Source organism: Saccopteryx leptura, chromosome 5, assembly GCF_036850995.1.
Source record: "Saccopteryx leptura isolate mSacLep1 chromosome 5, mSacLep1_pri_phased_curated, whole genome shotgun sequence".
In the NCBI taxonomy this organism is placed as follows: Eukaryota; Metazoa; Chordata; class Mammalia; order Chiroptera; family Emballonuridae; genus Saccopteryx; species Saccopteryx leptura.
Window position 1 is genome coordinate 107,471,342 of NC_089507.1, and position 61,917 is coordinate 107,533,258.

At 39.3% G+C, this 61,917-nt stretch overlaps 1 protein-coding gene and 1 non-coding gene across 2 annotated transcripts; both read left to right on the plus strand.

The window, feature by feature from the left end:
* The first annotated feature begins 8,794 nt into the window (after positions 1–8,794).
* On the plus strand, positions 8,795–59,939 carry TMEM236 (transmembrane protein 236). Its single transcript, XM_066386216.1, has 4 exons — positions 8,795–9,126; positions 31,705–31,777; positions 34,641–34,782; positions 57,638–59,939. Exons 1-4 carry the CDS (start codon positions 8,870–8,872, stop codon positions 58,219–58,221), a joined length of 1,056 nt encoding a protein of 351 aa, XP_066242313.1. The 5' UTR covers positions 8,795–8,869; the 3' UTR covers positions 58,222–59,939.
* LOC136407384 (small nucleolar RNA SNORA32) lies at positions 51,090–51,210 on the plus strand. The gene has a single exon (XR_010751925.1). It is a non-coding gene; the product is annotated as a small nucleolar RNA SNORA32 (small nucleolar RNA).
* Positions 59,940–61,917: the final 1,978 nt, after the last annotated feature.

A 61,917-nucleotide genomic window follows, 5' to 3' on the forward strand; every position in this document is an offset into this window, starting at 1 on the left:
TAAGCACTAGTCCAGGTATGAGTATATAACAGAAATCAAAGCTGGTAAAATCCCTGCCCTAAAGAAACTTATGTTCTAGTTGGAGGAGCATAGACAATATAATAAATGCTTCAAATGAACATAGTGTTAAGTAATAAGAGAAAAAATAAAGGTAGGAAGGAAGATAGGAAATTGAAGGGAGAGTGTTGACATTTTGGATAAGCAGTCTCACTGAGAAAGTGTCTTTAATGAAAGCCTTAAAGAAAGTGAGGCGGTGGGATTTTGGGTTATCTGGGGAGCAGAAAAGCAAGATCAGAGGTTGAGGTCAAGAATGTGTGCTGAAGGTGTGTTTAAAGAATATTTAGGAGGACAGTGGGAGTGAGAGTAATAGGGCAAAGTTGGAGAGAGAAGTGGTGGGGAAGAGACTGTGTAGGGTCTTGAAAATTCTGATAAAGCCTTGATCTTTAAATGAGATAGGAAGCCACTGAGGGTATTTTGACAGAGAAGAGATAATTGACTTATTAAATGCTTATAAAACAAAATGGGACAAATATACATAGTGTAAAAAGACAATACTTTTATACCTTTAGAGTCTAAGTTTTAAAAGGATAATTTAAATTAGGGAATTCCAAATGCATACTATCTTTTAAAGTATCCACTTAAAAACTGATTAAAGCAAAACTGGCACCACCCAGTGGAGTTACGGAGTACTGCATTTAGGTAAACCATTTGGAAACTTTTATCTCTATTAACCAAAAATAACTGGACACCTGATTGGTGATTTCCCAGTGGATTGAATGTTGACCAGGGACTCTGAGGGCCCTGGTTCAAGATCCTGAGGTCACTGGCTTGAGTGCAGGCTTGACAGCTTGAGCGTGGGGTCATGGCTGTGCCATGACAGCTTGAGTGGGGAATCAACATGATCCCAAGGTCACTGGCTTGAGCAAGGGGTCACTGGCTCGGCTTGAGCCCCCTGGCAAAAGCATGTAAGAGAAGCAATCAATAGACAATTAACGTGAAGCAACTACGAGTTGATGCTTCCCATCTCTTCCCTCTCCCCTCCCCCTTCTCCCTTACTGCCTCTCTCTCTCTCTCTCTCAAAAAAAAAAAAAAAAATAACTGGATGGCTGTCATTTTTGTGTGCTTTATGAGGATACGGGCACAACTACTAATTTCAAGTTATTTTAAGAGAAAAATTGCAGAGCTGAAAACATCAAATTCTTAATAATGAAGATTTGTGAAATTTTGGTTCTATTATTTTTGCAAACTTTGGAATGAATGTACACTAATTAATTAGGACTGTATCTACATTTAAATTTAAAATTAAGAATTTATTTCTTGCTTAAATTTGTGACTTTGGAATATTGAAAGACCAACTCAGATTACCGTAATCTCTTAGAAAATAAAATCTGAGAATCATTGTAAAGAATGAAGTCACTTCCTCTTTTCTTTAATATTCTATTTTTCATATGATTTTTATTTGAGCCATGTTGATGACAATGCCAAGAAGCAAGATTATAAAATGCTGCTTTAAAAATTCTATTTCTAATTCTTAGCTCTCATTCATTCATATACCATTATACACAATTCATGTGAGGGTTATGTGGTAGGATGGGAAATCTTAATGCTTCCTTTCTCCTTCCCTCTCTCCCTCCTCTCTCCTTCTTTCCCTCCCTCCCATTCTTTCTTACTTCCTCCTTTCGTCCTTTCATTCCTTTCATTTTCAGATCTGAGCAATTATAATAGAAAAGCATATTATAAGGGACCAGTATTATTTTTAAAAAGTAGGGACATACTCTACATTTTGTTAATTTCAAGAATAAAATCACTAGATTAAATATTGAATATCAAAATGGTTTCAAAAGTGAAAACTTTGCTCTTATAGATTTATATATTTAATAGCCAGAGAAATTAAATTATATATTTTTTTCATAATATAACTTAGCCTGGACTATGATAACATTGGTTAAAATACAGCATTGGTAGAAAGGGCCTATATCAAATGGTGAAGTAGTCTCCCTGAATTCACATCAAATGGTTTATCTGGTGACATCTGCTTATGATAGTCAGCAGTGTATTGCGGGAATTGTAAGTAATTTGTAAATTAAGCCCAGGGACATACTTTCACTTCCTCCCCAGCTCTCCGTGAATCCAGCTTGATCCACCCAGCAGTGTCACTGCCACCAGGTCCTGCCACTTTGCACATCAACCCCATACGATCACAGGAAACAAACCACAGATATGTCAGGACATTCCTGGCAGTTTGTACATTTTGTTTCACAAACTCTACACCAAAAACAATCTTGAGATCGCAAGTGGTCTTACAAACCATTTAGGAGTTTCAATTTTGACTTCCTGCCCGCAGGAAGGAAATGACAGTTGGAAGTGTGGAGAACAGGTGTTGCCCTGGACAGCATATCTTCTGCGTACTAAAATAAAAACACTGCATCAACACTGCTGAATGGAAGTGAGCTCTAACCGCAAGGCTTGGTCTTTCCGCCACAGACCCAGCTCCAGAAAACCAAATCTGTTGCCTACCAGGAAGTTGTTAAACACAGCTTTAAAGAGCAGACTAAGGGGCACAGTGCTTTGAACCAGTCTTGGATGAATCCAAGGAGAGAGTTTGGGTGGTATGAAATGTCCCTTTTCCTGTCCTTCCATTTACTGGGGGTGTCACTGTATGGCACACTTGTCAGGGGACTTAGAAGGGAAAGAATCGAAGCTGGCATCAACTGAAGGGTAGGTGATTTCAAACCCTCTCTCCTTTCCCTTTGCCTTCTTCTCCCAGTCTGGGGTCCGGCATTATTTCCTCCCAGTAGCGTAATGTTACCATAATTGCATAATGGCATCTTTTATTTTCTTTGCCAACCTAGCTAATTCCTCTAACCCTGGTGAAGAAGCCTTCCAATCTGTTATGGAAAATGTAAACAAATAACACTTTAGAAAGACTGAAGATTGAAATCACTGAAGGCTGTGCCTTGGACCAGGCAAATAGCAGACAGTGCTCTCCAGCCTCCTTTGTGAACAGTTCCATCCATTACTGACTATGCCTTTTTGAAGGCACGTGGGTTTGGAAAAGGCTGGGGAAGATGTTGTGACTCTGGGTCTTGTAGTCTTTGTGAGTGCCTGCAAGGGGCAGCATCTTTTCCTAACGTGCATGCTGAGATTAATAAATGGCAATCCCCAGGGGCTTTTTTCTATCCCATCTTTTCTAGAGTCTCTAAGAAGCCATGGTATGGAAGAAGAAGGCATGGGGGCTGTACTTGGGACCATGCAAGGAAACTGAACCTCATGGGTGAATAGACAGACTATCGGAACAGACAGCACACAATTGCTTTTTCTGAGAGGTCAGTGTGAGGACCGGCATTCCTTTGGAATAAAAGATGAGTTTGCTACTATCAAAGCCTAGCACATCGCCCCTGCTGCCCACCACATCTCTTACCCTTCATCTGCGTAGTTCTTCCTTCCACTGTGCTGAGACGTGATGATACAAAGGTGAAAGCAGATGTTCTCTGCCTTCACAGAGTTCTGGCTTTTGTCCGGGACCCAGTGCACAAACAACACAGGGAGGAAGGGTTGCAGTAGAAGTCTGAATGAATACAGAGTGTTCCACAGGCGTTTTCACACAAGGAGGACATGTTTACTTCTGCTGGCAGGAGGAGAACAAGGGAAGGATGCACACAGGGCTTATACCGAGGGCTGAAGGACGAAGGCTATACTTTCTCACACTCTCCTGTAGGATCCAGAGCAGGTAATCAAAATCAACCCCAGATGCCCAGCCAAGTGCAGAATTTCTCGTCTTTTTGTTTTTTTTTTTTTTTTTTAGATTTTATTTATTCATTTTTGTAGAGCGGGGAGAGAGGAGAAAGAGTGAGAGAGGAGGAGAGAAGCGCAGGAAGCATCAACTTTTATATGTGCCTTGACCAGGCAAGCCCAGGGTTTCAAACCAGTGACCTCAGTGTTCCAGGTCCACCCTTACCCACTGTGCCGCCACAGGTCAGACAGACTTCCCTTCTTCTGCTTGCCTCTTGGCCATTACACTGCTCCTTAGAACTGCCATTCAGGAGATAATGTGGACGTGGATTTGGTTTATTTTGCCTCTCCTGAAAGGGAAAACAAGTGAATGGAGGCAAGATTAAAAAAAAAATAGAGCACAAAATTTTATTAGGCTGGAATTGCTTTGTTTAATTGATTTTTATTAAAGTTATTTCCTGTTTTTTTTCTTTGTGAGATATTGCAACTATTCAAATATTGAATAAAAGTGAAAAACCCCTCCACTCCACCTCACCCATTCTCCAGGGCTTAATGATTTGATGAGTGTCCTTCTAGATTTTTAACATACATTTAAATATACAGCTATCTTTTAAAACAAAAGTGAGGCTATGTTATCCATACTGTTCCACATCGCACCAGCCACTTGCTTCTCTCTCCCCAGTTCACTGCATCATGAACATTCTTAGAACTGTTTTTCAAAGGAAATGTCAAGACATGATGCAGAGAAGGTGCTGTAGCAATATATAGATATTGTTTGAGTCAGTAGAAAAAATCAGTACAGGCCAAAATTCTCCTCTTCTGAGAGATCTTCTCTAATCAACTCTACTTTGAATTTTTTTTGTTAGTCCCCTCCTCTGAATCATCCAGTAGTTTAAAAATTGTTTCTGTATGACACCTGGCCCTGGCTACTAAGCATATTACCTTTGTCTTTTACTCAAGCCCTTTTGGTTGCCAAGAGCAAAGGCCCGTTTTGTAGGAATGCACGTGGACTAGAAAGTTCAGCGGAGGGGCTGTCTTTCCTGGTATGTATGCAGCTCTCTGGGGATTTGCTCCAGTTGTCTTTCTGTTTGGACTGTCTTCTTTACCAACTCTTCTGTTCCCTCACCATTTGGCTTCCATTGGTTCATTTGTTCATTCATTTACTCATTTATTCATTTATTTACTCAACACGTAGTTACTGAGTGCCAATGGCATGCTAAGAGTGGTTGTAACTCTAATCCTAACTCTCTTAGAACCATGGCCTCCTTTAATTTCACTTGTTAAGTTCTCCCCATGTTTTTTAGTTCAGATTCCTAAGGGTGAGGAAGTGGCCGGCCCTGGTGATACCAGGCCATACTTAGATGTCTGGACAGTCTGCAGCCCAGAGCCCGTTCACCCGGATGTGGCTGGAGAAAGAGGCTGGAGGAGGAAATATGGGCAGGATAGCCCTTCACAGGCCGCACCTGCCCAGCTCCCTCCATCAGCGTTCCCAGGTCCTACCTGTGTGTTTGTGTCATCTCCCCAGCCAGAGTGGAAGTCAATATGGACGGCATGTCTACCATGACCTGCACACAATGAGCATTCAGTGAACAATGTTAACACAGTCTTCCGTTTACATGGAGGGGCCCCTGGGCTGAGGGCGGGAACCACACCCTCCCTCCTGCTCAGAGACAGCAGAGCCCATTTCCGGCACGCCGTGTGCAGGGCAGCGGTCTCATCACAGGCACCTCCAGCACTCTGGCTGTGGTCTTTGAAGGTAAAGTGGAGAAACATTAGGAACCAGAGGAAAATGATAGGTAAAAAACATAAACTCAGTGTCAGTTTTAAATTCCTATACATAGGAATAAAATGTAAGCATTTAAAATGTAATTATAGACCTGGGCAAGGTTTCTTTTCCCTGGAACCAGGGTATTTTTATTCAACAACTGTCTTCAAATGATCAGGTCACAGTTCCTATTAATACTCAAACTTTTATAAGAAATTGCAATACAACACAGCATTGATGACTCAAGACAGAGGGTTAGGAAGTTAACATATAATTTGTATCTAGTATCTTTTAAACTGAAATTTTTATTAGGGATGATATAGAGAATTAAGTTCAATTGCAAGATTGTAGAAATATTTGGCCACCGAATCGCTGCTCAGATGGTTTTCTGTCCCATTTTTCCATATTCTTGTCACTGTTCCTCCAAGTCCCTTCTTTCATTTGAGAGGACTTCTGGTAAACTTTGGTGAATTCAAACTTCAAGGTCAAATAAAATAGCTAGATAGCTTGAGGAGCCAGTTGACTAACTGTCCCCTGGTGGGAGGGCAGGAGATGTTAATTCTCGCAGCCATCGCCAGAATTCTGGGTCCCTCTGGAGAGCCAGACAGTGCAGGGCCCTGTCTGCAAAGGGCCTTGGGAGAGAGGAGCCTAGAGGAATATTGGCTTGCATCAGTCTGAGAGCAGGGACGGGAAGCCTTCTAAAGAGCAAGCTTGCAGACAAGATTGGAGGCAGTGTCTGCGGATGCAGGGCTCTCCTCATCGCCCCCCTCCGTCTGATTTAGACCAGGCTCTCATCTCCTGCCTGGCTCGACTGCTACTCCCAGCTGGCTTCCTGCCTTCAGACTAATGTCCTTCCTCCACACCTGCACTTACTCTCCTTTCCAGATGATTAAGCGACTCCTCTGTGCAGAAAAAGTTACACACACACACACACACACATAGACAAACCCCAAATCCTTCATGGGACATTTGCATTCTTTTTTTTTCATTACAGAAAATTATTGATTCATAAAGAAAGATAGCAAGAGAGGAACAAAGGAACTACAAAACAGTCAGGAAAAAAATGTATTAATTGGCATGAGTAAGTCTTTACCAATCAATAATTGCTTTATTTTTAATTTATTTTAGTTTACTTACTTTTCCTTTTTATGGAATTTATTGGGGTGACACAGATTCAGAAAGTTATACAGGTTTCAGGTGCACAGTTTCACAACATATCTGTACTGTGTGCTCACAGGTCAGGTCTCTGTCCATCACCATTTACCCCCTTCTACCCCCTCCCCCCCCTCCCCCCCAGTCGCCAGGGACATTTACATTCTGACACCGTGTGCTCACAGGTCAGGTCTCTGTCCATCACCATTTACCCCCTTCTACCCCCTCCCCCCCCCTCCCCCCCAGTCGCCAGGGACATTTACGTTCTGACACCGTGTGCTCACAGGTCAAGTCTCTGTCCATCACCATTTACCCCCTTCTACCCCCCTCCACCACCCCACCCCCCAGTCGCCAGGGACATTTACGTTCTGACACCAGCTGATTTTTCTGATGTCACCTTCCGCTGTTTCCTGCATGCCACACTGGACTCTGTAACCCATTCCAGCCTCCTTGTTTCTTTTTATTGCCTGAAATGTCACTGACACCCCAACACCTGCCACCATCCCTCCTCGTCCTTATTGTTCCCTCTCCGTCCCACAGCCCAAAGAGGAAGTGCTCTTCTGTGTTACCATAGCATTCAGGTTATAACTCTGACCACAGTTATTTTTTGTCACTCACAGATTTGTTTCCTTCTATGGACTGGGAACATTTTCAGGGCAGGAACCTTCTGTCATTCACTCATCTTCACACCCCAAAACCTAGCACAGTGCTCATCACAGGTGCTAAGGAAGGAAATTCATGAAAGCAATTCCTGTGTTTTAAGTATTTGATATGCTTTCGGGCTAGATGTAGATAGCTCTTAATTTAGTGTTAATCCAGATAACAGGTTTCTAATATTGCCATGGCAGTTTCCTGACCAGCAAATGAAAACTAACTTTAGTCTGTGTTACACAGCAATTAGTACCTAAGAACACACGAACAATTCAAGTACTAGGAAGAACTCTGGTTAGAAATTTGGAAAAATAAATCCAAGCTCCCTTTTCAAGGACATTGGAGAAAAATGAGAGTCATTTTCCAAGATGCAGACTCAGGTTTTGGCTATCCCACTTTGCCTTAATTTGCTCAGACATAAAAATAGGGGACTGGATTCCCCCTTTAACTGTAAAATGATATTTTTCCAATGATTCTACTTAACACATTTAACATTACATAAAACTATTTTTGGTTCTCAAATTAGTGATAAAAGCTACATTAAAAAACCTCTTTCTTTTTTCTTTAAGTGAGAGGAGGGGAGATAGTGAGACAGGCTTCTGCATGTGCCCCAACTGGGATCTACCTGGCAACCCCCATCTGGGGCCAATGCTTCAATTAACTGAGCTATCCTCAGAACCTGAGGCTGACGCTTGGACCAACAGAGCTATTCTCAGTGTCCAGGGCCAATGCTTGAACCAACTGAGCTGTTTGCTGTGAGAGGGGAAGAGAGAGAGGAGGGGGAGAGGGAGGGGAAGAGAAGCAGATGGTCACTTCTCCTCAGTGCCCTGACCAGGAATCAAACTCGGCACGTCTGCATGCCTGGCCAACATTCTATCCACTGAGCCCACTGGCCAGGGCCAAAAGATGTCTTTTTTTCCCCAAGATATCTTGGAAAAAGATATCTGACCAGATGGTTGCACAGTGGATAGAGCATCGGACTGGGATGCGGAAGGACCCAGGTTCGAGACCCCAAGGTTGCCAGCTTGAGCGCGGGCTCATCGGGCTTGAGCAAAGCTCACCAGCTTGGACCCAAGGTCGCTGGCTCCAGCAAGGAGTTCCTCGGTCTGCTGAGGGCCCACGGTCAAGGCACATATGAGAAAGCAATCAATGAACAACTAAGGTGTCGCAACGAAAAAAACTGATGATTGATGCTTCTCATCTCTCTTCGTTCCTGTCTGTCTGTCCCTATCTGTCCTTCTCTCTGATTCTCTCTCTGTCTCTGTAAATAAAAAATATAAAAAAGGTATCTTTTTAACAGTGCTTCAAAGCATATTCTGAAGTTCATTCGACTTCTAATAATGGCTGTGCAAACACATTAGGTGATCACTTCCACAACCGCTGTTTCTTTAAGAGACCTCGGTTGTTAAGCTGGAAGATCACTGAACCATGTGAGGGTCAATAAAAGAATAAAAAGTCACTGGTTAGTGATTCGAGTACAAGGAACTTGATCCTAGTTCAGTATCTGTGTGTCCATATGCTGCTCACAGACCAAGGGGGAGCGGCCTCAGCAGCTTGTATTCCCTCGGGATGGCTTCTGGAAGACTAATTAAACTGGTGGTGTTTGAAGTTCTGGAGTTCGCTGCCTTCTCCATCCCCACGCTTGTGACTGCGGAGCAGTTTGCCAGTGCCTATCAGTGGACAAGGAATAGAGCGGAAAAGACTCATTATTGGCTGATTGTTTCCTGTTCAATTGCCTATGTGGCTTCAGTGAGTCTGTTGATTTGGGTTCCTATAAAAGTTCTCTTGTACAAGAAGCATCATCTTTCAAAAAAAATTAAAGGATGGTAAGTAAAAGAATTCTTTAGCAGGGAATGCCTAGTTGTTTTCAAAGATATTTTCTCATGTATATGTGTATGGATGTTCGCATAGCAGAAATGTGCATAGTGTAAGATTAAGGGGAAATAACAATCACTGTTTCTATAAGTGCATTGATATTATGGTATCTCCATATTTTTGTAGGGTCGGTTTTACTGACAATAATAAATTACACATGTTCATAAGGTAGGAGTTAGCATGAGTTCATGATACCCTGAGTAGTAAGTGTGGGACCTCATTCCTTTGTACACGAAACTGCATAAAATTTTCACAGTTAATTTACAGAAATCATAAGCACAGATTATAATACATAATTTTACTTTTGTATAAAACTAAAAGTAACATCTATTTTTAAATGTCTCTGTTGCATGTTTTTCAATCTAAGTCACCTTTTGACCATTAACCAGCTGAGATTTTTAAGCAACTGGGTCCTTTAATTAGATTTAAGAAAATAATTACTTTACTATATTGATAAATTCTGTTATCCTGGTTGGGGGGGGGGGGATACTTCAATAATAATACAAAACATTTTAAATAAATTAAGACAATATTGATTTAACTGACAGTTAATGACTCTATCGACCCATGTAAAGGTATTGAGAACAAATAATCTCTGCTACATTTTTCTTTCTAGATCTTCAGATCTGATTCTTACTCATCTGGAATTTTTTTGTTTTAACTTAAATTTTCTTTCATTGTGATCTTTTATAAAATCAAACAGCACAGAATCCATTTGAAAAGCAAGGAACTGGAATTTATTTATTTATTTTTTGTATTTTTTGTATTTTTCTGAAGTTGGAAACGGGGAGGCAGTCAGGCAGACTCCTGCATGCGCCCGACCGAGATCCACCCGGCATGCCCACCAGGGGGTGATGCTCTGCCCATCTGGGGCGTTGCTCTGTTGCAACCAGGGCCATTCTAGTGCCTGAGGCAGAGGCCATGGAGCCATCCTCAGCGCCCGGGCAAACTTGGCTCCAACGGAGCCTTGGCTGCGGGAGGGGAAGAGAGAGACAGAGAGGAAGGAGAGGGGGAGGGGTGGAGAAGCAGATGGGCACCTCTCCTGTGTGCCCTGGCTGGGAATCGAACCCGGGACTCCTGCATGCCAGGCCCATGCTCCACCACTGAGCCAACTGGCCAGGGCAAGGAACTGGAAATTTTAACATAATCAAGAGTAGAAATGTAAAAATAGTAACTATAGCTATGGCTAGAAACACTGTTGAGAGGATGCAGAAAGAGAGAGCTCAAGTATGGTATTAACAAAGTACTCTTTAGATGCCAATACTGATATGACCTGGGGACTCGTACCTACCAGGGGGCCTTCAGTTCCTGGGGCACAGCTCCTGAGGGTTTTCAGGTTTTCAGGAAGTAAAACTCTTGGCTGGCACTGCTTTTGTCAGTAGGGTTTTGGGGTTTTCCAAACTTGACCCAAAGCCTGTAGATTGTCTAAGGCAGGGGTAGTCAACCTTTTTATACCTACTGCCCACTTTTGTATCTCTGTTAGTAGTAAAATTTTCTAACCACCCACCAGTTCCACAGTAATAGTGATTTATAAAGTAGGGAAGTAACTTTAGTTTATAAAATTTATAAAGCAGAGTTACAGCAAGTTAAAGCATATAATAATAATTACTTACCAAGTACTTTATGTCAGATTTTTGCTAAGTTTGGCAGAATAAATCTTTATAAAACAACTTACTATAGTTAAATCTTTTTATTTATACTTTAGTTGCTCCGCTACCACCCACCATGAAAGCTGGAACGCCCACTAGTGGGCGGTAGGGACCAGGTTGACTACCACTGGTCTAAGGGGTGGGTTTGGAACCGAGCTGGGCCTTCCACCCCTCCTGTCCTTAGGAGTGCTTTGACTGTCTAAGGCTCCGGGCATGGTCAGGGAGCTTGCAGGGAATGGTGGAAGGGCCAAATGAGCACAAGTGAAGCCATGGGGAGCTGCCTGGCAGCCCAGCAAAGGGCTCTTTTATCTTTTATCTTTTTTTAATGGTAAAGCTTCCCATATTACATATCATCATTGTCATCATCATCATCAAGCTTTAATTGCTACTTTACTGATCACTAATGTGCTAAGAGATTTATGTATGAATTTCATTTCATTTTATGCCACCACCTTGCAAGCAAGCATTTTCATAAGTTTATCAGTATCACTTGCAAGTGAAAACTGATGATTAGAGAGTTATGCAACTTTCCTGATCAGTTAACTAGTGAGTGGAAGGGCCAGACTTTGGACCTAGGTCCCTTTGATTCCATAATTGATACTCCTAACCACTACCCTAAACTGCCTTTTTGAAGATCCCAGTCTCTTGGGGCAGTTGAGAGGAAGAAAGACAGTAGGTTTCATTTCCACTCCCCACTCACATTTCCTTTGTCCATGTGGTTCAGGTAGTCCCTTTGTGTTATGATGTCTTGGGCTGTCACAACAATTAAATCTTTCAGTAGTTTATTTTGGGAAATACTCTTGGTCTTTCCTTTCTGTTTGTGGGTGTGTCTGGTCACAAGTGTCCTAAATAGTTTTAGATAGGTAACAGGTTATCTGTAATTTCAGTGAAACTAAAACCATTTCCTCAAGGCCTCGTGCACAAACTCTATCATATTGTTATCTCTTCCTGGTATAGAAGAGAAGAAATAGCTACTGAGCACTATTCTAGGAGTTTCTTGTATTCTGTGCTATTAAATTTGAACTTTATAACAATCCCATAAGGTATGTGCTAGTATTTTTGTTTTATAGTGAAGAAATCGAAACCCAAAGAAATGATTAACTTTGTCAGGTGATAAAGTTAGTAAGTTTTATATAGAACTGGGATTTGTGAGTCTAGATTGGTCTGATTCTGTGCTGTTTCCTCTTCCTCATGCAACTTCTTCTTTAATTCTTTCTGACTTTGAATGCCAAGTGGGTTTCAAGAAAACTTCAACCCTTTTGGTGTCATTAGGATACATTTCCCCCAAAGATGTATATTTGGATATTCTATATCATTCCAAAGGTGTGAATTTGGATATTTTATTATATGTGGTAATATAAAGTATGTCATATATCTTAATTGCAGGCTAAAGGTGATACAAAAATGATTGCTACTATAAAAAGTAGGTATTAAAAGACTGAATTATTTATTAGAGAATAAATAGTTGTTTATGTGAAATTTCATAGATCCTAAGCCTAACCATTCACAGAAGTATTGTTGATGGGCCTATTTGAGAAACTCCCTGTAGGTCCACACTGGCATCATGGTCCTATGAGGCTGATTTTAGAAGACAGTGAGTCAGCTAATAAAGGGTGTGCCCGGGCAATACGACTGAGAGGTGCAGACCTGAGTTCAAATCCCAGCTTTGATGTTTACTGTGACACCCTGTGTGAGTTATTTAAATTCTTTGAATTTTAATTTTCTCATGAGTAAAGCAGGGACAACCTAGTTTCTTCATTGAACTGTTGTTTTAAGAAACTGAGTAAGATTATGCACATGAAGTTCTGAGCATAATCTCTGGCACCTCAGTGAATGTTAATGTTATTATCTCAGCCTGAATTTAGTGTTTCCATTTAAACCATGATCTTGTTTAATCTTCAAAATGACTCTGCAAAGTGGTAAAGTGATGATAAAGTTGGTTAAATGGAAGAAAATTATATGCTATTCAAGAGATACTCTTCAAGTCTGAAGACTCTCATAGGTTTTATTTTAAATCCTTTGAGAGTAATTGGGGCTAATATAGTGATACCATGAATATCTTCTAAAGCAGGGGTAGTCAACCTTTTTATACCTACTGCTCACTTTTGTATCTCTGTTAGTAGTAAAATTTTCTAACCACCCACCAGTTCCACAGTAATGGTGATTTATAAAGTAGGGAAGTAACTTTACTTTATAAAATTTATAAAGCAGAGTTACAAGTTAAAGCTATAATAATAATTACTTACCAAGTATTTTATGTTGGATTTTCGCTAGGTTTGGCAGAATAAATTTTTATAAAACAACTTAGTATAGTTAAATCTATCTTTTTATTTATACTTTGCTTGCTCCACTTCCGCCCACCGTGAAAGTGGGAACGCCCTCTAGTGGGTGGTAGGGACCAGGTTGACTACCACTGGTCTAAGGTATTTTGCATATGCACTGTGCTTTTATGTTTCTTTTTTTTTTTTTTACACTTGATCTGCATACCAGTGTTGTAAAGTTGACCGAGTGGATGAAATTTCCACTTTATAAGGGAGGAAACAATGTCAGAGACCGGAAGATGAACACAGAGTCAACAGCAGGGGCTGAACTTTACTCGGGTGCTCCTTCCTTTACTCTGGTTGAACACTTCCTCATTCTTTTAGAGTGGTTGTTCCCTTGTAGGGGTGCCTGTCATCACTGATCATGAACTAGGGAGATGGTTTAAGGAATGAAGAAAAGCTCTCAGACCAAGTTGCATATCCCAAGTAGATAAGAAATCCTTTCCTGCAATAACAGGCATGTGTGGAACTATTGAGCAAGGCTAGCCAGAAACTGGAGCAGACCTCTGAGGAGACAGTACCTTGGGGCGGATAATTCTGGAGGATTCATAGAGATCCCCAACCTGCCTTGGGACTCAGGGCTGGATTTCAGGAATTGTCTCAAGCCTTTCCAAGTTTCATTACTTTTGACATGATGTGTCAGGGATCCTGGGCAGTGCCAAGTTTGAAAGACTCCAATATTTTGGACTACATTTTACCTTGCTGAAGTCTTTAACACATTCAGTGAGACTTTGCTGTTGATTTGTTTAAGGTAGTGATAGTAACAGTAGTTGTAGTTGTGATAAATTAAGAGTCAATATTTATTGAACAGTTTCTATGTACCAAGAAGAGCTGTAAACACACTGGCTGTGTTCTTTTAATTAATGCTGTAACCTGTCTACAGAAGAACACTTATAGTGCCCATTTTACAATTGATGAAATTGGGGCACAGAGACTAGAAGACCACACAGCCAGAGAGTCTCAGAGGCCTACTGACCCCAGGTGTCAGCCTGCAAGCCCCCGACTGAGACCCCACAGCCAGAGAGTCTCAGAGGCCTACTGACCCCAGGTGTCAGCCTGCAAGCCCCCGACTGAGACCCCACAGCCAGAGAGTCTCAGAGGCCTACTGACCCCAGGTGTCAGCCTGCAAGCCCCCGACTGAGACCCCACAGCCAGAGAGTCTCAGAGCCCTACTGACCCCAGGTGTCAGCCTGCAAGCCCCCGACTGAGACCCCACAGCCAGAGAGTCTCAGAGGCCTACTGACCCCAGGTGTCAGCCTGCAAGCCCCCGACTGAGACCCCACAGCCAGAGAGTCTCAGAGCCCTACTGACCCCAGGTGTCAGCCTGCAAGCCCCCGACTGAGACCCCATAGCCAGAGAGTCTCAGAGGCCTACTGACCCCAGGTGTCAGCCTGCAAGCCCCGACTGAGACCCCACAGCCAGAGAGTCTCAGAGCCCTACTGACCCCAGGTGTCAGCCTGCAAGCCCCGACTGTCGGTCAGCAGCACACGCGGCGGGAGGCACCAGTCCATCTGCACACAGCTGGGCAGACTGGCTAAGCTCAGGGAAACAGCTGGTTCTTTGCAGCACCTCTGAGACCGTCCTCATAAATTACCGTGAACTGAATAAACACGGGTACTGGATAGTTACCTCCCTTACTCACTGCCACTTCTCTCAGTGGGCCTGTCAGCTTAGTAGTGATAGTTGTGTGATATGTGACTACAGGCTTCTCCTCCTCGCCCACCCCCTCCATACCCAGTAAATCAGCAAGAGCATGTTTACTTTGGTATCTCTTTCTAGCATATGCAATAAGACACCAGATTCCATTAATTATTCTTCTTTCATCCTCTTGCGTCAGCTCCTGCTTCTCCATGACTGTTTTCCTCGCCTCCCTGAGGCCCGCATTTCCACAGCCCCCTACACTGTCATTGTTCGCCGAATTTCCGTACGTTCCAATCCACTGTCAAATCGTAGTCCAGGCTGTTTTGTTCAAGGAAGCACGAGGAGCGTTGTATTAACTAACGCTGGGGTTGGGCCCCCTTCACCAGTGGGTGTCCTTGTCTTTTGCTTCTCTCTGCTCCCTCTTTCCCTTGCACTCCTTATTGATAGACTAGTAATCTGCTTGGAAAATGTTTTCTGCATGTCAGTTCCACCCCTTAAAAATCAACGCTTCCCTTACTTGTACAATTCAGTGTTGACATTATATCCCAGAATCCTAAAGATGGACAGCAGCTCAGAGTTCTGCTATGCTGTTTCTCACAGTTCAGAGAGACAGTCTACCTCTGATTTTAAAGGGCATTTACTATATTTTGTCTCTAATTATGAGCATAGTCTTATTTCCTTATGTGCACATCAAATCTGCCACCATGTGATTTTCTTCCCATCTTCTTTGTAGATTTTAAGTCCTCTGCCCTCTATTTGCCACTGAATTTGGCCATGCCCAGCAGTGTTACCCATTGCCCCTTGATTATTCTTTTCGTTCTTTTTAAAGCACTTTTATTGGCTCTCATGATATACACTACCACTTGGATGGTGACGAATCTAAATATTGTGTCTTCTTGGGAGACCTCTCTGAAATTGCTGTATTTATTATTATTATTATTATTATTATTATTATTATTATTATTATATTAAAGCTTTTCAAATATCTGAAGACAGCCCGTCACTCTCCATCTCCACCACATCTCATTGCAGTCTGCTAAGTCTTCTCCAGGGTCTGGTGGTCATTAGTTATTTGCATCCTACCGTTATGATTTCTGGACCTTTTCTCTTTTGGGTATCTCCTTGGGATGCTGACTGGCTTGTTCATCTCTGGATGTGATCTCATTGATACCCTGATGTCCTATTGATGCAGCTATTGACTTCAGCTCTTGATAAAACGTATAGATTTCAATGGCAATGGTGTCACTTATTTTATAACAGGGTAGGATTGACTAAAATTCCTTGAGAAGTATGCTCTTAATGCAGTTTCCTCATCTCATGCCTCAGCAACCTCCATAGGCCTGTGAATGCCCAAAAGCCAGAGTATGTCTGACACATCTTTCCATCCTTAGAACAGAGAGCAGGACATGCATATAGCAGCAGTTTAGATGAATAGGTCAGTGGATGAATACTTTTTTAAACCTGAACTATTTTTTAACCTGAATTCAATAATATACTCTTATCCTTATTAAATATTATTATGTGGATTTTTGTCATATTTTTAACCAATTACAATTTTCTGACTCCTGATTATGTCATTCAGAATGATAGCTGTCCCACTTTATTTTGTGTTCTCTGCAAATAAAATGAGCATATCTTCCTCATCTCCCAGAGTTGCTCATAAATGTATCAGGCAGCACAGTTTTACTGGAAGTCTTCCAGGTGAACAGTGATCCACGCCCACCCAGTTTGTTAGACTAGCTGTGAATTTACCTATCTAAACTTCCATTCTCATTTCTCTTTCACTAGTTCCTGTTTTAATAAAAACTTACTGAATAGCCACTGACTGCCTGGAATTCAAGACGATCCATTTTCTGACTTCTGTTTACTTTTCCGAACTACCTCCCTATAAAGTTTCTTCAATCCAGGGTTACTGTTGGGAGTTACCTGAATACACATTAGGTATTCTCTCCTTTCTCAGGGAGCTTGGAGTCTACTGTGGAGACTACACAGTTACACATGAAAATATTGAAAACTAATGTAAAACAATATACACTAAGTCGCTAAATAGTGTATATTGTGCCCAGAGAAGAGAGGCATCAAAACTTCGTACTGCCTGACCAGGCAGTGGTGCAGTGAATAGATCGTTGGACTGGGATGCAGAGGACCCAGGTTTGAAACCCCAAGGTTGCTGGCTTGAGCACCAGCTCATCTGGATTGAGTGCAAGCTCACCAGCTTGAGTGCGGGGTCACTGGCTTGAGTGTGGGGTCACTTGCTATGCTGCAGCCCCCTGGTCAAGGCACATATGAAAAAGCAATCAATGAACAACTAAGTACTGCAACAAAGACTTAATGCTTCTCATCTCTCTCCCTTCCTGTCTGTCTGTCCCTCTCTCTGTCTCTGTCACCAAATCAAAACCAAAAACAAAACAAAAACAACTTTGTGCTGATGGTGAGAGGCAGGTGCCCTTTTTGATTTACTTTTCTACCCCATCCCATTCCATCAGCCCACCACACAATGCCCTGCACTCAACAGTAGTTCGATATATGTGTGTGGATTCAGGTGTATTAAGCGAACACTGCTTGGAGTAGTCAGAGAATTTTTCACAAGGAAAACCTGATTTGAACCAAGCTTGGAGCAGGAAGACATTCTAGAGGGGTTCAGAGTTTGAGTAGTGAGCTGATATAAGAATAAGCGTGTCTTCTTTAAGGGATGGGAGAAAACCACTGTGCTGAGAAAGGAGGAATTCGAGAGCAGTTGCTTGGACACATCGCAGAGTAAGTAAGAATGTGAATTTTGGAGTCAGACAAATTTGAATTAGAACTCATCTTTTATTTAGCTGTGGGATCTTGGGCAAACTCTTTAAAATTTTGTCATCATTTTCTTCGTTTGTAAAATAGAGAGGATGACCTCACTCACAGAGAGTTGCTGTGGGGTTTCAGTAATGTTTGTAAAATACTTTTTGCAGAACTCGGGGTAGCATAGGATCTCCTGGGGTTAGTGTAGAATGGGAGTGCTATTGTTATATGTTGGAGAGTTAAGGCCACACTGTGGAAAGCTTGGAAAGATGAGGCAAACCAGAGCAACTCGTAATTGTGTAGGTCTTGAGTGGGAACGGTGTGGGATTAGGAAATAAATACAGAGAGAAAAAGAATAGGATCGGGAGGCCTTCTGTAAACTGATGACCTACAAGAGCAGCCTGTACTCCCAAAAAGCTTTATTTTTATAGAACAGAGAGCAAAGCCACTTGCAAAACAAAGAGGTCTCTGATACAAAGTCACATTCCTGAAATATACCAGGAATTCTCCCAAGAGTGCACCCCCCCCCCCCAAACATAATATTTCAACCAGGAACTTCACAAAACAAAGGATGAGAAGAAGAGCATGCAAATTGCCTCTAGTAACTTAAGCAAGTGAGGTGGGGGGAGGGGCAGCAAGGATCCCTGTCAGCTTACTGCCAATCCCACACCTCTGTCCCCCACAAATCTAAACTGCAAGGACTCTGTCAGCTTGCTGCCTGTTTCCCCAGAAAGACCGGAGGAAAGCTTTGACTTAATGATTTAGGTAAAAGAGAACCTTTGTGAGTCTCTAAGCAGCGTGGTTTCCCAAGTTATTGTCTGACCTTTCTACTCACCATGCTTCCTCTGTGAGACATCTCAGGGCCAGAATTCTTGCTGCACAAACAGGAATCTTGAACTCATCATGTCTGAACTCAGGTCTGTCTTCACAGGATTGCTGCAGATGCTCACAGAACTCAATTGGTAGTGCCCTAACCCAGCCTTGGTTTCAGACTTGCATTAGTTTCAGAAGTGTCTATGATATTTCTGACATAAATTCTAATATTCATTGGATTTGTTCCTATGACTGCTGTTAGGGCATACCACAAACTTGGTTGCTTAAAACAACAGGAATGTTTTACCTCCCAGTTCTGGAGGCTGGAACTCTGAGATCAAGGTGATGGCAGAGTCATTTCCCTGTGAGGGGTGAGGGGGATCTGCTGCAGGCTCGCCCCTGGCCTCTGCTGTTTTGCTGGCACTCGCTGGCATTCCTAGGCTTGTAGATGCATCACCCTGACTGATCTCTGCCTTCCTCTTTACATGGTGTCTTCCAGTGTTTTTTCACATAATCTTTTTGTTGTGCATATGTTTCTCCAAATTCTCCTGTTTTATAAGTACACCAGTCATGTTGGATCAGGTCCCACCCTAATGACTCATTTAAACTTATTACCTCTTTAAAGGCCCTGTTTCCAAATAAGGTTATATTATGAGGTACTTGGGGATGGGATTTCCAATATGTCTTTTTTGGGGGGGACATAATTCAGAACATTCATTAATAAATTATAAACATACGCTAACAGTAAGTCAGAATTTCTAAATATAGCTTATTTCTGATTAAATTTATATAAGAGACTTGGATCGGTATTTATTTATTAACAGTTGTATCTGTTCAATTAATATTTATTGAATCCCTACATGTCCCAGATGTTCTTTAACATCATGAAGTTCTTGAATCTGGATGAGAAACATTTTCATTTTTACTAACCTCTCACTGAAAGCTAGCATTTCTTTTCATTTGAATGTTGGTAACAACCCGCTAGGTCTTAGCATGACCTATAACTTAATTACATAGATGTATTCATAGCCCATGGATCTTTTCATGTCATGATACCAGTTATTTTTAGATTTTTAAGTGAATTCATTGGGGTGACATTGGTTAATGTAATTATTTAGTTTTCAGAAGTACAGTTCTATAATAGATCATCTATGTTGTAATATGTGTTCACATAGTACAAAGCCAAGTCTTCCATCACCATTTATCCCCCTTACACTCTCTTCTACTTCTTCCAGCCTCTTTCCCTCTGGTAATTGCTATACTGTTGTCTGTATCTATAAGTTGTTATTATTTTTTTTTGTATTTTTCTGAAGCTGGAAACGGGGAGAGACAGTCAGACAGACTCCTGCATGTGCCCGACCGGGATCCACCCGGCACGCCCACCATGGGGTGACGCTCTGACCACCAGGGGGCGATGCTCTGCCCCTCTGGGGTGTCGCTCTGTTGCAACCAGAGCCACTCTAGCACCTGGGGCAGAGGCCAAGGAGCCATCCCCAGCGACTGGGCCATCTTTGCTCCAATGGAGCCTCGCTGCGGGAGGGGAAGAGAGAGACAGAGAGGAAGGAGAGGGGGAGGGGTGGAGAAGCAGATGGGCGCTTCTCCTGTGTGCCCTGGCCGGGAATCGAACCCGGGACTTCTGCACGCCAGGCCGACGCCCTACCACTGAGCCAACCGGCCAGGGCCTAAGTTGTTATTATTTTTATTTTGCTTAATCCTTTTACTTTTTTTACCCAGTCCCTCAATGCCCCTCTCCTCTGACAGCTGTCAGTCTATTCTATCTATGAGTCTGTTTTTATTTTGTTTATGAGATTATTTTTTTCATTAGATTCCACCTATGAGTAAAAATATATAGTACTTTTCCTTCTCTAGCTGGCTAATTTCACTTAGCATTATAATCTCGTTTGTCCATGCTGTCAAAACAGGTAAGATTTCCTTCTTCTCTACAGCCACGTAGTATTCTATCATATTGTTGTATCAGAACAGCGAGAAACAAACGTCTTGCCACACACACAATGAATTAACCAAATTAAGAAATTAAGGAGTCTTTATTGCCGGTGTGCAGACCACATGCAGACCTAAGTCATTCAAATCAGTATGGTGGGGAACACAGTTTGGGGCTGGCTTTTAAAGGGAAAGTTATATACTGACTGAGGAATGGGGAGGAGAGGAAGCATAGCAATAAAACAAAGCAGCGAAACTAGCTTTTTTACAATGTTTATCTATACAGTTAATTCAGGGAGAAACATTCTGAGAACACCTGTGACTTTGCAAAGCTGGCCCAAGGCCACAGTCTGGGAAACCAACCTCAAGGCCAGGAATAGGGAGTCTTTTCAGAAAAAGTAAGTTCTACTAAAAGTCTCTTAGAGAAAGTAAGTTTTGCCAAAAATTATTCATGTTAAGAGCCTTTCTTTTCCACACTTTACTATAAATGTACCACAGCATTTGTATCCACTCATCTACTGATAGACACTTGGACCGGTTCCAAATCTTGGCTGTTGTAAAGGTGTGCCATGAACATAGGGGTGCATATATTCTTTTAAATTAGTGTTTCTTCAGCTATATTACAAGAGGTGCTGGGTCCTAGAGACAGTTCTATTTTTAATTTTTTGAGGAAACTTCATGTTGTTTCTACAGTGGCCACACAAATCTGGATTCCTTCCAACAGTTCCCAAAGGTTCCCTTTTCTCCACTTCCTAGCCATCTGACAGGTGTCAGGTGATAACTCCTTGTGGTTTTAATTTATGTTTCTCTGATAATTAGTGACATTGCACATATTTTAATATGTCTTTTGGCCATGTGTATATCTTTTTTGGAGAAATGCCTATTAAGAAATTAACCGCTTATCTGACGTATCATTGAATATGTTCTCCCACTCACAGTTGTCTTTTCAGTTTGTTGATGGTTTCTTTTGCTGCACAAAAAATTTTTAGTTTGATGCAGTTCCATCTGTTTATTTTTTATTTTTCCCTTGCCCAAGGAGACATGTCAGAAAAAAATGTTGCTACAAGAAATATTTGAGATTTTCCTGCCTATGTTTTATTCTAGAATTTTTATGGTTTCGAGTCTTAATATTTAAGTTTTTAATTCATTTTGAGTTTATTCTTGTGAATGGTGTAAGAAGGTGATCTATTTTCATTCTTTTTACTCAAATCTGTTCAATTTCCCAACCTCATTTATTGAATAGGCTATCTTTACCCCATTATATGTTTTTACCTCCTTTGTCAACTATTAATTGACTATTTAGCTATAGGTTTATTTCTGGGCTCTTTATTCTGTTTAGTTGATCTATATGTCTGTTTTTATGCCAGTACTGTGCTCTTTTGATTACCTTGACCTTGTGGTATAGTTTGATATAAGGTAGTGTGATTCCTCCTACTCTGTTCTTCATTCTTAAGATTGCTGTACCTAAAATAAGCCAGTCAGAGAAAGACAAGTACCTTATAATTTCACTCATCTGTAGAATCTAATGAACAAAGTGAACTAACAGGCAAAATAGAGACAGACTCATGCATAGAGAGCAAGCCAACAGCTGTGGTGGGGGAAGGATTGAGAAAAAAAAAAAGAAAACAAACCAGAAAGACCCATGGATGTGAACAACAGTGTGGTGATAGTTGGGGTGGGGGAAGGAGAGTGGAAGAGAGTATAAGGGGAATAAATGATGATGGATGAAGGCTTGACTTGGAGGGGGGTAAACACACAATATGATATACAGAGATGTATTGTACAATTGGGCACATGAAATCTGTATAATTATGTTAACCAGTGTTACTCCAATATATTCAATTTTAAAAAATGTAAAAGAAGATTACTGTGGCTGTTTGGGATCTTTTGTAGTTCCATATAAACTTTTAGAATATTTGTTTTAGTTCTGTAAAATATACCCTTAGTATCTTGATAGGAATTGTATTGAATCTATAGATTGCTTTGAGTCATAGGGATGCTGTAATGATGTTAATTTTTCCTATCCATGAGCATAGTATATGCTGCACGTATTTGTATCTTCTTCAGCTTCTTTCAGTGAACTTCTTCAACTTCTTGCTCTTCAGAGTCTTATAATTTTCTGAATATAGGCTTTTACCTCCTTGGTTAAATTTATTCCTAGGTATTTTGTTTTATTTTATTTTCTGTAGATTTTTTTGTAAATTGTAGGTATGATGTTTTCTTAGTTTCTCTTTCTGATAGTTCATTATTTATAATGTAATTGATTTCTGGTTATTTATTTTGTGTCCTGATACTTTACTGAATTCAATGATCAGTTCTAGTAGTTTTTTGGTAGAATCTTTAGGGTTCTTTATATACAAGGTCATGTCATCTGCAAGTAATGATAGTCTTACTACTTTCTTCCCAGTGTGGATGCCTTTTATTTCTTTTTCTTATCTGATTGCTGTGGCTAGGTCTTACAGTACTATGTTGAATAAGAGTGGTAAAAGGAGACAACCCTGTTTTGTTCCTGATCTTAAGGAAACGCTTTTAGTTTTTGCCCATTGAGTATGATGTTGGCTGTTGGTTTGTCATATATGGCCTTTATTTTGTTGAGGTATTTTTCTTTCTTCCCACTTTGCTGAGAGTTTTTATGATAGATGTGTACTGAATTTTATCAAATGCTTTTTATGCATCTGTTGATATGATCATGATTTTTAGCCTTCATTTTTTTAATGTGGTGTATCACATTTATTAATTTGTGGATATTGTACCAACCTTGCATCTCCAGAATAAATCCCATTTGATCATGGTGTATGATCTTTTTAATATACTGCTAGATCCAGTTTGTTAATATTTTGTTGAGAATTTTAGCATCTATTTTCATCAGGAATATTAGCCTATAAATATTGTTTCTTTGTAGAGTCTTTTTCTGGTTTTGGAATTAGGATAATGCTGCCCTTATAAAATGAGCTTGGGAGTCTTCCCTCCACTTGAATTTTTAGGAATAGTCTGAGAAGAACAGGTGTTAGCTCTTCTTTGAATGTTTGGAAAAATTCATGAGTGAAGCTATCTGGTATGGAACTTTTGTTTGTTGGAAGGTTTTTGATTACTGCTTCAATTTCACTAGTTATAATCAGTCTTTTAGATTCTCTGATTTTTCCTGATTCAGTTTTGGAAGATTGTATGTTTCTAGAGATTTATTCATTTTGCCAGATTGCCCCATTTGTCGGTGTTCATAATATTTTTTTACAATTCTTTGTATTTTTTTTTTCATGTCAGTTGTTCCTTCTTCTCTTTCATTTCTGATTTTATTTGTTTGGATTTTTCTCTTTTGTTCTTAATGAGTCTGATTAAAGGTTTATCAATCTAGTTTATCTTTTTAAAAAACCATCTCATGAGTTCATCAATCCTTTGTATTTTTTAGATTCTACTTTGTCTACTTCTGCTCTTATCTTTTTTTTTTTTTCATTTTTCTGAAGCTGGAAACGGGGAGAGACAGTCAGACAGACTCCCGCATGCGCCCGACCGGGATCCACCCGGCACGCCCACCATGGGGCGACGCTCTGCCCACCAGGGGGCGATGCTCTGCCCATCCTGGGCGTCGCCATATTGCGACCAGAGCCACTCTAGCGCCTGGGGCAGAGGCCACAGAGCCATCCCCAGCGCCCGGGCCATCTTTGCTCCAATGGAGCCTTGGCTGCGGGAGGGGAAGAGAGAGACAGAGAGGAAAGTGCGGCGGAGGGGTGGAGAAGCAAATGGGCACTTCTCCTGTGTGGGGCACTTCTCCTGTGTGCCCTGGCCGGGAATCGAACCCGGGTCCTCCGCACGCTAGGCCGACGCTCTACCGCTGAGCCAACCGGCCAGGGCCTGCTCTTATCTTTATTATTTCCTTCCTTCTACTTACCTTGGGCTTTGATTGTTGTTCTTTTTCAAGTTCCTCTAAGTGTAAAGTTAGCTTGTTTGAGATTTTTCTTGTTTTTGAAACAGGCCTGGTAGTACTATGCATTTCCCTTATAAGACTGCTTTTGCTGTGTCCCATAGGTTTTGGGTTGTTGTGTTATTATTTTCATTTGTTTCATGGTATCTTTTGATTTCTTCCTTGATCTCCTTGTTAACTCATTCATTGTTTAGTAACATATTTCGCCTTCATGTTTTTGTGTGCTTTTCAGTTTTTTTCTCTTGTGATTTATTTCTAGTTTCATACCATTATAGTCAGAGAAGATGCTTGATGTGATTTCAATTTTCTTAAATTTATTGAGATTTCTTTTGGGTTTTAACATGTGGTCTACCCTAGAAACTATTCCGTGTGCACTTGGAAAGAATGTATATTCTACTGCTTTGGGGTGAAATGTTCAGGATATATCAATTAAATCCATCTGATTTACTGTATCATTTAAGGCCACTGTTTCTTTGTTGATTTTCTGTCTGGAAGATCTGTCCATTGCTTTCAATAGTATGTTAAAATTTCCAGCTATGACTGTATTACTATCAGTCTCTCTCTTTATGTCCATCAAGATTTTCTTTATATATATAAGTGCTCCTATGTTGAGTGCATAATTGTTTAGAAGGATATATTCTCTTGTTAGATTGCTCCTTTTATCATTATGTAATGTTCTTCTTTGTCTCTTACTATAGCCTTGTTTTAAAGTTTATTTTCTCTGATATAAGTATCACTACCCCAGCTGTTTTTCATTTCCATTTGCATGAAATATATTTTTTTCATCCCTTTGCTTTTAATTTGTGTATATTTATCATTCAGAGGTAAGTCTCTTATAGACAGCATATATATAGGTCCTGTTTTCTTATCCATTCATCTACTTCATGTCTCCTGATTGGAGCATTTAAGCCATTTACATTTACTTTTAAAAATATTTTTTATTAAATTTATTGGACTAATATTGGTTAATAAAATTATATAGGTTTCAGGTATACAATTCTATAATACGTCATCTATATATTGTATTGTGTGTTTACCATCCCAAGTCAAGTCTCCTTTCATCTCCCTTTACACCCCCTTACCCTCTTTTACCTTCTTCCCTGACCCTTTTTTCTCTTGTAATCCCAATGTGGTTGTCTGTATCTATGAGTTTGTGTGTGTGTGTGTGTGTGTGTGTGCACATGTGTGTGTCTTTTTGTTTTTTGCTTAAGCCATTTATAGTTAAAGTGATTATTGATAGGCACATGTTTATTGCCATTTTATTCTTTGCAACTATGTTACTTTTTTCCTTTTTTAAAATTCTTTTTTAAGAAGACCATTTAACATTTCTTGTAATGCTGGGAATGAACTCCTTTAGCTTTTTCTGGTATGGGCAGATCTTTATTTTTTTCTTCATTTTTAAGTGATAACTTTGATGGATAAAGTAGTTTTGGTAGTAGCTCCTTGCTTTTCATTACTTTGAATATTTCATGCCAATCTTTTCTGACCTGAAATATTTCTGGTGAGAAATCAGCTGACAGTCTTATGGGAGCTGTCTTATAAGTAACTAATACTTTCTTTCTCTTGTTGCTTTTAAGATTCTCTCTTTGTCTTTAACCTTTGCCATTTTAATTATCATGTGTCTTGGTGTAGGCCTCTTTGGGTTCATTTTGTATGGGGCTTTCTGTGCTTCTTATACTTATGTGTCTTTTTACTTCGCCAGGTTATAGAAGTTTTCAGCATTATTTCTTCTAATAGGTTCTTAATCTCTTGCTCTTTCTCTTGTCCTTCTTTTACATATTGTTACACTTCATGTTGTCCCAAAGGTCCCTTAAACTATCCTCATTAAAAAAATATTTTTCTTTTGCCTGACCAGGCGGTGGCGCAGTGGATAGAGCATCGGACTGGGATGCAGAGGACCCAGGTTCAAGACCCCCGAGGTCGCCAGCTTGAGCGCGGGCCCATCTGGTTTGAGCAAAATTCCACCAGCTTGAGCCCAAGGTCACTGGCTCCAGCAAGGGGTTACTCAGTCTGCTATAGCCCCACTGTCAAGGCACATATGAGAAGGCAATCAATGAACAACTAAGGTGTTGCAACACGCAACGAAAAACTAATGATTGATGCTTCTCATCTCTCCATTCCTGTCTGTCTGTCCCTGTCTACCCCTTTCTCTGACTCATTTTCTGTCTCTGTAAAAAAAAAAAAAAAAAAAAAAAAAAAATTCTTATATTGTTGCTCTGATTGGATGTTTTTTTTTCTACCTTGTCTTCTAAATCACTGATTTGATCCTCTGCTTTCTCCAACCTACTGTTTATTCTTTCTAGTGTAGTTTTCATTTTAGATATTGTATTTTTTATTTCTGACTGGTTCTTTTTTTGTGGTTTCTATGTCCTTTTTCATGCTGTTGAAGTTCTAAGTTCCTTAAAGTTCTACTAAGTTTCTTGAGCATCCTTATAAACATATTTTTAAACTTTATATTTGGTAAATTGCCTGCCTCTATTTTATTTAGTTCTTTTTCTGGAGATTCCTTTCATTTTTTCATTAGGGGCATATTTCTTTATCTTTCCATTTTGACTGCTTCTTTCTGTTTGTTTCTGTATATTAGGCAGATCTGCTATGTCTCTCAGTCTCAGTAGGGTGGCCTCCTATTGTAATTGTGCCTTGATTGCTATTGGCCTGTTTGTGCATGGGTCAACCCTCAGGCTTGCTGACTGTGAGGATTGACTCCAGCCACACAGCTGCTGTGCAGGTGCTGACTACATAAAGCACAGTTTGCCTCATTGAGGTCTGGTGCCTACTGAGATCTCCCTTTAGATATGCCACTTGTAAAGCTCACTGAATTTTGCTCTGATGTTGTGTGAAGCTGGCCACTGGGTATACCTGTTTTGGAGTCCCTTAGGTAGGACTCTGCTGCAGGTCAATGTCAGACACTGCCTGTGGCTGGCCCGGGGAAACCTGTTTGGAGCTAATAGTGATCCACAGTTGGTGGTTGCCTGTGCTGGACTTTGGTGTTCACAGGAAGGATCAAGCTGTGCATCAAGGTCAGCTTCCACTAGCACAGAGCTAGGGACTGGTCAGCAGCACTGCCTGCTGCTGGCCTATGACACTCAGTCACTGAAAGAGCCTCTGGCAGTACTGAGTTGTGTGAGGTAGATTTCAGTGAGTCACCAGGTAAGGATGAGTGTTACTCACCAGATTGATAAAGGTTCAAGCTTGATGTCATTGCTGGGTCTGAGGTCTCTCAGCAAAAGTCCTAGAGTATACTAACTCTAGCTACCCCCCTGCCAGGTGCCTGCAGACCTTTGTGATCGGGCAGGGTCTTAGAGAGAAGTCAGGGTGAGGCTAGCATAGTTTATCATGCCCACACAGACCAAGATTTGAACCTTGTGAATGGAAAACTCTGTTCCAGTTGGGTGTGTGAGGGAAAAATGGCCTGGTACTAATGCCACACAGCTCAGTCTATCCCAGATTCTGCAGGGAGACCAAGCTCAGCAGAGCAGAGCTGCCAAGAGTCAGGAGAGTGGGGCTACTGTATCTCCCATGATGGGGCGGTGCCAGTCAGGTTCAGGGGAAGTGGGGGGAATGGCCTCTTTCCCCAAAGCCACACAACTCAGTCATTGACACCCCCTGTGTCTTCCCAGACCTCTACACCCTGGCCCAGGCAGCTGACACCCTCAGCAGGGTGCAAGTTCTGCAGGGTCGAGCAACAGGGAGTCCAAAGGGTGGGGTTGTGGCTTTCCCCCAGGCTTATATTATATGAAGGGGAATGTTTACCAGAGAAAGATGGCATCTGTGGTGGGGGAGAGGGACTCAGCACAGGGATCCTGTCAGCTGTCAGCTCTCCCCAGAGCCACAATCCCCAGTCTCTCCTCACATGACTCTAGTCCACTTAGTCCTCTCTTTGCTAAAGCCAGGGTGAGTGGCTGCAAATGAAATTTGGTGCATTGGCCTTTCAATGGGGGCCCAGTGTCTCTATCAGACTTCTATCTCTTACTGACAGACAGAATCTCCACTGATTTTTCACAGACAGATGTTATATGAGCTCATCTTCCTGGCACTGGTGTCTGGGCTGGAAAGCCCAGTGTGGGGTTGAGACCCCATACTCCTCAGGGGGAACCTTGGTAGCTGAGACATCCCTCCAGAATCTCAGCCACTGCCTGTGGGAGGAAGGCCAGCCATTTTTAAGTCTCTGCTTTTCCAACCAGTCTTGATGTGGCTTCTTCTGTAAATCCTTGGTTATAAGACTTCTGTTAAACTAGTCTTCAGTTAGTTATTAAGGTTTATTGTTCTATATGTTAGTAGTAATTCCAGTTTGGTTCTGGGAGGTGGTGTGTGTGGGTTCCACCCACTTGGCCACCGTCTTGGATCCCCTACAGCTGTTGCAGATGTTTCAGGATATGTTTTATAATTTTTACTATTGATACTTTGAAATTATGACTGGTTATAGTTTCTACTGGTGATTACAGTTTTTACTCTAAAGAAAATAAGACATTGTGTTCATAGATATGTACATTTATTAATATACCAAACAATTTTAAGGTTTTGAATTACTTTTTCAACAGAATTCTTTGTTTTGTAAGTATGTATTTTATTTTATGCATTTAAAAATTCTATTCTGAGAAGACTGCATAGTACTTACCAGAGTTCCAGAAGTGTTATTCCACAAAAAGGTTGAAAGATATTGTTTTAGATGGTAAAGAATAGTAGTGTACAATTATATAAAGTCTCTGTTCCCTGGGTTATGGGAAAAGAGGAATATGACAAACAATAAGCAAGTAAAGAAATAATCAGCAGAATTTCAGGTAGTCATATTTATTTATACATATAATTTTCTTTTTTTTCCTTTCCTTCCTTTCTTCCTTCCTTCCTTCCTTCCTTCCTTCCTTCCTTCCTTCCTTCCTTCCTTCCTTCCTTCCTTCCTTTCTTCCTTCCTTCCTTTTTCCTTTCTTTCCTTTCTTTCTTTCCTTCCCTTCCTTCCCTTCCTTTTCTTCCTTTTCTTCCTTCCCTTCCCTTCCTTTCCTTTCCTTTCCTTCCCTCTTTCTCTCTCTTTCTTTCTTCCTTCCTTCCTTCCTTCCTTCCTTCCTTCCTTCCTTCCTTCCTTCCTTCCTTCCTTCCTTCTTTCCTTCCTCCCTCCCTCCCTCTCTCCCTCCCTCCCTCCCTCCCTCCCTCTCTCCTTTCCTTCCTTCCTTCCTTCCTTCCTTCCTTCCTTCCTTCCTTCCTTCCTTCCTTCCTTCCTTCCTTCCTTCCTTCCTTCCTTCCTTCTTCTCTTTCTTTCAAAGTCAGACATGGAGATCTAAGAGTGGAGAACTGTTAGCAATAGGAATAGACAGCATATGACTTGGAGGTGGGACCATATTGGTGTGATTATGAAATAACCAGAAGGTCAGTATGGTCAGAGCTAAGTAAGTGTTAGAGGTGAGGGTCATTCTAACAAAGGATCAGAGTAGGAGAAATGAGAGAACCCACATCATGTGGAGAATATACACTAGGGCAATAGGTTTCAGTTTTATTCTAATCAATTATTGTGCTACTGTCAGCACCATCCATCCACAAAAGTCTTTTCATCTTGCCACATCAAAACTCTATACTCAATAAGTAATAACTCCCTACTTCTCCCATACACTAGCATTGGAGATCTTTGAGTAAAGCAGTGATAACATGTTTTACATAAAAAAAAAATGTCTGTTGACTCTGGAAAAAATATTGCTAAGTATAAATAGTGGCACCAACAGAAAACTGGTTAGAAAATAATGCAGGTGAATGATGATGGGATACGAACTATGGTGATAGCAGAGGAAGGATTCAAAATGTATTTTAGCAGTAAGTCACAGAGGATTTGAGGATGATCAGAACAGGTATAGAGAAGGATGTGAGTTCCTCTTCAAGCGTGTTAATTCTGAGTTGCCTATTAGACATCAGGTGGAGGTGCTAAATAGTTGGGTGTACAAGTCCAGGGCGCAGGTTAGAGGCCAGTATATGTACATGATTTTTTTTTTTGTATTTTTCTGAAGCTGGAAATGGGTAGGCAGTCAGACAGATTCCTGCATGCGCCCCACCGGGATCCACCCGGCACGCCCACCAGGGGAAGATGCTCTGCTTATCCGGGGCGTCGCTCTGTCGCGACCAGAGCCACTCTAGCGTCTAGGGCAGAGGCCAAGGAGCCATCCCCAGCGCCCGGGCCATCTTTTGCTCCAATGGAGCCTCGGCTGCGGGAGAGGAAGAGAGAGACAGAGAGGAAGGAGAGGGGGAGGGGTGGAGAAGCAGATGGGCGCCTCTCCTGTGTGCTTTGGCTGGGACTTGAACCCGGGGACTTCCGCACGCCAGGCCGACGCTCTTCCCCTGAGCCAACTGGCCAGGGAGTACATGATATTTTTAAGAGTCATTAGCAAGTGGGTGATGTTTAAAGCAGTGGGGTTGGCTGTGACAATCAAGGGAGATGATACAGATAAAGAAGAAGTACAGGAATAGTTCCTGGAGTCCAGTTGAGAAGAGGACTCTGTGAATGCTCATGCTAATCTTAGAGAGCTGAGTGCTGCAGGAACCTGGATATGGACTCACAAATGAGGCAAAACTATGTATTTAAAATCTGATCATGCGTCTGGTTTTAGCAGGTTGTACTGGGTTTGGTTTGAGAGAGGGGCTATTCCACCCTATAACTTATGTCTAAACCTAGAATATCTGAGATGGGGATGGAATTAGAGGGATGTCTGTCAGGACCTAGGAGAAATTCTTAGTCATCTGTAAGACTCCAACACTTTTTATACGTATATACACACTATCTGGTAAGTGTAATTAATATATGTTTAAGGAAAAAGAAGGCAACTATTTCAATTTAGAAAACCTTTGAGTGTATTTTATTTCCCCCCAAATTAATGATGCTAATGTATATTTAAGTTCTCACTTTTACAAGATAAAGTATTAAATATATATTATATCTCATAACTTGTTTATTAATCTTGAAAGGGTTAAGAAGTTATCCAAAAACAAGTTTGAAAAATTATATGACTTTTATGTATGTATGGTTTCTTTTGGTTCAAGTAAATAATATCCAAATATTTTCAATTTAAGTCACTCTTAAGTGACTTAAATATCATCTTTCAATATATTTTTTTGAAAAGGAAAATTTTCAACATTGAAAGTCATACTGTTCTTTTTTCCTGTTAGTCACCAGAACCTGAACTCTGGGCCCGGATCCTAGTTTAATGAAAATGTTGCATGTCATGCGTCTTGCCCTGAGATGCTTTTGGTTGCCTATGATTTGTTAAGTATTTGGAAATCTCTCATCCCTTTGTTCTAGAAAAGCATTCTGGGTTTTGTGTGTGTTCCCTTTTGCCATGGTCAAGCATTTGGGAAATAGAAATAGGGAAGCAGCAGCTTCTTAGAAAAACTATAGATGAATGGAACAGGAACTGCAAAATTAGCAGAAAGTAACAGGAACTGTTGATCTTGTACATTATTGCTTTTGCTTATTTTTTTCTCCTTTGCTAGGAGACCTGTTCTGATGATGTGTGTCGTGCTCACCACACTCCCCAGCTTCAGCTTTTCTATAGCAGTGACGGAGGTACGGAATTTTGATTTCTTCTGCTGCAAGATTTTGAGATTAAAATTCTTTCTGTTATTGAAATTTGATAGAGTAGTATGCCCAACAAATTTCTTAAAGATTATTTTACCCAGGTTTTATTTCCAAATTATTTTCTCCAGTTTCTTCCAAAGGTCACGTTACCACTGAGATTATGGAGGAGAGTTTAGCAGGCATCATAAAAAGAAGATTACTTCTGTGTTTGAGAGACAAGAATGTTATTTCAAAATAATTTTTAAATGCAAAAAAATTTGAAAGTAGATCCACAGTTGTTTCTTCTACCTGATGCTTTTCATGATTATATTCAATTTTAAAGGAACAGAACAATATTCCAGTGAACAACCACTCACACGCTAAGATCTTTGATAATATATTCATTGACAAATAATTTGTACATGATACTTATTGAAAATAACTTCATGTTTTGACTAAATGCAGCTTCAGAATGCTCTAATGGTTGGATGTCTGCAGGACAGAAATATTATAGTCTGAACTTTCAGGCTGTAAGAATTTATTATCTAAGAAGTGCAGAGAAGAATGCCCTACTAATCTTAGTAATTTCTAAGGTGCTCTGAAAGATAGAATGTTCACTTCCATAAGGTGTGCGACTTAAATTACTTTGTTCTATTTTATTTATATGTTGAGCAGATATCAAGTGCATATTACATGCCAGGTAACAATTTAGGTACTGGAGATAAACCATTCAGGAAATATGACAGAGTCTCTGATCTTCAGTAATTTACTGATAGCACAGAGAAAAACAGACAATTACATTAAGTTTAAGTGTTGTGAGAGAGGTGAGTACTGGGGTAATTTATCACTGAAGTGTAACACACAAACAGAAAAGTGCACAAAACATAAATATACAATATTAATAAGATACCATAAAGTAAACCCCTGTGTAAACCCTACTCAGGTAAAAAAATAAAGCTTTGCCATCTGCCTAAAGGCCACCTCATGTTCCTTGCAATGACTACCTCCTCCCCAAAGGTAGCTCTACCTTAACTTCTAATACCACACATTAGTTCACCTGTTTTTAACCTTTTATAATGGGAAATCAAATTATCTGTTTACCTATCATCTGTGTATCTGTCTATTAGTTTGTGTCTGGCTTCTTTTATTCAAGAGTATGGAATACTCATGTTTTTGTGTATAATCATAGTCCATTCATTTTCATTCTTGAGGAGTCATTTTATGAACATGTCACAATTAAATTTAGTCGTTTCCCATTTTGCTTATTATAAATAATGCTGCTGTGAATATCTTTGCATTTGCCTTTTGGTGCACATGTGCAAATATTTCAGTTGGTTAAATATGTAGTAGTAGAATTGATGGGTCATAAGATCTTTAAATGTTCAATTATAACAGATAGTACCAGTTTTTTTAAAAAAATTATAACAATTTAGATGTCCAGTAGCAGATAATGAGCATTTCTGTTGTTCCATACTCTTACCAGCACTTGCATTGCAAATCTTTTTATTTTAGTCATTCTGATGGGTATATGCTTGAATCTCATTGTAGTTTCAAGTTGCATTTTCTTAATAATTAATGAGATTGAACATTTTTCTCTTTCTTATTTTTTTCCATTTTGTTATTTATCTTTTAAAAATTGATTCAGAAAAATTATTGATGTATTCAGGCCCTGAAGATCTCCTGTATTATATTTCGGGCTCTCTATTGTTTTTCCATGCTCTTTTAGATTCACAATCCATTTGGAGCTAATTTTTGTGCATATTGTACTACTACTGTAGGAAGGCAAATTCTATTTATTTTTTCCAAATAACATCCAATGGATTGTGCACCATTTATTAAAAAGTCTTTTTCCACATCTTGCTGTAGTGCTACTTATGTTATAAATCAAGTGTACAGGTACATGGTCTATTTCTGAGTTTGTTTTTGTTTCATTACTTCCTTTTCTATTCCTGTGGCAATACCACACTGACTCAATTCTTGTAACATTATAATAGCTCTTTATACTCAGAAGAGTAAATCTTCATATCTTTTCATTTTCTTCTAGTGTCTTGCCCTTTGTATTTCCATATAAATTTTAGAATCAGCTTGTCATTTTCCACAAAAACTTGAAATTTTGGTTGAAGTTGTACTGAATAGTATTGTCATTTTTTGAAATCTCATTTTCTCTTTATTAGTAGTATGTAGAAATAATCCATTTTGTGGGGATTTCCTTCATATGCAACCATGTAGTCTGTGTATAATGATATTTTGTTTTTATTACTTGCCAATGTGTATACTTTTTATTTCTTTATCTTGCCTTATTACCCTGACTAAAACCTCTAATACAGTGTTGAATAGAAGTGGCCATGGTGGCACCTTTGTTTTGTTACTGATCTCAGAAGGAAAACTCTCCACATATTATTATTAATATAGTACTTGCCATAGCTTTTTTATTTTGATTTTTTTGTTGTAGATACCTTACTCAAATGAAGAAAGTGCCCCAAAGCCTACCTGGGTTTACTGGGTCTCTTCTTGGAATACTTTAAACCCCAGTACTTGTCTCTATAGCTCTTTGATCTCGGACTCTCAGAGACTCTGCTTAGTAGTAAGTTTGGAAGGAATTGCCCATTCTACCACTGCCAGGAATCTGCTGTTATATTTTCATATGCAGTGCTCACAAAAATTAGGGGATATTTCATCGCTTCGTATTCGTTTTGAAATATCCCCTAATTTTTGTGAGCAGTATATATTATCTTGAACTGAAAACTCTTCCACTGATATCAAGCTTTTAGTTTTTTAATAAATGTATAGCACTGCTTTCAGATGATTAAAAGAACTTTTGAATAAAAAAAACACAAAAATTTAATGCTTTTAAATGATTTTCTGAAAACAGGTTCAAAAGAGTATTAGTGGTTCTGCTGATGTCTTACCTGACACCTTGCCTGACCTGCCAGTCTCTCTGGTTCTGACTTCCTTGATTGCAGTTGACATTATTGAAAAACTGAGGATATATCCTCTTAGAGGGAGACAAAAGAGTAAGTATTTTTTAAATGTAAATTTTTTAAATTTATACTTTTCACTTTTCTGCCATCCTGTTATCTATTGAAATGTTTAATGATAAATTCTTAGAGCTAACATTATAGATAGAAGATTATATATGAAGATACCTAAATATAATTATTTTTAAACCAACTTTGATAGCTAGACAATTATTCTTATTTTTAATTTGCATTTTTTGTTTGTTTGTTTGTTTGTTTTTCAGAGACAGAGTCAGAGAGAGGGATAGATAGGGACAGACAGACAGGAACGAAGAAAGATGAGAAGCATCAATCATTAGTTTTTCATTGGGACACCTTAGTTGTTCATTGATTGCTTTCTCATATGTGCCTTGACCAGGGGGGCTACAGCAGACCAAGTCACCCCTTGCTTGAGCCAGCAACCTTGGGCTCAAGCTGGTGAGTTTTGCTCAAACCAGATGAGCCCGTGCTCAAGCTGGCGAGCTCGGGGTCTCGAACCTGGGTCCTCCGCATCCCAGTCGGACGCTCTATCCACTGCGCCATCGCCTGGTCAGGCTAATTTGCATTTTGATAGTACTGATAAATGAATAAAGTTATCAAATATTTAATACTAAAAATTTAATGTTTAACAAAAAATTATCTAAATAAATTATTATAGATTTGTATTTTTAGGAACTCTCTCAAAACTTTAAGTTGAGATGAAGATATAAAGAGTTTAGTTTAGATACCTTTGATACAAGAATCAATATGACTGATTACTGCAGTTATGTTCTAGAGAATTGTTTTTAATGTATAGTCAAAAAGCTAAAGATCACACTAGGAAAACCAGGATAGTCCACATTCCTCCCAAGGGATCAGTCAAAACTAAATAAGGGTTGGCCTTTTAAAAAAAATGTATTTTAATTGAATATTTTGTTTGGTCAGTACTAAATTTCCTCGTTTCATTTAATTTCATATGATAGTATCTGTGTTTAATTTACAGTATTTGTATGTACGGTTTATGGCTAAGATTTGCATTTGAAATGAGTAGGTTTTGTTTAATCACTTCCTGCTGGGCTGGATGGGTAAACTGAGTGAGTCACGAGAGAATGCTTTGGAATTATAGGCATGACTACTACAGGCTGGAAGGAAAAGACCAGAGAATCATTTTATGGGTTCTGACCTATTATCCTTCCAGTCAGCCACTCTTGTTCCTCAAATGAAAGAGCAAAATTGAGTTGGAGGCCGCCAGGAAATCTGAGAATCTGAGCTTTGTATCTTGCACTTTGTCCCTGGGTGGGAGGTGATGAACTGTTATATTTAACACAACCTACCTGACAAGTTAGATAAGATGGCAGCCACTGGCTATCTGCTGAGGAAACATTCTCCCAAGTTACATCTGAAATATCTTTGAAAATCAAGTGTGTTTTTTTTTTTTTTTAACTGAGGAGATTTGAGAATCGTTAAATCCTTGGCTACTTCTCTAGGCTCCTTAAAATGGCATAAATGTATTTTGAAATTGCAGTTTTTAATGACTATTTTCCATGTGAATGCGAAATTTCTGTTCAACTTTTTCGTCAAAATTCTCTTTAAAATAATACACACTTCTATTTTTGGGAAGAACTTATTGGCATTTTATATTTTAAGTGATAAGTTGGATTTTTAAAGAGGAATTTTCCCTGTATCAGAAGTCATGATGACACTGAAAATCGAAATAAAAAAAAACCCAAAGAAGAACTCAGTCTTAGGCAGAGGACTCTGAGACATCTTGTGTAACTGCTTCTTCTTGGTCCAAATTTAAGAAGGTTAATATCTGTCTTAATAGCTGCACCATTTAATAAAATTTATACTTCAAAATACTAGCATTCACTCAAAATACCTTGTAAATATTAATTAGTGTACATCTAACCTTTATGCGAATTTGAACTCAAATAGTCTCCAACACTTATTTTAACTTGATACTAATAAAATAAATTATGTGACTTCTGAATCCATGGGAAATTCTCATTTATCTTTTGGAACTTAAATTAATACATAAATTCATTAACATATAAGTTGTAACACATAAATCTGAAAATAAGCTAGTATGCTATAAATATGGTTTCACTGCACCTGGTACTTCAGAATCAAAGAGATAAGGAAGGGTAGGTGACAAACGGCTTATAATAACTTGGCTCCCTTTAGGCTTGTAGCAGTTCTGACCTTATACTGGATGAAACTAAGGTAATCTTCTTGGACACTCCTGCACTATCCTAACTGTCTTAATTCTGAGCTACCAAAGTTTGATCATCATGTAGCTCTTCCTTTTCTAACTATTAAAATAAAAGTTATTCTTTATAAGAAGCATGCTTTTGCTAAAAGCAGTCTTCACTGCCCCAAGGAATACTTTTTGCTTACTTCCTATAACCAGCTGAAATACTGCAGTATCAAGTGACTTTATGCCATAACATCTAAGGGCACAGTGCTTGGAGCCTGAGCCTCACATGGGAAGTTCTCTTGTACATTGATCTCCGAGACATGGCAGTGTCACAGATATATGTAGCCCTCGAATAACATTTTATTCATTGTCATAAAGCTGGTTTTGTTATATGTTGTTTTGCTTAAACTTACAGAACAATGACATTAAGTGAGGACTTACTATAATGTCAAGCTCCAGTCTTGTGAAGAAAATGACTATAATACAAAGATTGAATGTTCCCTGCTCTTAGTAGTTAGTATCTGTACCAATGAACATACCTCAGCATTTCCATCTGAATTTTGCTAGCTCACTCCCAACTACTATTGGCCGGACCTCCATCTCTCTTCTCCTATATTGTGTCCTCTCCTGTTTTTAAACCAGACCCGAAATGAGTCTTCTGTCATCTCATTTGTTGTCCAGCCTGCTGCTGATCCCATTGCTCCTGCTTTCCTCTCAGTTGTCACTCTCACGCACAAGCACTTTGGCATGCTGCTTTCCTGCATTCCTGCTCGACTCTACTATAAACTCTCCTTAGTGCTGCCACTTTCCTCTGGGTGTTGCTTGATGTTCTCCTGGAGCTTTACATGAATTACATTACCTCTGCAAGGTGGAATGCTGACTTTCTTCCACTGAGTTCTGCTTTTGTAGAGAGGCCCCAAAAGAGTACATGTAATGGTTTAACCTAAAGCCATACCACCCTGAATGCCTAATCTCATCAGAGTGATGGAATAGCTATATTCATTAGGAAACAGAAGCCTTTTATCCTCAGAGTACTTATGTATCAACAGATCGGCTGAGCTTCAATGATTTCAAGTACTATAATGGCCATTTGACTCCCTCAGACACCACCATCCCCCCCCCCCCCCATCACTAGATCTTGTGGCTTCTTTTTTTCCACAGGGTCTCATATAGATTCTCCTTACATCAGACTTGCTTGTATTGTCTGAACCTCAAATCAGGGTCACCTGTAGATTTCCTTCCCTGCCTCCCCTAGATTCCTAAACCCCTGTACACAGCAGTGAATGCAAACAGACACATAAGTCCATGGATAGGGTGCACATTTTCAGTCCTACCTGCAGGACTCATTTGAATAGCATGAGCCTTGCTCGGGCACCATGTTGTAAGTGGGATAACACAGTATAATAATTATTGGAGCCATAGATAAAGGAAAGTTTTATCTTATCTAAGGCATTAGGTGTCCCTGTTTTAGTAGTAAAAATAACTTCAGTTGAATTTCACACCCTAAATGGACAAAACTTGCTAGAATAGAAGTTGCTTTCTTACCACCAACTCCCCTTTGTTTTCAAATGGTCAGTGGTAATCTACAAAACTCCTGCAAGAGTGACTCGGAAAAACTCTGGATGCCCCGATTCCTGCTGGACCCAGATCAACACAATTTTGCTTGTTTAGAAGTTAGTATTTTATGTAAGATTTCATTTGAAAAAGTGATTCTTCTGCTGATTGAAAACTGTTCCTCTAGTTCATTTAGAGTCGTAGGCTGTATCTATTTCTAGGGCAGTACTGTAACTCAGTAGCCAGTTCTCTACCTCTACAGCTGATGATTTGCTGGGAATCATGACCCTACCCCTAGAGATAAAGTGTGCCCCACCCAAAGTCTTTTGACTGCTGCTTCTCTAGGATACAAAGCAACACAACACACAATACAATACTGCTTTACAGGTAGAGCAGGCCCATCCTGGTGGAGTATACACATGTAGGTTTGTGGCCCAACACATACAAAAACAAGTAATTTTTTTAACATTCCATTTTGAGTTGCTTTATTTCTAATATTTTCTGTTTTTCCAAAAATAATACACATTCATTCAAAAATATTGTCATATAGAAATAAGCAAAAACAGAAAGAAATGGAAATCAACTGTAGTCCTCCACACTAGAGATTTATAACTGATAGCATCTTGATGGACATTCTTCAATTAAGAAAACCTATTTTTTAAAATTTTTTATTTTGAAATTAAATTAAATGGGATGACACCGACCAACAAAAATAATAGGGTTCCAGCGAACATCTCTATAGTCTTTAAGCTGCTTGACTGTGCTGTGTGCCCACCACCCAAAGTCAAATCATTTTCCGTCACCATATATTTGTCCCTCTTTTCTCCCCTCCCCACCCTCTCCCCCAGGTAACCATTTCACTTTTATCTATGTCCATGAGTCTCAGTTTTATATCCCACCTATGTGTGAAATCATATAGTTTTTAAGCTTTTTCTGTTTTACTTATTTCATTTAGTATAATGTTCTCAAAGTCCACCCATGCTGTTGTAAATGGCAATATGTCATCATTTCTTATGGCTGAGTAGTATTCCATAGTATATATGTACCACATCTTCTTTATCCAGTTCTCTATTGAAGGACATTTTAGTTGTTTCTGTGTCTTAGCAACTGTGAATAATGCTGTGATGAACATGGGGGTGCCTGTATCTTTGCATACCAATGTTATTGAGTTTTTTGGCATAGATACCCAGTAGAGGAATTGCTGGGTTATATGGTAATTCTATTCTTAATTTTTTGAGGAACTACCATACTTTCTTCCATAATGGCTGTACCAGTTTACATTCCTGAAAACAGTGAATGAGGGTTCCTTTTTCTCCACAGCCTCTTCAACATGTAATTACCTGTCTTGTTGATAATAGACAGTTTAACAGGTATGAAGTGGCATCTCATTGTAGTTTTGATTTGCATTTGCATAGCTAACAAAGATGAGTATCTTTTTATATATCTGTTGGCCATTTTTATGTCTTCTTGGGAGAAGTGTCTGTTCAGGTTCTCTTCCCATTTTTTTTTTTTCATGACAGAGACAGAGAGACACAGAGAGAGGGACAGATAGGGACAGAAAGACAGGAAGGGAGAGAGATGAGAAGATCAACTCATAGTTGTGGCACCTTAGATGTTCATTGATTGCTTTCTCATACCTGCCTTGACTGGGGGGCTACAGCAGAGCGAGTGACCCTTTGCTCAAGCTAGTGACCTTTGGGCTCAAGCCAGTGACCATGGGGTCATGTCTATGATCCTATGCTCAAGCCAGCAACCTCGCACTCAAGCTGGATGAGCCCGCACTCAAGCCCGCGACTTTGGGGTTTTGAACCTGGGTCCTCTGCATCCCAGTCTAACACACTATTCACTGTGCCACCTCCTGGTCAGGCCATCACCCCATTTTTAATTGGATTGTTTGATTCTTTGTTTTTGAGCTTTGTGAGTTCTTTGTATATTTTATGGATCCATAAAAAAACCCAAATAGCCAAAGCAATCCTGAGAAAAAAGAATGTAACTGGAGGTATCAAACTACCAGACTTCAAATTTACTACAGAGCCACAATAATCAAAACAGCATGGTATTGGCAGAAAAACAGACATACAAACCAATTGAACAGATTTGCGAGCCCAGAAATAAAACCACATAGGTAGGGACAAATAATCTTTCACAAAGGAGTCAAAAATGCACAATGGAGAAAAGAAAGCCACTTCAATAAATGGTGCTGGGAAAATTGGAAAACAATATGCAAAAGAATGAAATTTGACTAGTTTGTCCCCTTGCACAACAATTTATTCAAAATGGATCTAAATACAAGGTCTGAAACAATAAATCACATAGAAGAAAACAGGTACTAAACCCATGAGCCTTGGCCACAGAGAACAATTTATGAATTTGACCCTAATGCAAGGGAAGTAAAGGCAACAATAAATGAATGGGACTATGTCAAACTAAAAAGCTTCTACACAGCAAAATTAACCATCAACAAAACAAGACAGCCAAACAAATGGGAGTTGATATTTGCAAACAACAACTCTGATAAGGGGTTAATATCCAGAAAACCTATTTTGTAACTTCCTTTTTTTTTCTTTAACAATATGTTGTGAGTCTTGTTATTACATATTTTTCTGTGTCATTTTTAGTGGTTGAATAATATTCCATATATTAATGAGCCATGATTTATTAACTAATAATATAGTTGGTATATGGATAGTGCAGGTGGTCTGTGTTTAGGGAGATCCTGTACTGTGTATGGGAGTCAGAAGCTACTTTGCAAGGTGACTAGCCAAGAAGAGGCTGGAGGCAGAGAGAGTTATGTTAACAACAGTTATGCCATGGGATGACAGCTGAATGATATCAGGATGATGACTGCAGACTGTCCTCAGAAGACCTTGAGCATCTACACATGCCTGGACTCCTTGGCAACAATGCTTTGCAGAAGAAAGGGACTATTATGGACAGGCTACACATGCAGACAAATACACAGGTGGTCGTGGGGGAGTGTACAACCGGGTGGCAAGATAGTTTGACTACGTTTGGGATATCTGCACAGTCAGAGATGACTTGCTAGTGGTGAGATCAACAGGCTATTTGAGTAGAAAACATCAGAGCTTTTCAGAGGAGTTGGTTTCCACTATCACATCAGTAAGAGGTGCCAGATATGATGTTGGCAGTATAAGGTTTTCAAATAAATCAGCGTGCAGTGGCCGTCGTCCAGTTCCTTCTGTGTAGTCTCTTTAATACCCAGAGAGTTGGGCCAAATACTGCAGGACCTCAACAGTGTAATGATTATTTCCTTAGATTAAAACCTAGATGAACAACTTCTGCCTTAAAGTATATGCAAAGTTTTAAGGTTTTTCAGTGTGTAAATCAATCAATGGCTCCCTCTCAAAATGCCCTAATTTACCCTCTAAACAGCAGTGTTAGAAAGCACCTGTTTCTCTTCAACCTTGTAACTTTAGATAATGTATTCCTTTTCTTTGTTGTCAACTTCATAGGCAAAAATTGTGTCTTATTGTTTTAATAATTTGCTTAAAGTAGTACTTGTGTTGCACATTTTCTCATAAGTTTATGGCTAGCTGTGCTTTTTAAGAAATCATATATTTATGTCCTTGATCTGTTTTTCTGTTGATGTGTTCTTTTTTTTTTTTAAAGTACCAATTCATGAGTTCTGTAAAGAGTAAGAATGTTAATCTTAGTATGTCATTACTCATCCTATATTTCAGAGTGGTTGTGTTTTAACTTCTCTATGTTTTTGACATAGAAAATGTTTAATTTTGGCAAAATTCAATCTATTAATATTTCTTTTATGGACTCTGTCTTCAGTGTTGTGTTTAAAAGGTTTTTTATTTTCACTTCAAGGTGATAAAAAATCAATTATATCTCAAAAATATGGTTTTTATTGAATTTATTAGGGTAATATTGGTTAATAAGATTATACAGGTTTCAGGTCAACAATTCATCTGTATATTATACTGTGTGCTCCCAGCCCAAGTCAAGTCTCCTTCTGTTATCCTTTGTCACCCCTGCTGTCCTCTGCGTCTCCCCCCACCCCTCTTTCCCTCTGGTAATCACCATCCTGTTTTCTGTTTTTATGAGTTTTGTTTTGTTTTGCTTAATCCCTTCACCTTTTTCTCCCAACCCTGAGCACATTCTCTCCTCTGACAGCTATCAGTCTGTTCTCTGTGAGTCTGTTTTTATTTTATTTTGTTATTTTATTTTGTTCATTAGATTTCATGTATGAGTAAAATCATATAGTATTTGTTTTTCTCTGACTAGTTTATTTCACTTAGTATAATACTCTCCAGGTCCCTCCATGTTGTTACAAAAGGTAAGATTTTTTTTTTCTTTTTTACAGCTGAGTACTATTCCATTGTGTAAATATACCACAGCTTTTTTATCCATTCATTTACTGATGGGCACTTGGGCTGATTCCAAATCTGGTTATTGTAAATAATGCTGCAGTGAACATAGGGGTGCATATATTCATTTGAACTAGTGTTTCAGATTTATTTTTTCAATATATTTCCAGAAATAGAATCACAGGATCGTAAGGCAGTTCCATTTTTAATTTTTTAAGGCCACTTCATACTGCTTTCCACAGTGGTTGCACCAGTCTGCACTTCCTCAGTAATGCATGATAGTTTTCTTCTCTCCACATCCTTGCAGTACTTGTTTGTTGATTTATTGATAATAGCCATTTGGACAGATTTGAGGTGATAACACATTGTGTTTTAAATATTCATTTCTCTGATTAGTGATGTTGAGCATCTTTTCATGTCTATGGGCCATCTGTATGTCCTCTGTGGAGGAGTGTCTATGCAGGTCCTTTGCCCATATTTTAAATTGGATTTGTGTGTGTGTGTGTTAAGTTGTATATTTCTTTATAAATTTTAGAAATTAACCACTTATCTGATGTAACATTGGTGAATATGTTCTCCCATTCATTGGGTTGTCTTTTCATGTTTTTTTGAAATAGAGTCTTCTTTGCTGTGTAAAAACTACCATATTTCCCCATGTGTAAGATGCTCCCATGTTTAAGACACACCTTGATTTTGGGGCCTGAAATTTGAAAAATATGTATTACACAAAATTATTGAACTCAAGTTTTATTCATCATAAAATTCAGACAACTCATCACTGTCAAAACTCCCATCCATTAGCTTGTCCTCATCTGTGTCTGATGACGAATCACTGTCTTCATATATTGCCTCGTCCTCAGTTCCATCTATGGCATTTGAAATGCCACACTTCTACAACCACTGTATAAGATGTACCCAGTTTTTAGACTCTAAATTTTTCGGGAAAAGGTGTGTCTTATACATGGGGAAATATGGTATTTAGTTTAGTGTTGTCCCATTTGTTTTTTCTTTTGTTTCCCTTACCCAAGGAGATATATCAGAAAAAATATCTCTATAAGAAATGTCTGAGATTTTGTGCCTATCTTTTCTTCTAAGATTTTTTATGGCTTTGAGTCTAACATTTAAGTATTAATCCATTTTGAGTTTATTCATGTGTATGGTATAAGAAGGTGATCTACTTTTATGTTTTTATTGCATGTATTTTCCAATTCTCTCAACACCATTTATTGAATAGACTATCTTTACCCCATTGTATGTTTTTGCCTCCTTTAGGAAATATTAATTGACCATATAGGTGTAGGTTTATTTCTTGGCCTCTATTCTATTCCATTTAGCTATACATCTGTTTTTATGCCAGTACCATGCTGTTTTATTACTATGGACTTGTAGTTTAGTTTGATATCAAGTAGTGTAATTCCTCTAACTTCGTTCTTCTTTATCATGATTGCTGTGGCTATTTGGGGTCTTTTGTGGCTCTGTATAAAGTTTTGGCATATTTGTACTAGTTTTGTGAAATATGCCATTGGTATCTTTTTTTTTTTTTTGAGAGGAGAGAGAGAGAGAGAGAGAGAGAGAGAGGAGAGAGAGACAGAGAGAGAGAAGGAGGGAGGAGCTGGAAGCATCAACTCCCATATGTGCCTTGACCAGGCAAGCCCAGGGTTTCGAACCGGTGACCTCAGCATTTCCAGGTCGACGCTTTATCCACTGCGCCACCACAGGTCAGACGCCATTGGTATCTTGATAGGACTTGTGTTGAATCTATAAATTGCTTTAGGTAGTATGGACACTTTAATGATGCTAATCTATCTATCTGGGAACATTGTATATGCTTTTGCTTGTACTTTCAATTTCTTTCTTTGGTATCTTATAATTTTCTGAGTACAATTCTTTTACGTCCTTGGTTGAATTTATTCCTAGGTACTTAATTTTTTTTATACTATTGTAAATGGGTTTGTTTTCTTGGTTTCTCTTTCTGAGTTCATTACTGGTGTATAAAAATGCAACAGATTTTTGTATATTTATTTTGTATCCTGTTACTTCACTAAATTTATTCATCAGTTCTGGTAGTGTTTTTGGTGAAATCCTTAGGGTTCTCTATATACAATATCATGTCATCTGCAAATAATGACAGTTTACCTCTTCCTTTGCACTTTGGATGCATTTTTTTTCTTCCTTTCTGATTGCTGTACCTAGGACTTCCAGGACTATGTTGAATAAGAGTGGTGAAAGCAGACATCCTTGTCTTGTTCCTGCTCTTAAGGGAAACTTTTGCAGTTTTTGCCCATTGAGTATGATATTGGCTGTGCGTATGTCATATATGGCCTTTATTACATTGAGGTATGTTCCCTCTGTTCTCATTTAGCTGAGAGTTTTGATCATAAATAGGTGCTGGATTTTTATCAAATGCTTTTTCTGCATCTATTCATATGATCATGTGATTTTTATCCTTCATTTTGTTTATGTGGTTTATCACATTTATTGATTTGTAGATATTGTGCCAACCTTGCTCCCCAGAATAAATACCATTGGATCATAGTGTATATCCTTGTAATGTACTGTCAAATTTGGTTGGCTAATATTTTGTTGAGGATTTTAGCATCTGTGTTTATCAGAAATATTGGCCTATAATTTTTTTTTCTTTGTAGTGTCTTTATTTGGTTTTGGAACTAACACAGTGCTGACCTCATAAAATTAGCTTGAAGGTCTTCCCTCCTCTTGAACTTTTTGGAATAGTTTGAGAAAGATAGGTATTATAAAAAATATTTGTATTTAAATATTTAATGAAGATGGATTTTCTGTAGGGTAGAAACTTGTTAATTTACATGAAACAAATAAATTAGACAAAGTAATTAATGTATTTATTTACTTGATCTGGCAAAGCTATTAGACCCTACCTTCTACTGTGTTTCTCTTCTTTTCTCCTGATAATTTCCAACACATAAAAAGTACTTAATAGAGTGCTTTCAAAATATCAATTGCAATCATAGTCACCTCAGATGAATTGAATTGATTTCTGTTGAAGGGACTTGGGCATATATAGATTTTTTAAAAAGCAAACCTCATTGAGTTCTGGTTTATATCTCCTATAAACAGCAATGGTTCTCACTTTGGGCTGCACTTTAGAATCACCTAAAGTGTTTTAAATCTTTTTTGACTTCTAGACTGCACCCTGGATAATTAAATCATAACTTTGAGAAATGTGTGGGATCTAGACACTAGTAATTTTTAAAGCATTTTAGGTAATTCACACTTGTGCAATGTGACTAGAGTATATGAGTATAAATAAAGCAGGGGCAATTTACACCTGATAATGCCTGAATGTCTTTGTGAAATAGAAAGACAAGTTGTCTGCTGAAAACAATGGTGATGAATGAAAGAGAGGGATCTGTAACAGGATGGGCTTTTGTGGGGAATGAAAACAGAGGTTCAGGGACAGTGAGACGCACAGAAGAGTGATGCTAAAGGTATAACAAAGGATGAAAACCTGGGTTATGTCTTGGGTCCAATCAAAATTATGTGATTTTTATTTGATAATACTCAGAAATCTGGACATTGACTGTAGGACTATTCCAGATCGGGAGTTTTTAGAACAGAAATAGAGGAAAGAAAAGGATCTGTTTCTGAGTTATTTAGTCTTGTCATTGATTTACCAAAACATTTTTTAAAAAGTGAGAGTAGGGGAGATACAGACACAGACTCCTTCCTGCATGCGCCCCAAAGGGGATCCACCTGGCAACCCCTGTCTGGGACCATGCTCACAACCAAGCTACTTTTGGTGCCTGAGGCAGAGGCTCCATGGAGCTAATTTCAGCACCTAGGGCCAACATGTTCAGACCAGTTGAGCCATGGCTACGGGAGAGGTAGAGAGAGAGAGAAGAGGGAAGAGGGAGAAGCAGATGGTTGCTTCTCCTGTGTGCCCTGAGCAGGGATCAAAGCTGGGACTGCGACACACTGGGTAGATGCTCTACCACTGAGCCAGCCAGCCAGAACCCAACCCACAATTCCTTAAATGGATAGCAATGATGATTTTTATTGAACATCTAAGCTATTTTTAGTGACTCATGGATCACCTATGAAATATATGCAGGAGGCTCTTATCCACAGGTACCTACCAGAACCACCAGAGGGGTCTTTTCAAAACACATTTGCAGAGTATAACCTACCGATCAACAGCACGTCAAGGGACAATTGTTGGACTTCAACGTAGATGATTGTATCTTTAGTTTAAATGTTTAGATGTACCATTTCTGGCTCAAAGAGCATGCAAGGTTTTAAAGCCTGGCATTTGTAATGTTTTTAAAGTTCCATAAGAAATTCTGATATCCACTCTGAGTGAGGGCTCCTGATTATAGTAAGTAGTAGGGACTGACCCAAACAGCACGTTAAAAGCTGAGTGACCACATCCAGGTTCATGAAGGAAACTGTGGTCCAGATTTTCCAGAGTTACTTGAACTGGAATTCATCACACCTGAAAATAGAATGTTGAGAGAATCCACAGAAGGCAGAAAGAAAGAAAGAAAAAAAAAAGAGGATGTTGATTTTCTCTGAAGAAAATAAATAGCATTTTGAGTTCCCCTTTGCTTCTTTTTAAGAAAAAGCTTATCATACAATATGAGCCCAGTGTGTGAGCTGTGCTTCCATATGTGTTTTGCAATGTGTTTAGAGAGTACGTAAGAGGAACACTGTGTTCGAGACCATGCGGGGGGGGTGGAGGGTGAGTAGTATTTCCTTTCATACCCTCCCTTTGCTATTTAGAAGGGGGAAGTTTCAGGAATCTATGTCAATTCTCAATTTTTCTCCCCCTATTCAAGAAGTAAGTAGCCATTTAGCAGACGGGAGTGAGAGAAGGGTATAATTTCTGATTCACACATTCCAATGAAGTAGAGCTATCAGGGGGAGGTCAGTGTGGTTTGGGCCAGAAACTAGACTGCAGTGATCCCAAAAGACATAGGACGTCCAAGGCTATCAGAACGTGAGTTAGGGCTCCCTCTGATTAGGCCACCTTAACAGGATTTTAACAACTTGATGTTTGATTGTCAATTTTTTCCTATATGGAAAAAGTATGAACAATTTCAATATATAGAGTCAGATTCTTGAGAGTTGCAAGAAATTTCAAAATAATATTTCAGGGAGACTGACAGAAATAAGAAAACATGAATGCAGCATGCATACTTTGTAGTAACAATCCTTGTTTGTTATATCATTATTAACTAACAAAAATTTGTAGCCCCAGTTTGAAAGTAAAGGCATAGGTCATTGATTTTCAAACTCTAGATTTTCTTGTCTGGGATTGAAGAGAGTGAAATAGGCTGTTGAACTGACGGCCTGCACAATGTACACACATCCTTGGTCTTTTTTTGTTTACATGCTGTGGCGTAATAGTGGGGTCCTAGGTATAGGAACCCTGTTTTGCTCAGACTCTGCTGCTACATGCTATTTTAGGACCTCAAGTCCTCCTATTTCTGGGTATCATGGGGTTTTCAAAGATTGCTTCCTATGACACAAATGTCTTCCCGTAATCACACATTGGTGCTTTTGTCCCCTGACTAGTGACTTCTGACACTGATAGTACCTGGAAAGCCTGTGAAATGTGTTGAACCATGGCGGCTGCGGTTGGTGTCATTTCCCATTGATGTCAGCATGAGTCCTGCTGGGCTTGCAAGTGCCATGCCACGTGGGCATGCTCTGCTGGGCCCAGAGCCATTATCTGTCTTCCCTTACCAGTGACCGACCAGGTCCCCAGGCTGCCCTGCCAGGAATTCCTGATTCCTCCAGGGGCAAGTTTCAGGAATCTATGTCAATTCTCAATTTTTCTCCCCCTATTCAAGAAGTAAGTAGCCATTTAGCAGACTAGAGTGAGAGAAGGGTGTAATTTCTGATTCACACATTCCAGTGAAGTAGAGCTAACACATTCATGTTGGCCAGATCAGTCCTATGGGCTTGCTTAAAGGGTTCTGTTTAGGACCTGGGCCAGAGGACCATCTGAATGGTAGTCCCTGTGCTGGACTTGAAAGGCCTTCTTCCTGTTGACATGGAGGATGAGGTAGGGGCATGGGATGTCGTTATTTGGTGTGGGTTTTATGCTTTATTATTATTATTTTTTAGATTTATTGAAATATAGTTGATATATAACACTGTATAAGTTTAAGATGAACAATGTGATGATATGGCACACTTATATTTTGTGAAACGATTACCACTCTAGGATCAGTTAACATTGTGAGCACCTCTCATAATTACCATTTCTTCTTTTGCAGTGAGAACAATTCAGATCTATTCTCTTAGCAACTTTCAAGTATATAATACAGTATTCTTAACTATCATCATCCTATTGTACCTTAGATCCCCAAAACTTAGCTTACAATGGAAAGTTTGTAACCTTTGATCCCTGTTTCTCTCACTTCAGTTCCTGATAACCACCATTCTACTTCTCTAGAAGGAAGAGTTTTTCTTTTATAGTGTGGTGGTTAAACATTTATACAACTGGTTTTTATGCTTTAGCTGACTTGCCTCAGTTCAGTTTATTTTTTTTAATCTTATTTTTTTAATTTTAATGCAGTGACATTGATAAATCAGGGTACATATGTTCCGAGAAAACATCTCCAGATTATTTTGACCTTTGATTATGCTGCATACCCCTCACTCAAAGTCAAATCGTCCTCTGTCACCTTCTATCTGGTTTTCTTTGTGCCCCTACCCTCCCCCCACTCCCTCCCTCGCCTTCCTTGCCCCTTCCTACCCCTCCACCCCACTACCTGTTACCATCACATTTTTGTCCATGTCTCTGAGTCTCGTTTTTATGTCCCATCTATGCATTGGTTCATAATAGCGAAGATCTGGAAACAGCCCAAGTGTCCGTCAGAGGACGAGTGGATTAAAAAACTTTGGTACATATATACTATGGAATACTACTCAGCCATAAGAAATGATGACATCGGATCATTTACAATAACATGGATGGACCTTGATAACATTATACGGAGTGAAATAAGTAAATCAGTTTATTTTTTCCCCAGGATTTCCATTGCTCCCTCATGCCAATAGATTCCAGGACAGAAGTTTACTCAGCTTTCATTCAGCAAGTCTTTCTGGAGAATCTGTTCTAAGTCAGGTACTCTGTTAGGTGCTGGGGGCACCACAACAAGTGAAAACAGCTCACAGCCTTGTGGGCAAAATAGCATTCTTAAATTACACTAGCATATATTGATAAAGCTGAGGAAAGTGCTGTAAAGGCTGTATATCAGCTCATTTCCACTTGTCTCAGTCTTTGTTACCCAGCTTGGGTTCATGTGGGGTTCCTAATTTCGATCTGGACCCAAGCACTTAAATGGCAGTGACATTGCAAACCATTTCAAAGTCTAGAATTATTTGTATTTGGAAGTAAGGTAATTATATGCGTTTCTGTTTAAATTTAAGTGAGAGGAGGGGAGATAGAGAGACAGACTCCCACATATACCCCATCAAGGATCTACCCAGCAACCCCCCTTCTGGAGCCATGCTTGCAACCGAGCTATTTTTAGTGCCTGAGGCAGAGGCTCCAGTGAGCCATCCTCAGTGCCCAGGGCCAACATGCTTGAATCAATCAAGCCATGGCTGCAGGAGGGAAGAGAGAGAGAACAGGGAGGGAAAAGGGAAAAGAAAGCTGATGCTCACTTCTGTGTGCCCCAACTAGGAATAGAACGTGGGACTTCTCCATGCAGGGTTGATGCTCTATCCACCGAGCAAACCAGCCAGGGCCAACTATGTGCTTTTTAACATTTTACCTTACTATTTATGTTTCATTTAAGTATACTCAATATTATATTATATATAATATAGTAATACATATTATAGTGTATATTAGTTATTAGTATCTTGATTAACATAGTACAATTATTAATTATGTTATAAAATTAGAATGTAGTAATATGAATATATAAAAATGAATTTTCTATGTATATATTATAAATCAAATCACATTCTCTAGTCTAAACATGTATTAACTAAGAAGAAGGGCCAGAATATCCCACATAAAAAACTAAAGATTAAAAATTTTAGATTAGAAAATTTTCTAAATCTTTGAAAATAGACTACTTTAAAATCTATAATATTATCAGTTTTTAGCAATTCTTTCCAGTGTTAGATTAGTATATGAATTCACACTGCCTGCAATCCTGCACTGATACATTTATCTCTTGTCAGATTTATGTAATGCCAGGTAAGGAACTGAAACCAAATCTCAGGGCTTGGGAATTAACTGGATAAGATCTAATGCCTTTCGGTCATTACCAAGGCTTTTAGAATGCAGTTTCTCATTTGCCGTGGACATGACCACAAAACATTTTCCCATTAGGTTTTCTTTCTGCTACATTGCTAGCATTCAACCTATTGGGAACATTAAAAAAAAAAAAAAGATATAATGCCTTTCTTCAAGTTGCCACAGCTATGTCTCAGCTGGGAATGTATGCTCATGGGCTTTTTCAGAACGAATGATGTGTTGAATATTTTTCTTGAATTCATTATTATTATTATTTCTTGGTGGAACTGGCATACAGCTTTGAGCAGAAGCAGCAGTGTGCTCGTCAATGTTTAAACCACTGTCACCCTAGATAGGAAAAAGCCCTCATTTGTAGAATTTGCCAGTTTTTCTGGTATGAGCACCAGCTATCAAGGTGATGTCAGTTAACACTGATCATGGAATTGGGAAGAGATACACACAGTAGTAGGTTCTTGTTAGCGCTGCAAGCTGTCTCTTTCTGCACAGAGTATATCTGTGGGGTAGAATTTTTCTTTGTTATGTAAATAAACAGGGAAATAGGAGAATTAAACTCATGACTTTGTTAAGGCTCTGTAGTGTGACACTGTTTCGCAAACTTTCTGCCTTTCCGGATATGTGAGACACTGGGTGACAGTATAATTATGAACAAAGTTTAAGAAACTGTAAGCACTCTTACTATACTGCTCACAAAATATATAGGGGATAATTCAAAATGAATATGAAGCAACAAAATATCCCCTAATTTTTGTGAGCAGTGTATTTGCTGCATTCTGATATTTTCTACTTTATTTTAACTCACTTAAAATGGTAAACTGGTTTCTTTTGGGGGGGGGGTTGTATATGTGCAGAGACAGAGAGAGTCAGAGAGAGGGACAGATAGGAAGGGAGAGAGATGAGAAACATCAATTTTTTGTTGCGGTTTCTTAGTTGTTCATTGATTTCTCATATGTGCCTTGACTGGGGGCTACAGCAGACCGAGTGACCCCTTGCTCGAGCCAGCAACCTTGGGCTCAAGCTGGTGAGCCTTGCTCAAACCCATGCTCAAACTGGCAACCTCAGGGTCTCGAACCGGGGTCCTCCACATCCCAGTCTGACGCTCTGTCCACTGAGCCACGGCCTGGCCAGGCTAAAATGGTAAATTGTTTAGTGATAGATACTTGTTATTTATTTAACAGATATATGGCTGTTTCTATGTGTCTATTTTAAATGCTTTACAAATGTTGACTAGTTCCTTCATCATGACCACCCAAAGAGGTAGGTGCTGGGTTCTACATTTATTACTTGGCAATGATGTTATTTGTCTTATAGACCTCAGATAACACTTCTCAAAGGAAGCAAACTATGCACAGTACAGTGATTTTAATCAATGGGAAGTGTCAAAATAACAATGTTTATAATTTTCCCTGGTATCTGTTTTAATTTATTACATTTTCTTTTATTCTCTAAGAGTATTATGACTAAAAGTGCTTTGTGTACTTTTTCTTTTTAATTCAATAAGACTCACTTTTCTACTTTACCAGATATTTTCCCCTAAAATGTTATGTCTAAATTATTAGCATCTTACTTTTCTCTGGAGCATTTTCCTCTCACAAAAAAAGTTGATTTTAGGGACTCTTAATTAAGACTAGCCAGAATTTTTCTGAATACTTCTATACTTTGATTTTCTAGTTGTTATGAATTGGTAACAGTTTCCTTTTTCATCAGCTCCCTCAACAGCCTCAAGAGCCTCTGCTGACGATGTCTCTGCGACCTCTGTGGCTCCTTTAACATCCATTCTCCTCTTCTTCCGTGGCTTTCCATCAAACTTAGAATGAAATCCAAAACCTATATTATAGATCATAAGGTTCTACATAATCTGACTCAGCACAGACAGTGTGATCTAGTGGTTAAGGTTCACCATCCAGTCTCTCTCCTAGCTAGTTGTGTGACCTTGAAAACAATTGTTAATCTCTCTGTGCTTCAGTTTACTAATCTTTAAAATGGGAAAATAATAGTATCTACATCATAGATTTTTAAAAATAAGGACTAAGTGGATTAATGCATAGCAAGGGCCTAGAAAAGTGCCTGGCATATAGAAAGAAATTAATAGATATTAGCCCCTCTCCTCTCCCTTCTCTGCTGCTCCAACCCCTCTCTAAACTCTTTTTCATTCCACCTTTCTAAGTGAAGGATGCAATATTTACACAAGCTCTTTTTACTACCTGAAAATTTCCTTTTCTACATTCTTCACCGAATTCACTTCTTCTTCTTCTTCACGTTTGTGCTTAATTAACTGCCGTTTCTCAGATAAGCCTTCCTAGCCCCCTGTCTAATTCAGACCCTCTGTGATAGCCTCTTATCACAGAACTCACCTTTTTTTTTAAAGCAGCCCTGCCACAATTTATTCTTCTGTGTGTATGGATCTGATTACAGGAGACCAGAGTGGTGGAGACAGAGATGGTTTCCACATTACTTGCTACATCATTCTTAATGCCCAGCCCAAGCTTAGTGCAGCATTTTGAAGTTTGTTTGCTCATATCATTTGGGGGCCTAAATAGTGCTTTTATAATATCAGCTTCATTCCTGCCTTGCTTTTATGTACCTTTCCCTGTGACTCTTCTCTCTTTCCTCCTTTTTATTGAAATAACTTTCATTCCTTTCTTTTTCTTTTTGCAAGAAGAATACATGCTCACTCTTGAATATTCTCCACAACTGATTTGTATGTTGTACTTACATTTTCTCTGTAAGGCATCTGAAAATTCTGGAAAACAAATGAGAGCTAGAAATAAACCATTATAAAGAAATAATAAAGCAAAATAGTGATGAGTTACCTAATTAAACATTTATCTGTTAAGTCAAAATGATATTTTCCTAATTATTTAGCTTGCACAATGAGGGCAAAAAGTCGTTTGACAACTGGCTTCCGATGTACGGAGTTACACAGAATGACTGCTATTTTTAGTTTTTATAGGGCAATGTGAACCTCTAGGGAAGTAAGTATATCTCTTTTTTATGCTTATATCTTTTATGGGTTTTGCACAAATCAAGATTGTTCTACCCAAATAGAACACTAACAGCTAACAATAATAACAGGAAGCATTGCAGCTGTAAGTGGAAATTAAAAAATACTAATTCAGAGGGAAACTAATCATGGAGCCAAGGGGAACAGTATTAGACACATGAAACACATTGCCCAGGAATAAATTTGCTGGTACATTCTGATGAACAAATTATTTCTCCATTTGTTCAACTTTACCTTGTCCTCTGAGAGGCCAGTTCTTCTCACCTGGAAAGGGGACAGGAGAGTCCCGGTTTCCACAGTTCGAAAGTGGTCTGTTGGGCTGTGGAGAAATAGGAAGCTCTGGGCTCTGATTTCACCAAATATAAATGGATTGGGACCTTAACATTTCATTAAAAACTAACTCTAGCTAAGAATTCAAGGTACGTCTAACAGCTCATATCTGCAGCTATTAAGATTCTTACTGACTGTTTAAAAGTGTTAATGTGTTACTTCTTAGATTGCCACTTCCTGGCATTGAAACAATGCTGAATTGGCAATTATCTTCAAAAGCCCAAATTCTACATTGTCTTCTTCATTTTGAAAAAAGAATTTGGGTTTCTATCCAGTTTAATCTTCTAAGAGAGGTGAAGAAGAGTTCTTTGGGAGGTGACACTTTTTTGTATTGATTTTTTTTTGTAAAATGAGAGCTTGATGCTAATGATATTTGCTTTTAAAAAGAGATGATTTTATGAACATTAAAATTATATTTAGCATATAATTATCTCTCTTACTTGAGTATTATTTATTAAAATAATATTCATTCATGCCACAGTGACATCAAAGGTTGGTAAAGAAGTTTCTAGGGTCAGGATCCTGCCAATTATTTATGAATGATTCATACCAGAAGTAAGAAATATTTCATCAAGAATTTAGATTATCTTTTTTTTTTTTTTTTTTTTGTATTTCTCCGAAGCTAGAAACGGGGAGAGACAGTCAGACAGACTCCCGCATGCGCCCGACCGAGATCCACCCGGCACGCCTACCAGGGGGCGACTCTCTGCCCCTCCGGGGCGTTGCTCTGTTGCGACCAGAGCCACTCTAGTGCCTGGGGCAGAGGTCAAGGAGCCATCCCCAGTGCCCGGGCCATCTTTGCTCCAATGGAGCCTCGGCTGCGGGAGGGCAAGAGAGAGACAGAGAGGAAGGAGAGGGGGAGGGGTGGAGAAGCAGATGGGCGCTTCTCCTGTGTGCCCTGGCTGGGAATCGAACCCGGGACTTCTGCACGCCAGGCCAACGCTCTACCACTGAGCCAACCGGCCAGGGCCTATCTTTTTAGTTTATAAATATACTCAACTCACACTTAAAATTTGGAAATAGTTAATTATATAAAAAGAAAACAGATTTATTTGTCCTTTAAACAATATCTACTTATAGTAATTAAACATTTTATTAATCATTAATCAATAATTTAAAATAATTTTACTTTAGCTCAATAAATTTAAGCAAATTTTTATGGATTTTACTTCTTTAACCTTTATAGATATTCAATCTAATGACTCCCTTTAAATTTTGTTTTATCAAGTAATATGGAAGCTCATCATATTCACTAAGTAAACATTGTCAAGACCTGATTTTAGCAACAGGTTTAGCAACAAAAATGGTGCTTAAGTGGCTATATGTTTGAAAAAAGAGTATGTTATATACCTTTTTTATGTATAAAAACCATACCATCAACAATGTTAGTAAGTCTTTATTTTTTTAAATTAAGTGACAGGCAGGGAGGCAGAGAGACTAATTCCCACATGCACCCCTACTGGGATCTACCCAACAAGCCTCCTTCAGGGTGATGCTCTGCCCATCTGGGGCCACTGCTTCATTCCTCGGCAACCGAGCTATTTCAGCACCTGAGGCAAGGCCATGGAGCCATCCTCAGCACCTAGTGCCAACTTGCTCAAACCATTCAAGCCATGGCTGTGGGAGGAGAAGAGAGAGAGAGAAGGGGGAGGGTTGGAGAAGCAGATGGTTGCTTTTTCCTGTGTTTCCTGACCGGGAATCGAACCCAGGAGACTTCCACAGGCCGTGCTGATGCTCTACCGCTGGCCAGGGACCTGTTAATAAGTCTTGAGATTTGAGGATCTCTTCATAATCCCCCAATCTCAATACCCACGTGTACACAGAGAGTCACTCACACATACACACACCCGTAATGTTGATGAGGAAATGCCCTACTCATTCAGATGACTGGTGTGTTGACTCAACAAAGCCTGTGACCACAAATAAGATGCTTCAGTTTAATCAAAGTTCAAAACTTTGGGGAAAGAACAGGTTTAAAAAATTTTTTAATTTTATTTTTTAATTACAGTTCACATTCAATATTATTTTGTTTCAAAACAGTTGCAGGGATATAAAATACAGCATAGAGAATATAGGTTTAAAATCTTGGATTTAGTGTCTCCTGTCACTACACTTTTTCATGGCTAGATTCCCTCTTAGCACTAAACTCCAAGCCTGAAGATCTGGGTTTAGTGATTTCCGTGGGCCTCATAAAATGACAAGATTAGACCATTGTACTTTGATTTGGCCATTGAATTAGATGCACTTGATTTTATGATAGATGTGTGTTTTAGAATTAGCACATGAAAGGCCCTGGCTGGTTGGCTCAGTGGTAGAGCATCGGCCTGGCATGCAGAGGTCCCGGTTCGATTCCCGACCAGGGCACACAGGAGAAGCGCCCATCTGCTTCTCCACCCCTCCCCCTCTCCTTCCTCTCTGTCTCTCTCTTCCCCTCTCGCAGCCAAGGCTCCATTGGAGCAAAGATGGCCTGGGCGCTGGGGATGGCTCCTTGGCCTCTACCCCAGGCGCTAGAGTGGCTCTGGTCGCAACAGAGCGATGCCCCGGAGGGGCAGAGCATCGCCCCCTGGTGGGCAGAGCGTCGCCCCCTGGTGGGCGTGCCGGGTGGATCTCGGTCGGGCGCATGCGGGAGTCTGTCTGACTGTCTCTCCCCGTTTCCAACTTCAGAAACACACACACACACAAACACACACACAAAAAAAAAAAAAAAAAAGAGAGAATTAGCACATGAAATGATACATAATAGCAGCAATAAGGGTAAGAGATCATCAGTTGGGGTCAGACAAGTCTGGGTGGCAGTGCCAGCTCTGCTCAATGATTACGGTGTATTTAAATATAGGTGTCACTTTACCTCTTGGGCTTCCATTTCCATTCTTATAAAATGGGAAGTAATCTCTGTCTCTCAGTTTCTCAGAGGATTTAATGAGATAATGTGTGACAGTGCTTATCCCAGTAAACAACAACAGCTATTACTACAAAATGGTAAAAGTGAGTTAGGAGCCAAATCCGGAAGCAGAGGAGGACATGAAGAGGCTTCTCTGCCTCTGTTTATTTTTTCCAGCATGCTACCCATTGTTGTTCCAAGTGTAAAACAGACCTCAAAGAAGTGACCACTTATAATTTTATTTTTTAATTTTAAATTCAAATAAAATTCTAAAAATAAAAGTTTTTCACGTTCAATAAAATTTAAAAATTTTTAAAAATAAATAAATTCATTGCAGGAAATGAAGACAGGCACATCCACACAACCACTTTACAAGATATAAAAACTGTGTCGGATCAAGGGGGACAAAATGCAGGGGACCCCGCACCTCCCCAGCCAGCCAGGAGGACCCAGACATCACTGCCGCCGGTGGCCACGACGCAGAGCCCTGCTCCTGAGCAGGCAGGACCCCAGGAACCCTGCTTCCAGTCCGGAGTCCTGAGAACTATGTCCCAACAGGACGTGCGTGCAGAGATTTTCCTGTGGAGCTTTCTGTTGTGGTCAGACACCATAGAGATGGTGCGTGTGGCCGGCCACCAGGATGTGTACAAATCAGCCTGGCTATACCCGGTCTATATATTCAGTTTTATTTCACTCCTTCGAATTATTTTCACTCCCCAGAACCCTCTTCTGAATTCTCTGGGCATCCTGCTCCAGGATTTACCCTTTATTTTTGTCAGACTTAGTTTAATCATTGCCCTGGGAACGATCACACCCACATTGGGGCTTTGTAAAAATGTATTGGTGACTCTCTCTTATGTTTACTTCAATTACTTAACCAAATTCAGGGTTTTCTCTACCTTTGAATTGTCTTCATTTTAAAAAGAAAATGGAATAGTCAAGCCTCTTTATTATGCATGTGTACACATTTGTCTTATGTGATTACATATAATGCTTACTTTGATGTAAATAATTAGATACATAATTTTGTAATTTGCTTTAACTATGTTGGGACACTCTGGAATATTCATGGTAGGGGCTCTTAATTTTATCTGACTTTTAGATGGTAGGAAGATTTGTGAGAGATTTATGTGTGCCAGAGCCATGTTTACAGAAACTGTCTTCAATGATCTGTGGGAACAGACAGCTTAAGACTGAACAAATGAACTTATGAACTTGCCTACCACCCCTACTCTCAACCAGCGCCCAGAACTCACTGTTTTGTGCTTTATGTTTCTCTCTCATGCTGACAAACCTCTATTTGCAGCTGTTAAAAAGTTTAGTTTCTGGCTTTATGACTCTGGGCAAGTTCTTTGACCTTGATCTAAAAGATGAGCATAATAATAGAACTTTAATAGGCTTACTAGTATGTGAATAAGGTTGAAAGGATTCCATGAGGGAGGGATGTTTTCATCACATTGTCTGGCTAACAATAACTCAATAAATAGTCTGACCTGTGGTGGCGCAGTGGATAAAGCATCGACCTGGAAATGCTGAGGTCGCCGGTTCGAAACCCTGGGCTTGCCTGGTCAAGGCACATATGGGAGTTGATGCTTCCAGCTCCTCCCCCCCTTCTCTCTCTCTGTCTCTCCTCTCTCTCTCTCTGTCTCCCTCTCTTCTCTTAAAAAAAAAAGAATAAATAAATTTAAAAAAAATTAAAAAAAATACAAATTAAAAAACAAAACAAAACTCAATAAATGCTAAGGATTTTAAATGTACCAAGTCAGAGAGAGAAGTAGCTAAATGCATTGTGTCAATTTTCCTGTTGTATTCTTTTCTGTGCCCCTCTTTACTCTCAAAAATAATAATTCAGACCATGCATTTGTGAAAAATAAAATGTAAAAATCTTAAGTTTACCTCAGACTGTACGTTTTTATCAAGTAGCATTATATTCAGAAGTGAGAACTGTATGATTATATGGATTGGAGTCGGTATAAGCATTGATTAATGAGGCATTTGAGTGTCTCCTGGGAGTCCTCATAGGGCCTGTTGTAGCATATTAGTAAGACCATCACTGTAGTTTTACTTTTCTGAGTTATCTATTAATTTTTAAATTTGGCTTTGTCTCTTTGTCTCATCTATCAATCCAACAGAAACTTATAATACATCTAGAAGAATTTTAATATAAATAATTTCTTTTAAATTATGACAAGATATTTTTATTAAGAACCTAAAACCAATTAGTTGATTTGTAATATTCCTAAATATGACAATATATTGCATAAATTTATATTTATCTTTATATTGGAATATATAATGTGAATAGTGGTCATATATACTGAAAAGTATTTAGAATGTATTTCGTATCTCATATTTGAATATCAGTGTGCCTGATATTTGGGGAAGTTGCTACACTTTATACAAATAATGAAGGCATGCATGGAAGATTACATGTAGGAGGAAAATTGTTGAATATCTAATTTTATTTAATATTTTATTATAAGAGTATATATATGTTTATAATATTCAAGTCTGTGGTACATAATAGAAATTGTAGCAAATTTTGCTAATGAAACATTAATATTTCTACAGTGAGTGATTAAAAGTTGTTATTAAACTATATTGATCAAAACTAAAATAAAATTATATTGAATTTCTAATGGTTGTTGAGTCTATGCCTCATATTGCTTTTGTCTCCCCTTTAAAAAGCTTGCTTTTCTGCTATATAAAAGTATACATGCAAAAAACTGGCAGGACAGGTAGTGGGCTATATGGTACTTCATTTCAAGAAATATTTGGAGCTCAGCTGGTAACTATGTCTTCATTTAGTGTCAGGCTCACATAAAGTTAGTTGTAGGAAAGATACATTTTAAAAAGTTCATTTATGGCCCTGGCTGGTTGGCTCAGTGGTATAGCATTGATGTGGATGTCCGCGTTCGATTCCTGGTCAGGGCACACAGAAGAAGCGACCATCTGCTTCTCGACCCTTCCCCCTCTCCCTTCTTTCTCACTCTCTTCCCCTCCCACAACCAAGGCTCTGTTGGTTTGAGTGCATTGGCCCCCAATGCTCCATCTAAGGTACTAAAAAATATAGCTCAGTTGTGAGCATGGCCCCGATGGGCAGAGCATTTGTCCTGGACAGGGGTTGCCGGGTGGATGCTGGTTGGGGTGCATGTGGGAATCTATCTATCTCTCCTCCTCTCACTTGGAAAAAAACACACCACAATGAGATATCACCTCATACCTGTCAGAATGGCTATCATCAATAAATCAACAAACAACAAGTGGTGGCAAGGATGAAGAGAAAAAGAAACCCTTGTGCACTGTTGGTGGAAATGCAGCTTGGTATAGGCACTGTGGAAAGCAGTATGGAGTTACCTCAAAAAACTAAAAATTGAACTGCCTTGTGACCCAGCAATTCCACTTCTGGGACTATATTCAAAGAAACCCAAAGCACTAATTTGAAAAAGTATATGCACCTTTATATTCATTGCAGGATTATATATTTACAATAACCAAGATTTGGAAGCAGTTTGAGTATCCATCAGTAGAATGGATAAAAAAGCTGTGGTGTATACGAACAAAGGAATACTACTCGGTCATAAAAAGAAGGAAATCTTATTCTTTCTGACAGCATGGATAGACCTCAAGAGCGTTATGCTAAGTGATATAAGCCAGTCAGAGAAAGACAGGTACCATATGATTTCACTCATATGTGAAATCTAAGGAATAAAATAAACTAACAAAATAGATACAGACTATAAATACAGAGAGCAGACTGACAGTTGTCAGAGGGGAAGAAGATTGGGAAGCTGGGTGAAAAAGGTGAAGGGATTAAGCAAAAAAAAAAAACCCAACTGACCTGTGGTGGCGAGTGGATAAAGCGTCGACCTGGTAATGCTGAGGTCACCGGTTCGAAACCCTGGGCTTGCCTGGTCAAGACACATATGGGAGTTGATGCTTCCAGCTCCTCCCCCCTTCTCTCTCTCTCTCTCTCTCTCTCCCCCCCTCCCTCTCTCTCTCTCTCTCTCCTCTCTAAAAATGAATAAATAAAATTTTTAAAAAATTTAAAAAAAGTGAACTCTAAAAAATAAAAAAAAACCCAAAACACAAAAAACCAACAACAAAAAAAACCTCATAGACATAGACAAAAGTGTGGTGATTACCAGAGGGAAAAGGGGGTGTGGAGAGGTAGAAGAGAATATAAGGGAAATAAACAGTGATAGGAGACTTGCCTTGGAGTGATGAACACAATACAATATACAGATGATGTATTATATAATTGTACACCTAAAACCTATATAATTTTCTTAATCAATGTCACCACAATAATAAAGAAGTTAATTTTTTAAAATGACATAATTCTTAACATGTGTGTGCCTAGCAAAAAAGCATCAAAGTATATGAGGCAAAACTGATAACTTCAAAGAGAAATACATAAATCCACTCCTCCCAGAAACTGGCAATTTCAGTTGGCAGCAAGTCAGTAAGGATATAGTTAAGCTGAACAACACCATCAATGTTTTGGATATCATTGGTATCTGTAGACTTGTTCATCTAATAACAGCAGAATATAAATTGTTCCCAAGCTTATATGGAACATTCACTAGTATCAACCACATTCTGGGCCATAAAACA

Coding starts and splice junctions, on each gene's coding strand:
- TMEM236 (XM_066386216.1), top strand. CDS start 8,870: ATGGCTTCTGGAAGACTAATTAAACTGGTGGTGTTTGAAGTTCTGGAG. Junction 9,127..31,704: donor TCAAAAAAAATTAAAGGATG/GTAAGTAAAAGA, acceptor CTCCTTTGCTAG/GAGACCTGTTCTGATGATGT. Junction 34,783..57,637: donor TCTTAGAGGGAGACAAAAGA/GTAAGTATTTTT, acceptor AATTCATTGCAG/GAAATGAAGACAGGCACATC.